Source organism: Diadema antillarum, unplaced genomic scaffold, assembly GCF_040938485.1.
Source record: "Diadema antillarum isolate AM-2024a unplaced genomic scaffold, OU_Dant_1.0 scf00000143, whole genome shotgun sequence".
NCBI classification, from domain to species: domain Eukaryota; kingdom Metazoa; phylum Echinodermata; class Echinoidea; order Diadematoida; family Diadematidae; genus Diadema; species Diadema antillarum.
Window position 1 is genome coordinate 3,398,136 of NW_027271032.1, and position 61,683 is coordinate 3,459,818.

At 37.8% G+C, this 61,683-nt stretch overlaps 3 protein-coding genes across 3 annotated transcripts; 2 read left to right on the forward strand and 1 right to left on the reverse strand.

Annotated features, from left to right (window-relative positions):
* Window positions 1–3,844: 3,844 nt before the first annotated feature.
* Window positions 3,845–36,283, forward strand: LOC139721483 (protein timeless-like). Its single transcript, XM_071632800.1, has 25 exons — window positions 3,845–3,953; window positions 12,591–12,725; window positions 13,541–13,635; window positions 14,268–14,329; window positions 14,689–14,869; window positions 15,493–15,623; window positions 16,351–16,411; window positions 16,829–16,882; window positions 17,777–17,953; window positions 18,437–18,646; window positions 18,989–19,134; window positions 19,868–19,937; window positions 20,455–20,555; window positions 21,679–21,798; window positions 22,279–22,382; window positions 22,833–23,028; window positions 24,052–24,253; window positions 24,584–24,699; window positions 25,433–25,472; window positions 26,673–26,835; window positions 27,449–27,511; window positions 28,171–28,218; window positions 28,926–29,126; window positions 30,848–30,992; window positions 31,862–36,283. Exons 2-25 carry the CDS (start codon window positions 12,629–12,631, stop codon window positions 31,944–31,946), a joined length of 2,868 nt encoding a protein of 955 aa, XP_071488901.1. The 5' UTR covers window positions 3,845–3,953; window positions 12,591–12,628; the 3' UTR covers window positions 31,947–36,283.
* Window positions 36,284–37,922: 1,639 nt separating this feature from the next.
* On the forward strand, window positions 37,923–48,365 carry LOC139721470 (eukaryotic translation initiation factor 4E type 2-like). Its single transcript, XM_071632786.1, has 7 exons — window positions 37,923–38,008; window positions 39,704–39,794; window positions 41,886–42,023; window positions 42,833–42,937; window positions 43,868–44,020; window positions 45,656–45,792; window positions 48,224–48,365. Exons 1-7 carry the CDS (start codon window positions 37,989–37,991, stop codon window positions 48,264–48,266), a joined length of 687 nt encoding a protein of 228 aa, XP_071488887.1. The 5' UTR covers window positions 37,923–37,988; the 3' UTR covers window positions 48,267–48,365.
* A 4,834-nt stretch (window positions 48,366–53,199) lies between these two features.
* On the reverse strand, window positions 53,200–59,947 carry LOC139721438 (phospholipid scramblase 1-like). Its single transcript, XM_071632752.1, has 7 exons — window positions 59,761–59,947; window positions 59,011–59,085; window positions 57,804–57,996; window positions 56,830–56,941; window positions 55,095–55,191; window positions 54,582–54,640; window positions 53,200–53,226 (listed from the first exon to the last, which is right to left on the reverse strand). Exons 1-7 carry the CDS (start codon window positions 59,945–59,947, stop codon window positions 53,200–53,202), a joined length of 750 nt encoding a protein of 249 aa, XP_071488853.1.
* Window positions 59,948–61,683: the final 1,736 nt, after the last annotated feature.

The following is a 61,683-nucleotide window of genomic DNA, read 5'->3' on the forward strand; positions in this document are numbered from 1 at the left end:
GCACATGCAGCTTAACGTGGCTGAAAACCTGCATGTAAACGGTCATATAACATGGTGACTGTTTCACACGTATACTCGATATCGCAAACCGTCACTGTGCAAAATACATCTTAGTTCTTCCTCTTATGTGAAATGCATCATGCGTGTGTTTATGTGTGCGTGTGCGTATATGTGTGTGTATACGTTTATAATGTGCACCAGATTATGAAATAATATAGAAAACCTTAATATTTACAATAAGTTTTAATATCTGAAGATTGAAGTGATGTTATTACTGCGACAAATTCATTATTCTTTTTATCTTTTAATATAAAGGTGTTCGAGCTAAAATATAGGGCCTATTTCTCAGAAAGGTCCAAATTCATCCTTCACCATTTAAAATTTGCTCGCAATTATATATCAAAAGGTTAATTCCAAGAAACGTGTGCATTTGCCAGGATAATGAGTTGTTTGGGAATATTATATATATATATATATATATATATATATATATGCCTATATATATATATTTTTTTTTCAATGGGTCCCCCATCTCCATCATCTGGTTGATTTATCATTATAATAATACCCCCTTTCACTAATTATTTACTTATGTTAATTTTTTTTTACTTTCACGTACACTGTGCATAGGCCTAATTATTATGTTATTGATTGTGATGTATGATGCCATGGAGAAAATGCTAAAAAAATGGACTGAACTATATTTTTAGATCAAAAGTATAAGATAATTTCGATCTTAGAGTGTATAACTTTAATCATACTTAACCCTAATACTCCCAGGGTATTTAGTCTTGTTATTGAAGGGGGGCATTATATCTCCCTCGCCCCCTCCCCCCCCCCCCCCCCCAGATCTCGGCCGTGGATCACCCGATTACCTGAAAAAGTTTGCATGAGGGTAAGAGGATAAAATAAACTACAAAACTTTATGGCCGAAATGCTTTCTTTTCAGCATGTGAAATAAACTTGAATTTGAATTTGAATTTGAATTTGAAAGTCCGTTTCCCCTTTTTTTATATCAACTGAATATTTTTAGAATCTATCTTTTTTTACCCTTATATTAGGTATATAGTACGATTTCGTTCAATGGTTACCCCGACTGAAATCGTGTTTTCTCAAGCGTAATTTCACACAAATGCATTATAAAATCGACAGTTTACGCAGTCATATGGAAACTTTGTTCAACCTTTAAATGTTGGTGCATTCATTCGTGTTTTATACCTAGTTCAGCTGTCAATCTTTGCACCCTCTTATCTATCTTTGTGTCAGGGAATATGATTATGATGATATAAGCTATATACTCTTTGCCAGCAATTCATGTAAGAAGTTGATTTTATACTCTTTGCATTCTTGATCAGACTTTGACGCCTGGATCGAGGTAATTCTTTTTTGATTGGGCCTATACCCGGGAAACTTTGTTTGTATATGTTTATACGTTGGTTCAGTATAATTATGCTGCAGTCTACTCTTTTCCTATTTTGAAATATATAGACCTATACATGCGAACAGAATAAAAATCAGGTCGAAATGTAGATATAAATGCTCTATGTTATTGCACGTTTATATGCTATGGCTATAAATCAACAATTTTCTTGTTCATCTTCATGATTTGGTAAAGGGAACAAGATATTCAAGGACTTTTTTTTCGAGTGGGTCCTACAAAACTATATAATATTCCCTGCACAGCCCTATAGGCCCTTATTGCACCAAGACGTAACTCGCACCTGGTAGGGCACGTGTGCTGCCGTGCAACCAGTACAGAGGAAAAATCCTTAAGAGTCTGTGGTTGTATATTGGAATTAATTAAGCTCTAACCCTATCGTTATCAACATTTGGCGATTTCGGGTGATTTTTTATATTATTTTTACATGCCTTTTCGTGATTTACATGGAACTATGCATGGTAACGCTGAAAGGGAAGGTAGGGCCTATTGGTGGAGATGAATTAGGCCTAAGATTGGGCTTTTACACTTTTTTGCGAGATACCAAGAAACCACTCATAAAATAATACAGAGCATGCCATGGAGGAATTCGAAGTCATGAGATAAAAAATCGGTTTTAGAATGACTGAGACATCTAAAAACAAAGTAAAACAAAGCGATTGTAATAAAAGATGCAAGTAAGGATTGCTCCATTTTGAATATATATAGACCCCTCCATTTCAAAACCAATTTTCATCATGTAAACGTTGAATCCCTCTTGGAATTATAATCATGCACTTTCATATTTCAGAGGAGGTTTCTCATTATCTCACCAGAAAATGTTAGAAACCTGAGTTAGGTCTCAACCAAAACTATAATGATCCCTTGAAGTGATTCGACTCATTGTCTAAACGGTGATCATGGTAGACCAAGGTGATCCACGGAGCTATACGTACGGTTCTCTTCCCACCTCCCATGGTGGTAGGGCCTCATAACAGTGTGCCACCCACGACTTACCTCTTTACTCAGTACTACCCTGGACAACTAGTATTATCATAATGATTATAGGCCACACATGTATGTCATTCGTTGCTTGTGGAGTGGTCTAGTGATTTAAACTGAAAAGGTACAGTTTACACAGTGATCATTTTAAGAATGCTCGAGTTATCGCATTAGATCCATATTATGTAGGTCAGATCACAAAACATCCTGCCATATTAAAATTTCACAACTAAACCTAAACTATAAGGAGATATCACTGTTTTTCTTATTAAACCGTAACTGTAGACGGTTTATTATAAAAAAAATTATTATAACTATTGTTCACATTTTGTAAATTTAACAATACTAACCATCGAATATCTTGATTGAAATTTTGAAATTGGTTGTTTCTATCCCTTGCTCACACTTTAGAACTATTTTGAAGCACTAAAGCTGGGTTTGGCTTCGCCCAGGTGTTGGGTTATTAATGGGCTACAAAGCTCCCTAATCCCTGCCACACTTGCAATCTATACGCGAAGATGGAGGTATGGCACTTAAAGGTAAATTCAAGATAAATTCATGATGAAGAGCAGCATACACCCGTTTGTCGTTCGACGTCTGTATCAAGAAGACAGTTACAATAAAGTTACAAATTTGATGAATCTTTCCTCTCTGGACTGTAGATAACTTTTAGATTACTCCCTCCAAAGAAATTGCATAGGCCCTACCCTACGGAGCTTCGACGATCGCCCGCGGCGTACCGTGTGACTGAAAACAATAAGAACAAAATACTAAGTACAGTATAGTGTGTTCGGCATTGCAAATCTCATCTCGCGCGCTGTCGAAGCCGCTGATCCACACATCTTAATCAATCAGACCAACGCACTTGCTCGGAGCAGCGAAAAATTGAAACGATCGTCGTCACGTAGGCCACACAGGAAAAAGAAATTCAGATGAACACTACTACACGTGCAGACGACACACGTGTAGCGGAAAATCGCTGGAATCCTGCACGCTGATTGGCTGAGAGCCATACTGCCAAGGTGAACGATATACGCAGTGGGTAAACGTACTGTGCAATACTAAGGCACCTGCGTCGTAATATATTGGCCGGATATCGGAAGCAGATACGTATATGTACAGTATGCGCATATATACGGTTATGAACTTAGATACTTTTGCTTTCTTTGGCATTATAGATAGACTTGGCCGAAAATGATGCCTGGTTTAGTGAGGCGTTAGAGTCGACTTCGAGCTTCCTTAAGTTCTTCCAGTCACTTGGATACTGCCATGAACAGCATCTTTCGACAAGCTTTTTCGTGACACTCGGTGTATCGCAGGAGTACGAGTAGGCCTATAAGTATAATACAACGGGGATATCATTACTGTGTCCCACTGCAGCTGCAGAAACCATACAGACTGCATTGGCCATTGGTATCAACACCGTCACTGCTGCAGGTGAAGGAAAGACAACTTGTTAGCCAACGCAGCAGCTACGACGTGATTGTCTACTTGTGTACATCCCGGATCCATGTTTTACTTCTAAACGTACACTGTAAGTCAGTTATTTATTATCATTACATTTTAATAATTTAATGTTACATTTTTACTATGATGCAGAGATAATGTTTCTTAACGAACGGCTTTGCCTTGGCGAGTGAGTATCAACAGCGAGTAAGGCCCAAAAACGAACGAGAAAGGGGTGGGGGGGGGGGGGGGGGGGGGGGGGGGGGGAGGAGGGGATGGGAGGGTCGCATAGCTAGGAAGGCATCCCCGTGGTGTGGCGTGTTTAACGTTAATGCTTTTCATTTTTTCTTTCATTTTTGTGATTCAAAATTATATTACAAGTTGATGCATAGAGTTCTACTGGGTACCGGTGTGATAAATACGATCATTTTATTTTATAGGGGGGTCTGTCTATAAGTATAATGTTAGAAATTTTCATCTGTTTCATAGTGATATGGAAGTGCTGAACTGGAGTGGAAGATTAAGTCGTCAATACGATTAAATAATGCCTGAAGAGCCAAGAGATCCTTTGATTTGGTCATTTGATTGGTTGTTTGACATTGATCAATTGGCCCATTTCACTATGAGTATGATGTCATTATCTGTGCAGTTGGGGTTCCATTTACCGTGCAATTTTGGATCCATACGATTTGCTCCATTGCACGCTCGCTGAGAGCCCGGCCCGGCACACTGGGCGTGTTAAACGCGATTGCGTTTGCAGTGTGTGTATGCGACAGCGCGCTAGCGTAAACTGCTCAGTGAGCACGCTAGCGTAAAGTGCTCAGTGAGCACTGTCACGATCTCAGATTCTCTCTTGTTTCTAAAAATTCTAAAGTATTAAATAAAACATCAAATGACAAGGATCTATTTCAGGCGGTATATAAAACAGATGATAGATGTTTTTCATTCCTGCGATGGACAGAATATTTCATTCGGTGAAAGATGAATTATTTGATCCATTCAACTCGGCTGCGCCTCGTTGAATGGATCATTTCATCTTGCACCTCATGAAATATTCTTGTCCACTGCACTCATAAACATTCATTATTTGTATATTTGATATGTTATGAATATGATGTGGCCTCTCCTCCTGAGACTGAGTCCTGTCCCTACAATATGTACCTTAAGTCGCCAGACATTCACATCGCATGTAATGCACGCCACGATCTGAAATCAGCTGGGGCGATGGATTTTCATTGCTCTCAAAAGACATTCCTATTGAAAATTCACCTTTTTCCTCCATAAAAGCAAATAGATCTGAATTTACCGGTAAATCTCTAATCGTAATAGTTTGTAATCCAAATACGTTTTGAGATCATATGTAGACCCTAACTCTACAACAGTGACAAGACTATTTTTAATGCGAGAATGATTTGATTTCGAATGGATTTCAGGTCACAGATTAACAAAGTTTTTCAAACGTGATGATGCACAATGAATCCCACATTGAAGTGTGTGTATAGCACATTCGCTAATAGATAGTTATGTGGCGCTCTATGGGGGGGGGGGGGCGAACTAATACAGTGCCTATTGTAATAGTTCACCAATCTGGGAGTGCATAGGAAATACACGCGAGTGGCAATTAAGTGGTAATTGACGTTAGACGTCCTGTGATTGTGAAGGCTGATCTTATGTCATCATTTTGAATTCGATCGAGATCCATAGGGCCCTACCAGTACACGTTAGAGGCCTAGAAAAATAGAGTCTAGATATTATTTCTTTTGTCGAAATTCTGGTCAGTGCCTGTGGGTGGATAGGTCTAACACTTCATGTCGTCGCTTAAATTAAATTCAAAATAAAATCGCTCTTCACGAATAGTGATCGTGGTGTGGTAATGCTGCCTGCCTTGATCTGAAACTGAAGTTATCTGTCTTAAAATTAGATGAATCTAGATCCCACATTTAGTTACTTGTGTGAACAGACTCAACATTGAAGCTAAAAATCACTGTGCATTGATTGTGGCAAGTTGAAATCCTGTCTATAGAGTTCTATATCTGGTCAATGAGAAATTTTGGGCATAGAATTCTTTATTAATTGTAGATTCATGTGTGCGTGTGTGTGTGTGTGTGTGTGTGTGTTTGTCTGTGTCTGTCTGTCTGTCTGCTATCAACCGGAGGGCCAAACCCCAAAAAGTCGCTTACTTAACGAGTGAGTTGCACTCTCTCTACAAACTAAGTAAACCATGCTTATTTTCAAGTTTTTATTGTAACAAACAACATTTCACTGGTCTACCTCAAAAAATTTGTTGCGAAAGCCTCCAAATCCAAGATGGCGTCCAAGATGGCCGCCATATTTACTGAATTTGTTATTTGAAAGATAGAATTTGATTGAAAAGTCAGATTTCAACAAATTTGATGTCATGTGAAAGAGAATAAAATTTTCTACAAGTTGATACCATTTTTGTGGGTTATTGTGATAATTGGATTGAGATTTTAAGGAAAAAACACTCATTTTTTGATATTTTTCTGAAAAAAGGAAAATCAGGAAAATGCTTGATTCAGCATAAATCAAAGAAAGACTGAAGGATTATCTTGAAACGTTTCAAAAATTTTTTTTGACATATAATTAATACTTGAAGAAAATTAGGGGTCAGTACCGTTTTCGGTTCAGGAGTTATAATGTCTCAAACTTGAAAACTCACTATGTAAAAATGGCCACTTTAGTTGTGACAAGACCTTGTTGGTCGTAAAAAAAGTCTGCGCGCGCCAAGACTACTACACGCACCACTGCCACTGGCGCTTGTAGCAGCGCCAGTGGTGCGTGTAGTAGTCTCGGCAAACGCAGACTTTTTCTTTTACAAACAAGGGTTTGTGTCTGCAAACTAACTTTTCATACCAAGTGGTAGCTCAGGTGACGCTGATTGCTATTATTTCAAAGTAGATTGTTCTGAAGCAGATGAGATGAAGCAAAAAATATCTTTCAAATAGAGGTAGAAGCTTGAAACAACCTTGCTATAGAAAGTTTAAAACAAAATTTGGATCAATCACTCAAAAAATTCAAGATTGCAGGCTATCAAAGCTGATATAGTGTATTGCGCCAAAGTAAATGTATCATTTCGATTTTGATACAATTTTGTCTGTTTTGCTGTCTATTCATATGGTTTTTATATATTCTGAACATTTTAATGCCATTTCAAACCATCTTAGGTTTTTATGGAGACATTTTTCAGAATGCACTATGCAATCCCATTTTACATAATATGTTATTTACACACATCTGTTCCCAAAGACGTTTTCGAGTTCCACTCTCTCTATAAACAAGACCATACATGATATTAAGCATACTAAGCAATTGTTCCGTAAGTACACCTGAGTAGATTTGTTGCAAAGAACAGATGCGGTCCAACAGGGCCGCCATTTTATTGAAATTAACATTTCAAACATAACATTTGATAGAGACATTGGATTGCAACAAATTTGATGTCATATGAAGGAGAGTAAAACTTTCTAAAAGTTGATACCACTTTAGCTGTGTCTTGTGATAAATTGAGGGGGGAGTTGTTTGCTTCTCTCTTTTGGGGGATCCATGTTTTCATATTGTTTTGAAAAAGGGAAGAAATGTAAAAATGCATGATTTAGTATTTATCAAAGAAGAACTGAAGAATTATTTTGAAACCTGCGATTGAGATTGAGATTTACTGAGATTGACACATAATTCATATTTCTGGATTTACAGGCAATATCATACACTGTTGACAAGTTAACATCTAAAACTTGAAAAAATTATATTTATGCATTATAAATTTTGCTTACAATGTGTTTACATGGTCACATGTAATACTGTAATGGTCTAGTGACTTGCAAGTACCTGCAAACTAACTTTTCATTCCAAGTGGTAGGTGACGCTGGTCGCTATTACTATAGCATTTCATCATATTAGATTGTTCTGAGGCAGATAAGATTGAACAGAAAGTATTTTCCAAAAAGAGATAGGAGCGTAAAATTTGGCACAAATTTTGCCAATGTGTAATATTTAGCGATAAAAATAGTATCCACACAAAATTCAAGATGGCGGTAATTAATCGAGGTTGTCATTAAAGGCATTATTTACCATTAGTGCACGTAAAACAAAAACCCAGCTTTACTTATTTCCTCAAACTAGTTCTAAACTGTGAGTTAGGGATTAATGTACAAACTTAAATCAGTTTAATTGATGCTAAATATTGTTAGATATACTAAATAGATCTGATAAGAATGTTTTTTTATGTCAACAGTTATCATGGTTATGGTTTCTTGAAAAGAAATGGTGATATCTCCGTATGTTTTAGGCTTTATTATAATTTTTTTACATGGTAGAATGTTTTGTAATACAACTAACCTGCACATATAAATTGAATGTGATATCTCTCCCAATGGTAAACAATACCTTTAGTGTGTTGCGTCAAAGTTATCTCAACTTATAACTTATAATTTGATATTTTTTTAAATCTTCTTATATTGCTGTCTATTACATGTTTCTATACATCCGAACGATATTGTACTATAGTGTAAACCATATTGAGGATCTTTTTTTTTTTTTTTTTTTGGGGGGGGGGTTGAGCTCATTCCAGTGTTTGGGTAAGGCCCAATCTTTGATAAAAAAGAAATGCTTCTGTATCAAAGATATGCTTTTTTACTTGTATGTTACTCTGCTGTTGTAGAAACGTGAATGATAATGGTATATGTGTAATAATGTCTGATCCGTAGATGTCCTTGAAAGCCATTCTGATCCGAACCCCCCCCCCTAAAAAAAAAAAAAAAAAAATCCAACATGGCGGCAATTTCTCAACTTTGCTCTTAAATGTGTTGTGCGAAATTACTTTTCAGTATATTGTTCGAATAAAACTGTCCAAATTGATTATTCGTGCTGTATATTCACATTTACAAACAAGCATGCTGTAACTGTATTTTCCGTTATCAGATTTTTCTTACATTGTTTTTAGGCTGATTTCATGTGGGTTATAGTGTCACAATTGATCTGAACTTATGCCATTGGTAGATGCTTTCCTATATTAGATATCAGGATCACTCGAGAGTGAAAATGTTCATTTTCATTTATTTTGGAGTGACCTTGGGGATCACTCGAAGAGTGACGAGTGATCCCTAATGCAGGGCTCGACACTACCAGTGGTCCGGTGGCCCGGGGCCACAAAAAACGCACGTCGGGCCACCAAAATGTCAGAAATGAAGAATTTGGTGGCCTGATCGGGCCACCAAAAAAGGTCGGATATTTGCCTTTGGGCCACCAAAAATAAAAGTTAGTGTGGAGCTCTGCCTAAGGTCACTCTAAAATGAGTGAAAATGAACATTTTCACTCAAAAGTCACTCCAATTTCACTCTAAATTCACTGTTTTCTGTTATTCACTCCTCACATCAAAAGTGAAAACTTCCGCTCGATTTGTTTTTTTCTTTTTCGGAGAGTAAAATATCACTGGTTTAAAAGATGTGTCCATAAAAACTTAAGACGGTTTAAGATAGCACAACAGACAAATTTGTATCAAAAACGAAATAATACATTTAATTTGGCGCAATACACTATTTCAACTTTGATGGCTGTCATCTTGATTTTTTTTTTTTGAGCGGTTGATCTAAATTCTGTCTTAAACTATCTATAACAAGATTGGTGCCAAGTTTCAAGCTACTACCTCTATTTGAATTTTTTTTTTGCTTCATCTCGTCTGCTTCAGGACAATCTACTTTGAAACAATAGCGATCAGTATCACCTGAGCTACCACTTGGTATGAAAAGTTAGTTTGCAGACACAAACCCTTGTTTGTCAAAGTAAAAGTCTGCATTTGTCAAGACTACTACACGCACCACTGGCACTGCTACAAGCGCCAGTGCCAGTGGTGCGTGTAGTAGTCTTGGCGCGCGCAGACTTTTTTACGACCAACAAGGTCTTGGTCACAACTAAAATGGCCATTTTTACGTAGTGAGTTTTCAAGTTTGAGACATTATAACTCCTGAACTGAAAATGGTACTGACCCCTAATTTTCTCCAAATATTAATTATATGTCAAACAAAATTCTTCAAACGCTTCAAGATAATCCTTCGGTCTTTCTCTGAATTATGCTGAATCAAGCATTTTCATGACTTTCCTTTTTTCAGAAAAATATCAAAAAATGAGTGTTTTTTCCTTAAAATCTCAATCCAGTTATCACAATAACCCACAAAAATGGTATCAACTTGTAGAAAATTTTATTCTCTTTCATATGATATCACATTTGTTGAAATCTGATGTTTCTATCAAATTCTATCATTTAAATAACAAATTCAGTAAATATGGCGGCCATCTTGGACGCCATCTTGGATTTGGAGGCTTTCGCAACAAATTTTTTGAGGTAGACCAGTGGAATGTTGTTTGTTACAATAAAAACTTGAAAATAAGCATGGTCTACTTAGTTTGTAGAGAGAGTGCAACTCGACCTCTGTTTTTAGCTTTTGGCCCCCCGGTTATATGTTTGTATCTTCCCATTTGTCTGCATGTAATGCTTGGTCTTGAAATGTGATAGAGGAACTACATTTCTCAAGTTGACATAAATCATTTTCCCTAGTAGGCCTACATAATTGATTTTTTGCTCCTATAGTTACTTGAAAGAGTAGTCACATAATATTAGACCATGGAGCTACTCCATTGTTGTGATTAGATGGCTAACTTCAGTTTCAGATTGTGCAGGAAGCGTATTATGCCATGATCGCTCGCACGCTATGCCAACTATTGTAAAGTCTACCTACAAACGTTACCCTTACCTTTCCTTAACCCTAATCCTAATCCTAGTCCTAATCCTCATGTCAAACTAAATCTAACCGTACCCCTAAGTCCATGGGGGGAAATACGGCCAGAGAAAATGTTTGTCACTGTCCAAAACACAAGATGTTGAAATGAGTTTCAGTGAGGAATAGTGGCTACCACCATGTGATGGATGGGGGAGAGAGAAGAGATACAACATTGATTGAGGTGAATCATTACTGTGAAGATGACTCTATGTCACAGATGATCTAAGTTTTTAGTTGAATCTTTAGATAGCTGCTACATTGAGCTATCAAATCAGTTGAAATAGTACAAATATGCTCCAGTCTGCTGGTGCAAGTGATCTGCTGCACTTTTGAAAGGCTGTGTCTCACATTTGTTTGACTAACTGACTGTACAGAAACCAGAATGTGCTATTGTAATTGCAACCAAATATTAGTTCAAAGTTCTTTGTGGGCCTGTTTCATGAAGACATCAGTAGAATCATTATTTGCAACAATTGCAATTATTTTGAGCATGTCTTAAAAAGTTCTTGTTGGTTGTATGCTGACTGTTGCAATCTAAAATGAAATTATTTAAACTTGTTGCGAACCTTTGTATGAAATGAGATCCTTATGTGGAATTAGAAAACAAGACTATTCAAAATACATTTGTTTGTTACCAATTCTCTATACTGAAGTTTATTTTGGCACCAATTCCATGCCCTGAAACCTTATTCAGGGATTTCACGAGGTAATGTTGTGTTTATATTGTAGGATGACTTTTCCGTTCAGCATACATGTACCTGCAGAAAACTTGTTACACAATGCTGGTAGTGCAGTTCATCATATTCAGAGCCATACAATAACAAGGACAAGGAATAGTGCTAAACTTATTGTGTCAGCATGTATTCATCTTAGCAGTATACTGTGTAGGCAATTAAGTGTAAGTGCCTGGGTGTGCCTTTCTGTATTAATGGCTAATACAACACACTGTACACAAAGACATAGTGTTTAGTGTTAGATATTTTAAATGTTATGTCAGTCTCCCTGCTCATTGAAATACCTTTACTGTGCATGTACTTAGAGATGCTGCCGGAAAGAGAGAGAGATAGTGAGAATGCAAGAGAGGGGGAGAGAAGAAAAGAGAAAGAAACCCTGTGGGAGGGAGAAAATACTTTAATAGTCTGTGGCATTGTGTAATGCATGTGTAGTATAAAATGTGATTTAGTGATGTCATTCTGCCCTGAGCAAGCCATGTTGCTGCCTACAAAGTATCTCAAGAGATGAATTTAGCAGCTTTGTGGGCCTGAGGCAGGATCATGCTAGGGATTACTTACTTGTAAATCCTACTGCAGGTGGATGCTTCGGAAAATTCTGATAAGCAGGGAAAATTTGTTATCATCCACATTGTATACTTACACTGTATAAAACAATATTGTTGCAGTTCATTTCACTTTTTTTTTTCATTTAAGTAAATTTGTTTTCATTATATCTTTTTGCTTATTTTGGATTACATCTTGTGAATGGATAAAGTCAAAGGACATTTAATGGTGATAGCTGGGTGAATAGTTCAAGTATAACGTGTGGTGTACACAGTGCATTCATTTTGTAACTAACAAATAATTTAGAATAACATTGCAGCTGTGTGCAAGTATGCTTTAGTAGCCAACTTAGTTCAGATTTTGATGTTTTATTTAATCAAATGTAAATTAATACCAATTGGGCATTGCACTTTTGAATGTACATTGTATTACAAAGAGAGCCCAGGGCTATACTGTGCTGTCAAACATGACTGCGTTTTACATATTGTATGGATCTGTTTTAAAAGAACTTTTCTTTTATATCATTATTCATTCGTTTGTTTTGAATGGGCTATGCTCACTGTAAAGACAGGGTTAGATTTTTTTGTTAATTCTAGAAGTTTTTGCTCGCTTTGTATCTTCTTATAATATAGTTGCTTGTTTTGAATTTGTTAGTAATTTCAGACGTTTGAGAAGGCCAGAAACTCAGGAAGATGGAGTGGCTTATCATGGTGAGTGGTCTTTCGGCCACGGCAACAAATCTTGGTTACCAGGAGGACTCCAAGTATGTCATTGCAGAGGAGTGCTACGGTAAGACAGTAAAAGAAGGACTGCAATTTAGAAGGGCTCCCCCTTTTTTTTATTTCAAGGAATTCACATATTCTTCCTGTTTTTGCCTCAGGAAAAAAAATGTTGTAAGGTGCACAGTAATGAGTTACAATTACTCCAGTTCCACTTGGCCTCATTATAATCCTCATTTTCTGAATGAAGTGTTGCAAGTTCGATAACTGAATATGACTTAGGAATGTGCTTACTGCTGTGAAGAAAAAGAAATGAATATTCTTTCATATTTTTAATGTTCTTAAATTCAAAAAGATACAGATTGCTGTTTGTATTTTGCTAGCAATTGTGAAAAGGATGTCAGTATGTTAGTAGAGCTTGTTTTAGGTGTTATATATGATGGAAGACAACTGTGCATGCTGTGTTTTCAACATGTAAAAGAAGTGATACTTCAATGCAAAGTGATACACAAAAATGATTACAGGACAGGCAATTTTTGCAAGACATAGACAGATCGGTGTGAAATTCAAATTCAAATTTATTTCACATGCTAAAAAGAAAACATCACATTCACAATATAACAGAAGAGAAGAAGATATACAAACATAGCAGGTGAGGGATCAGTAAAGGCCGTATGAAGCCTGTCGAGGCAGATTCCCTTACAAGCAATAAATAGGACGCAATTTCCATCAAATATAGAAATAATAAAAATAAAAATATATGAAAGCAGATGTGTTCCCAATTGTATTGGATTTAAATCTTGAAATCTCTGTAATTCTTACTTTCGACAGTAATGGGATGAATTAACATACCCTTGGGACTTTTTCTCCATTTGTACGTTGCAGATAGTCTGGAGCAAATTCTTAACAGCATTATGCAAGAGAGCAAAGTGACCTGCCAAGCAAGACGAAATATTGGAAACAGCAGGCTCATCCAGATGGTAAGTTTGAGACCTTTGAATGTGGATGCAGGTTTTCACCACATGTTTGAATCTGTAAGGACAGTATGATGTAACTCCCCAACCCACCTCTTTCTGAGAATACATCTTTGACAGTATCGCTATTTCAAAAGAATCATGTCAATGATGGTGGGATACTTAAGTCTGTTGTATGTGGGGGCTGGCAGGGATAACACTGAAGTAAAGAAAGGAAAAGACTACCAGTACCTCATTTTCTCAACTCATGGACACCCACTATCAATAAATCCAATATTTTGATAATCATAGTGTGGTAGTGTCTGCTTTGATGAAAAATAGAACTATCACCTGTTCAGTGAAGGAATATCGCATTCTGCTTGCTCTCTTTTCATGCTTGTCTGATGACTATCTTGACTTTGCTATTCAAATTACTCTTCAAGAATATCTGTGGTTCATACATTGTGACTGTGCATGGCAGCTGCTATAGAGATGAAAATGTTGCACTTTTTGAGTCATGTACTTACTTGGGTATAGAGTACTGTATAAATAATTGGAATCTCTGTACATAGTGGTACACACATCAGTGATGACAATAAAACAATGTTACTAGATTGTCACTGTTCTACTTCTGTGTTTCCCTCCCTTTCGTCCCATAGGATTTGATCCCAATCTTGTGCCATTCCCAAGACTATCCAGATGTGTTTGATGCCATTGTGAGGTAAGAAATTCCTTCATCCCCATTGTTTAATTTATGCTGTTTTGTTATTTTTCTGTAATTCATGCTGTCCCAAGTCCTTTCCTCCATTTTCTCTTTTGACATTTTTAGATACCTAAAATAGATTATATCCACTTATCTCCTTTATGATTTTCCAAAGGATTTGTGTTTGTTATTTAATTTATTCAAGAGCATACAGTCAGATTGATGTTTAAATTTTTAGAAATGCTCACTATAAATGATTTCCTGCGGTGCTAATGAAAGATTCAGTTGTAAAACCACTTAAAAGCTCAATCTTCACCTTTGCGACCATACCCAGACAACCACGCCTCACACCTCTTCCCCTCCTCCCCCTCTCTTAGGCTGCTAATGCACCTGTCAATGCCACTGGAGGTGATTATGCCCATTGTGAAGAAGCTGACGAAGCAGGACTACCAGCAGCGGCACGAACTCCAGAAGATGCTGGAGACCATCAAGAAGGAGTTCACGCAGGCCAACGTGATTGCTGCCTTCGTCAGCCAGATGGCGCTAATCATCGAAGAGGTGAGTCAGCCAGTTGCCACGGCTATTGGTGGCCTTGTAAGTTGCACTTGCGTTTCCTGGCTAAAAACAGCCCTGAGGTTGGGAAGGAGCCCCTGGATAATTCTTAGTAGCAAGTGTGATCTCTGTTGCTTTTCATTTAAAGGGATTAGTTTGTCAACCATTTTTCTTTTCTCTAGGCAAATGCCTTGTGATCCTGTCGCTTCCATGGATGTAAAACGAAGAAAAAGAAAAGAAAAATACTGGAGCGCTTATGTGACTCCAGCTATTAAAGAACCTCTTTTTTTATGATTTGTACAGTAAATGGATTATGCTGCTTTGATACCTACTTTGGTTTCTTTGCCTCTGCCACAAAGTGTCGCCGGAGGCCTTATATTTCATTTATTTTTTGTGTTCAAATGAGAGTATCTGAGTTTTCAGTCTTGTAACATGCTTGATGTACAAGAAGTATCAGATTTTCTTATTCAAGTTACGTAGAGTTGTAAAAAAAATAGCTGGAAGCAAAGTTCATGAGTTAATTACTCAGATGTTGTAGTTCTGCCCCCTTGTCGTAGAGTTCAACTTCGTGTTCAGTATTTATCATGACCACTCTGTATGCCTTCCTCTGTCCTTTCACATCATCATAGGCTGGAAGTTATCCAATCAATAAAACGAATGCGGAAACGCTCAGCAACTGCCTCACCCTGCTGAGGAATGTGCTGTATGTGAGTTACGAGCGCTACATGGTGGGAAGCCTCAACAATGACATGATCATCAGGTGAGTTTGAGAAGTCTTATTTCTCGTGAGTGATTGAGAGTGGGATAATGTTGAACATGTCAGCGCAAAGAATGCACTAATTTCTGTCGTCGTTTTATACTGTTTTCTGTTCTTATTGTGTTTAGAATGCATGCAGGTCAGGTGCGACTTGTCCAATTAAATGTCCCAATCAATTATGTAAGAAATGGGCTCACTTTCCAATAATAACCAATGGATTATGCTTTGAGTTGCTGATATTCTTTAGGATACACGTAAGTATGATAAATGATAAACATAGGATCACCCTCCCGAGCTGTAGGGGAAATATTACCTTCATTTATTCTATGACCATTTTAATGTGTTGAATGTGTGTACTTTATACTCTTTGGATGTGTAGAATTCATTTTCATGCATATCAAAGATAATGACAATAATTATAATGGTATAATGGTATGATGATAATGAATCAAATAATGCTACAGGTCTTTTATTTTGATACTAAAAATGCAATACGCTCCACTTTGATGTATACCTTATTATCATTGAGAATAATATTGACAGTAGATGATGACTAATGTTAAGAAGTGTCAGTAATAGTGTTACACACATAAGTACATAGAGAGAAGATTGAGTAATAGAGTATGTTTATAGTAGAAATATATTTTGTTTGAGCTCTCTACTGCTGCTTCACTGTGGATGAGTACCTCTCATCCGAGTCAACTGGAATGTGTTGAATTTCTCCCCGCAGAAATCTCTTTGCATTTGGATTCCATGGTGTTCTGAAGGACCTTTGTAGGAGAAGTGAAGGGGTAAGACTCCTCAGTAATCAATCTTCACTCGAGAAAACTATTTAATATGTTACTCTATTTCTGCAATATTGATATGAACATGAAATATACATTGTTTTACAGAGTATGTGTTGAATAAAGAGTGGCCCAGGTGAAGAAATCATTTATGAAATGATTTTTCTTTATGATGGTATGTGCTATACATTTGCATGTGTTTATGGAACGTGCATGAAAAGAAATTCACTATTCATTTTTATGCTGTTTCATGTACCAGCAGAAATACAGTTTAGTAGAGCTTTTGTCATTTTTTTTGTTTTTGTTTTAATGCTACATTTAATTCACAAGTCCTTTGAGAATACCTTTTGCAGTGTTTTTGTTATTGTGTGTTTGTGGAGCTATCAAGTTGTAATGAAGGATGCTGTACTAATTTCCTTGCAGGGGAAATGGCTGTCGTCCTTTCTGCAAGTGTTGCACCTAATGTACAAAGACACGGTGAGTGGCAGGAGTGCTTGGCAATTTAAGTCACACTATTGGTATCACAACAAACAAAAACCTAATGGCTCATGTTATTTAGATTAACAGATGAATTAACAATTTAAGTCTTAGAAGCGCTGGAGTTCAAATTTATAGTTAATCCTGCCTGACGGATTATGTTACGGAAGAGTGGATATAGAGTATCTATGAAGCTCTTTCCTGAAAATCTGTCAAAGGGGTGAATTTATTTTATGGGTCAATTGAACCATTGGAAACTTAAGTATAAGTGCTTTCATGCTTTCCTACCACTAAAGTTGTGTGCAGTCTGATGCAAAAATAGAAAAATTCTGACTCTAATACTAAGGGTTTTCTACCTATATTTTAAAAGAATTGGGATGACTTCGAACAGAGGGAAGCTCCATTAAAAATCAGTAGGACCAGCATAATTTAGGAACTGTTTGCTTATCATTTTGGTATATCGTGGAACATAAAAACTTGTATCTCTGCCCCCCAAAAAAAGATTTTATGTAGGAAAAAAGATTAAAGGACAAGGTGTGGATTATGTGAATGCTTCATTATCAGTAGAACACAGCAGTAAAAGTGAGGAACAACTATTGGACAATCCATTCCAAAGTTATGAATTTTTAAAGTTTCTACACATGTGACATCACAAGCTTTAGTCTTCTTATCCAGCAATGACTGCACAGAAACTTTAAAAATTCGTAACTTTTGGACAGATTGTGTGATTTTACTCAAACTTACACTGATGTGTTCTTCTGATATTACAAGTACTGCATTCTATATGGTATATTAATGTGAACTTGTCCCTTTAAAGAGATATACAAATCATCCTGATGTATGATAAGAGAGGTATGGAGGTTAATAGACTTTTAACTTTGCCCCTACCCACAGAGCTCCTCCAAGATGGTGATGTACCTGAGACGGAAGCAGGAAGAGATGAAAATGAAGGTTACCAAGGAGAAGGAGGACCCAATCAGGCCCCCTACATCCCACGAGGCTGATAAGACATGCACGGGCGAACCCTCCCACAAGGATTCACATTGCGGTTCAGGGTCAACAAGTGATGAGGTATGGCAGGAGGCCCGTGGAAACATGCATGTAAACACTGAACAGTATCACTCGTGATCTTAGCACATATTCAGAATTGTAGGTGTAGTGATACTACTGAAGGTCATTAGTATTCACTTCAACTGGCTGGCTGTAGTGTTTGCAGAGCTAATTTAGGTAATCCATCTTGAATTGGATGCTTTTAATTTGCCTTGCTGTAAATCTACCAGGAAGATTTAAGGATTTACCTCTAACTTTCCAATGTATTTTGTGTTTTATTTGCTAGATCTCTTTGACTTGCTGTGTACTCTTTCAAAGTATTCCAAAACTGCAGCAGAAACTGGATTTTAGATTAAATTTTATCCTCCCCCCCCAAAAAAAAAAAAAAAAATGAAGAAGTTCTGTGATAAAACTGAATTCAGTAAATCTAGTTAAGATGGCACTCAGCTTTTGGTGACCTGACTCTTAATACTGCCTCTATACCGGGCTCTCTTGCACTTCCAGGGGAGCAAGATGGTGTTGGAGCTCGTACCACCAGTGTCTCCACCTAACGACGACGACCAGCTCTCACCTCTCATATCCGCGCATGAAGACAGCCAGTCTTCCAGTTGCTCTGAGTCGACCCTGAAGGATGGAGGCAGTAACCATGATGGCTCCTTCTCCTCACGGAGCAACACACCAGTCATCGAAAGCGACGACGGCATGATTCCAGAGGTACAGAATTCTCATAACATCAAATGCTCAAATGAAAATGCAGTTATCGCTCATAACAAAATATACATTCGCTGATCAGAAGAACTATTGGGATTCTCAGTGTTCAAAACAATTCAAAATCCATATATTGACATGGATATTAATGTGAGATTTGTAGAGTATGGACAATATACAATGGTTTACATTGAATGTTCTTTTGGAGACAAAACTGACTTGTGTATGCCCTTGGATAAAACTTGGTTACAGGTTGATACTGTATAAGATATTATATGAAAGGACACATAAATTTCATGTCTTACTGGTTTTTTAACAAGTCTATCCCTTTGACCTTCACCCCAACAGGGAAGCGTGGGTCCAAGCTCACCGAACTCAGGCTCCAGTCAGGGGTCAGGTACAATGTCAGGCACAGGGTCAGGTACAGGGTCATCTGGGTCATCGGAAACAGATTCAGAGAAAGAAGGCCGGAAGAACTTGAAGAAGAGAAATCTGTGAGTGTGACACTGAAATTTATTATACTGATGCTTCTTGGTTGGATTTTTGTATCTGTTGCATACATGTGCAGTGTTGATGTAGTACTGTATACCAGTACACCAAATATTTCGCAAGGCTTATATTTTCACGAATTTTGCGAGACGTGCTATTCGCGAAATTAAAGACACGCAAAAAATATTGACCCTGATCCCGACATGAATATGACGTATGTGTATACAATTCTCTGTTCAGTACAAGACTCCATGATCGCGAATTTAACCACTTGTTGGGAAGTCCCGATTCGCGAAAATGTTAGACTCCCAAATATATGGCGTATGCACAGTATCATTACAAGCTCGCTCAAGTACTGAAATGCAAGATTACTGGAAATGGGATCAGTTATAAAATCTAATCTTGGAAAGAAATTTTAGGAGCATCTTGGCACCATTGATGGAATAATTCCATCACGTTTTGACATGCATTGTTCTGCATGTAATATTGTTTTGTTTCTCTGTTTTAAATTTTGGGGACTCTTTGGAATATTTTGAAACTTTGTTTGAATTTACCCTGGATTGTGCCATATTGCTGTTTTAGTTTACAGATCTATGTGATAATTCTACAATGCTTGTGGAGCTCTGTCTATTGGTGGTTTTGAGATAACCTCAATTTGCTAGCCTCACTTTAGGAGCCTCTTTCAGTGTTGGTGAAGTTTGTAATGCATATTTTGTCATCTTGTTTCCCCTATCGTAGGAAAAACCTGGCAGAATTCGGAGTGGAGTATGTCACATGTGGAATGGACAACATCCTGGTACAGTGTAAGGTGGGCATTTCTTTAATAGTCCTGACCTATCACAAATCAAAATGTCACCGTCACCATTAATTTGTCATTCTGCCACAAAGTCATTTGAAATATATTCAGAGGTGCCAATTGTTACTTCTTTGCTGTATTTCTTTCTGTTTTTAGCCTAAAGTAGTGCAGGTTTCATTAATATTATTGTTTTCCCTATGTATTGCTACACATTTCTATCAAAGGAACAGTAAAAATTTGTTTTCCAGAGCTCGTTATAATGCCATGCTATTTGCAAGGTGGGCAACCATGCACTTCTCTTGTGAAGAGCAGGGTGAAATGTAGGCAAAGTGGTCCAACAAAACAAACAAACATACAAGCATACACGCACACATACAAAAACAGCTGACTAATATCTGCAAGAATCTTCAGGATGAAGGAAGCAGAATATCCTTTAAAAAAATAGAAAAAGGAGGAAGATCAAGGTGGAAAACCTCATCAATATAGGGTAATGACACGATATCTCTCTCTGTTTCATAATTGATTTCAGGATGACCTGAAGAACATGGTGTGTAACCACTACTTCCTCTGGCAGCTCACCTTCTTCTTGCCCTTCAGTACCCTGCCGACGGTAGACTATGTTGATGTCAAGTAAGTTTTTATTACCTCCATCAAGGGAGGAGGTTATGTTTTCGTTACCATTAGTTGGTTGGTTCGTTCGTTCGTACGTTCGTTTGTCTGTGTGCAAAATAACTCAAACAGTATTGAACGGATTGGGATGAAACTTGCAGGAAAGGTTGAGAATGACACGAGTAACAAACGATTAACTTTTGGTAATGATCCGAGAATTTTGGGGGAATATATGAAGGATTTTTGATGTTTTGGCAGGTAGGGTCAATGAACTTGGGATTTCAGGCTGCGCATATTTGAGGTTTGCCTGCGTGCACTAAAGTGCGTGCTCTAGTTTCTGCTGGGGCGAGGCGCGCCGTGCAGCTGAAGGCTTATGACGTAACAAAGACTTCTATATTTGGAAATCTGGCGACTTTTAGCACCGATGTTGTGTGTACGTATGATATCTCAATGAAAGAACAAGATCAGTGTAGTGGTGGAAATAAGCTTCATGCATGGTGGAGGTCTGCGCTCTCAGAGTGCTTTTCTAGTTGAACATGTAATTTCTTTGCTGCCAGTGGTAATAGAGAGCTTTTTGTTTGTAAACCATTTCTTGGCTGAGGAAAATCAGCCTGTGTTGATTTGAAAGTATCATCTCTGAGGCGACAAGACCTTAGTATATAGTCTACAAAATGTCAAATGTTCAAGAGAGCAAAAAAACATGGCAACCAAAGCACTACATCAAATTCCTTTGACATGCCGAGGTGGCTTCATTTTGGGGTAGGACAAGTAAGATTTTGACAGGTCATCACTTCACTGATTATCTGACCTCATCAATCCAAAGCAGTCATTTTCACAAAAATTTCAGATACAAGGTCTTATCGCCCCAGCTACATTATGCCTAATGTACCTTTCATCCAGTCCTGTGGAACACCCAATGCATGTTTAAAAATGTTAAATGTACTTACCGGTACTGGATAATGTTGAGGTGAAGTGCCAAACACTGCAAAATTTGTTTTTTTCTTCTTCTGCTGTGAGATTTAAACTTAATTCTAAATGACCTTTCACCCCTTGTGACTTAACCAGTTTAGAAAGACCATTCACCCTTTGTACTCTGTGTCTACGTATTTTCTCTTTAATCGCATTGTATCTCTCCATCATCTAGATTAACTCTGTCAGCACCAGTATTCAATCAGCTTGTCTACACGGCCATGAGGACGTGGGAAGAATACGTCAGAGCGAATACTCAACGCAACGACAGCAAGTCCAACTCTGTCTTCAAAGTGTGAGTTGAGAGTATTGTGCTGTGCCTTTGGTTCATTGTCATGGTGGATGTTCATTATTTGTTGTATACATGTTATTCATATTTACAGGTTGTGATATTTGTTCCTGGCCAGGAGACAATGAAGTTTCATACAATACTCATAGTGATTTGGAATGCAAGCATAGTGGAGAGATTATGAAAAATTTGACGGACCGATAAAGGAATTTAAGAGTTTTTAATAAGGAAATGTGTGACTTTGTAGACATTGCATCAGATGGTCAATCATGTGAATTTCTATGCACAATACTTGCGAAGTATAGAAAAGAAACTACCAAGCGGCTTTGATATTTGGGTTGTGCAAAGTAGAAGCACCATAAGCTGAAACTAGCATCTATCCCTCTAAAATGCTTTCCAATCAAGAGTTTGTTTTGATGGAAATGTGTAGATTGTTGTTGTTCTTCTTCGTATAATAGTGTTATGTATTTTATATTTGGATTGCAGACTAAGCCTCCAGATGTCCACACTGAGACAGATGTTGAATGCCATTCAGCAGTTTACCACAAACCCACAGAGCACTGATGCCATCCACATGAAGACCGTGCTGGGTATGTACATCTATCCCTTGTGATGCATGCATAATTTACTCACTCTCCATGCCACCAAAGAGCTTGTCGTCTGTCCTCTTCTCTCATTATCTTTGCTGCCATATCTGTTTTCTTTTTGTGTTGATATCACACCATAAAAGTGTGGATAAGTTTGTGGTGTGAAATTTTTGTGAATTTAGCACTCTCTTTAGGATGACATTCAGAACATGAATATTCTTTGTTCTTTTTTAGTGGTACTGCAATATTACTCTCATCTGTGAAATAATAAGCTAGTGAATCTCACTAAAATTGGCCCAGAATGAAAAATTTATCTCAACAATTTCTATAAAGAACAGTAGGTTCACTTTAGAATATTCTAGCAAAGGATGAGTACCGGTATTGCCTGTATCAGTTCTATCTTTGATCTAGGAATGAAACACGGCAATCTCTTTTGTTTTCTTTTGTATGCAGCCACCATAGCATTGACGAAGGCAGTGCGCAGCTTCTACCTGCTCCTCATCCGCAAGTTTGAGCCGCAGCAGCAGACGCTGGCTTTCCTGCGCGAGATCATCATGGGCAATGACCTGACCCTGCGCATCATCAACCAGGTGCAGCACATTCACAGACCCGAGTGGGGGAAGCTGGATATGGCCAGTCACGTGCGCAAGTAAGCAAGCAACCCTCGCTGATGCTACATCCTCTCGTTTCCCCACCCTCCTTTTCCTTTGTTTTTTCAACAAAAGATATCCAGCTGTGATGTTATTTGGCTATCTCTCTTGATGAAATTGATTATGATGATAATGATGATGTTTATGATGATGATGATAATAATGATAATGATGATGATGATGATGGTGATGATGATGATGATAATGATAATGATAAGATGACAGGGCCTTTGCAAAGTGTTATATTTCACCCAGGGTAGCATCTTCATTTGTTAGAACTTCATAGAAGGTGACTCTTTAAGGTTTGATGTGGGGTATACTCACTGGGAAGTATTGCCTGAATTAAAAAGCTTGCCAATGATTTGAGTGTGAACATCTTAAAGGGGGGGGGGGGGGATGAGGGTGGGGATTGATTCTTATGACTTATGTTGCTAGATAGTAGTAGGGTGAAGGGTGTTTTTAGCACTCTGAAGTGATAGACAGGCGGCATATAGAAATCCAACCGCATGATTATCGTTAGAGCAACAGTGAACACATTTTTTTTTTAGGCCTTTCTCTACACTTTCTCTTTATTTCATGTTGTCTTAGCAGTAATGAAGAGATATCAGACACTTTTCGGTTTGCACGTTGAGCCCGACGTCTCCGTGCTATGACATACTTGTATGTACTGTGCATGCTTGAGTGTCGATCTCTGGCTCATCACCCAGTTTTCGAACGCGTTCACCCCGGTTATCACCGTCCACCCAAGTTCACTCACACCGCACTCACGCCGCCTTGTCTATGACGTCACACAGTGGCTCAACGTGGGGATGTGACGCCTTGACATAAGCCTGCGGTCGGCGTCACATCACTCTCGTTCATCTAATCAAAAAGTCCCAATTGCGTAGAAGCAGACAACGTGCTTTGTTCCCTTTGAATCATCATTCTTTGCAAGGCGGTATCTCTTTCCTGGGATACTCCTTCACTCTTTGCCCAGTTATCATTCCATGTTTCTCATTATTGTCCTTCCTCTCCCCGTCCAGATTTGCCTCGAGGCCCATCATGCGAGTCTACAACTACATGCTCTCCAAGTTCTCCCAGAACTCGCTGCAGGAGAACGAGGTCGTCATGACGATGATGCATCACATTGCTGTGGACATCCAAAACCCAGAGGTCCTCTTCCAGATACCCATCCTCACCACCTTTGCTTGCCTTTGGGAGTCAGGCAGTGGCCACATCTCCAAGGTAACCACCAACACCAATTAGTAGAAATTTGCTGTACCGTACCTCATAAAATGTAAAAACAAAACAAAGCAAAACAAAAAACAAAACCCCAAATCTTTCAACGGGGATTATATGTTTTGCAATCAGATATGGCTGCATTGCAAATTAAAGTGATAATTGTGATGAGATGTATGTTACAATTTCATTACTATTTAGGGAGAGGGCACCCACTTTTCTTCATTCATCCACTGCATGTTAATGTAAAGGCTGGTGATGCATATTACCTATTATTTGATTTATTTGATTTATTCTTTATTAATGCTTATGTACTATCACCACTCTCATTCGCAGCAATCACAGAAATTGATTGACTACATCGTCCACGAGTTCTGCGTTCTGGGCTGTATGCACAAGGAGAAGTGTCTAAAAATGGTGACATTGATCGATGACATTGCTCCTCGCAAAAGGTGAGTTCCTGAATCGTGCTTGTCCATCCCTCAGTCCAACTTGATAACAGGTAAAGGGATCGTATAGTTTTGGTTGAGACCTAATTTCAGGTTTCTAACATTTTTTGGTGAGATAATGAGAAACCTCTTATGAAATATGAAAGAGCATGTAATTCCATGAGCAATTCAACGTTTATTTGATGAAAATTGGTTTTGAAATGGCTGAGATATCCAAAACAGAGTGATTCGAATAAGTGTGGGACCCACACTTTATTACGATCGCTTTGTTTTACTTTGTTTCTGGATGTTTCAGTCATTCCAAACCCGATTTTCATCAAATAAACTTTGAATTCCTCTTAAAATGGTATGCTCTGTACTATTTCATAAGTGTTTTCTTAGTATCTCGCAAAAAGTTAAGAGCCCAATTCTCATCTCCACCAATACTGTACTATCCCTTTAAACTGTTGCTTTTGTGTGTGTGTGTGTGTGTGTGTGTATGTATGCTATTACAAATGGAAAACATGACCTAGATTTTTGGCTCTATATTGAAGCTGGTATATTTTCTCATTCCGTTAGATCTTAATGGAGAAATACAATTTCACAAGCACACGTTTGATTAGATAATTTCAACTTGCAACTACTGTACCCTTTGTGCTCCCAGATCAGTGAATCTGCAATCAGGAGCAGAATGAGCTTATTTCTGACCATGTTGGTGATTAAACTCTGCCATGTTTTCTTTTGTTCTTCTTTGTAGGAAACATGAGACGTCAGAATCAGAAAAGGGCAAGAACAAGGTACGTTGGATGAGGACATTGATAGTCTCATTTCTGAAGTTTCATGTGTAACACACAGCTGGAAACTGATGTACACATGAAGAATTTGATCGCAAAATTGGTTGAACGCCATTTTTAAACATTTGAAATTGATCCTTCATCAGACAGTGCAAAGTAAAAATCTTTCCAGTGATACCTCACTTGTTATGTAACAAGGAATATTCTTGAAGTTATGATTAAAAGTATCCCATGTTTTCTTACTCTTTTCCCTTTTTTTAAGTGCTTCTAGTTTCAAATATTTCACATTGAAAAAAAAATGGAGTTAGCTCGTTTTGCCATTGAGCTCTTCATGTCCTTAGCCTTTTATAGTTCAACAGGGGCATTGATGAGGGACTTCCTTTTTGCAGTATACTTTGAAGAAATACAGAATGAGTGTTTGTCTCTTGTATTGTAGATTGACATGGCATATGGAAACTACTCCAGGATATTTTTTTTTTTGTCAAAGTTGCATGAAAATTACCGTGAAGAGTGTGTATTCTCACTATGCCACATACTTATGTACTGCTGGTAAAGCACATTTCTGTTGCCAGATACGATGTCAATGACATGTATTATTATAAAGGGATATGCTGTGTTATCAAAGGGTCAAGCTGGGAAAGAACAAGTCTAGTTGTGTCTTCTTTTTCCAACGATGTATTTCAAGCGTAACAAGTTTGCTTGACGTAAAGGGATTACTTGAGAAATATGTCATAAATGGTGGCACGACATTTACTTCTGCAGCAGTTGCTCTGGTCTTATTTTCTTGAAGGACTTTGGGTTATGGTTAGGGTTGTTATAGGGTTTTAGGTCTAGTTTGTTGTGAGGATTAGGGTTAGGATTAGGGTTAGGGTAATGTTAGTAGATGGAATCTATGCTTGGCTTCATGCATAATATTTCATGAGAACAATTGTTGCCGGAGCAAGTGTCATGGAACCATCAGAAATTGCCCTGAAATGACCGTGCATTTTTTGAAGGGATTTAAAAAAAAATGAAAAGGGAAATTTCAAGGAGTGTTAATGCCACATGTGCATCAACATTTGGTTGAAAAGCAAGACAGAAAAGCTGTATTAATGATTGATTCAACACTGATCTTAATGACTAAAAGTTTGTGTAAAATTTCACTGTGTCACCTGCATCTATCTTTTTATGTCATTGTGTAAATATCCCTGTTAATCTTTGCAGAAATTCAATTTCAAAGTCACTGGCAATGTCAAGGGCCTCTATGTGCCCCGTGATGAGAGCGACAGCGAATGCGACGGGCCAGAGGACGCAGGGCCGTCGATGATGGTAAAGCCAGTGGAGAAGACAACAGTAGCAGACTGCATTGCCGCCCTGAAAGAGAAAGGTACGCTGCAATGAACTCTGGGGTTTTCTGTTGTCTGTTCTTTCCTGTAGGCATGATTCTGTCCAATTTCAGAATTGAATCGGGATCTACAATTTATCTTTTCCCTGTCCAAGTCCAAGACAGATTAGCATATTTCATGAATTTTTTTTTTTTTGCGTCTATCTATCTATCTATCTATCTATCTGTCTGTCTGTCTGTCTGTCTGTCTGTGTTTCTGTCTATCTATCTATCTATCTATCTATCTATCTATATATATGCTATATATTTATATTTTTTTTTTTTTACAAATGGCAAATATTATGAATCTTGTGATACGCGATGAATTTCATCCCCACGTCAAGAGAACTAGCAACTCCTTTGTGAATATATAACAATTCAAGTTAATCTCTAGCCAGCCTCATTTCAGTGCACCTCTAGATGTATTTGAAGATAGGCTTACTGGAATGGGGCCTATGATCCATCAGATTTAGCTATAGCTGTGAATGATCAGTTAGCTTTATTTCACCGTATTCTTGCGGAGTAAATCTCCCCCATTAGTGCATCCTCTACGATGCGATGCAATATTTTATTTTCACTACTTTTTTTTTTTTTTTGCTGCCCTTCCTTTTGACAGGCTTCGAGGATGAGATCCGTGAGCTTCAAGGTATCTTACTGGAGATCTGCTACTTCAAATTGAGTAAGTGGGAAAGAAATGGCTGAATTTCATTTCTGACACTTAAATAACTTATGTGTAATGGATTGATGATCGAAATTACTTGAATTCATTTTTGACTTGCACATGTATGGAGAAGGGAACTTTTCACCTTTTATTATGTCTTTGAGATGTAGAATCAAGTTTGATGTACAAAGTAATATGACTCAATTGCCATTCAAGTAGTGCAAATTTTTAATGCTATGATTTTCTATGATCACTTGCAAATATAAAAATGTTGGCAATCAGTTGCAATTGTAAATGTCATATGAATGTATTTGCCCAGAACATTATCACACTTTGCACATTATGGTCACTAGGATTCTTTCTTTGCTCTTGATACTATTATGCATCTTAGATCTTGTTCTTGTAGAAAGGGGATGTGAGGCAGTGTATAGCCTGTTCCACATTTTTTTTTTTTGCCACATGTGACACTAGTATGTACAAGTAAAGATGGTTATGCAAGAGAGGGACAGCATGAATGAATGACAAGAAACACCAGATAAAATGTTGCCATAGCTAGAGCATTACTACATTCACATTGAAGTGTACCACAAATCATAGCTCAAGAGGTATAAACATGGTGATATGCCACTTTTAACTTGGCTAATGCTAAATGGTTGTATGTGGTTTTGTCTCCTTAGACTGCCCCAAGGTCCATGTTGGTGAACCCCACATCTGGCATTGCTGTTGTAAGTATAAACTTTAATCTCCACATCACGTCACTGAGTTTAGGTGTACTTTAAAGAAATAGAAATACTTACATTATGTCACAATTATATGAAGCAAGACACAAATCAGGATGTATAGAGATTGAAATATGTCTTTAATGAAGTAATTATCACTTTTTAATTTCTAGTTTTACAAATCCACAGGGAATATCCATCAGTGCACTTTTGTGGCAAAATACATATCTCCCGCACTCATAGTACAATCATCCTTATCAATGTCTATGAATTGAGAAGTTTTATCATAATGATGTTAAACATCAAACTTTGCATATTTGTCATACTGCTTTGCATGTAATTTGTGTGTGACACCTGTATTTATTGCAAAATTATTATTATTATTATTTGTTGTTGTTGTCAGAGATGATCCTAACCATCATCATTTCAATAAATTTTTCTGAATCAGGAGAGAGTACACAGATAATCCGATGAAGCTTTCCTTTATCTTTAATATGTTCTTATAACCTTAAGCAATTTATCAATATCAAATTATTTGTTATATTCATATTCACTTACCACATATTTGTAGGTTTTTGCAGAAATGAGTCCTTAGCAGATAATTGTTTAGTTTTACATTATCGTTTGACTTTGAAGATGTCGTTGAAAGATTTGGACCTAATCTCCTTTTTCCTTCTGCCGCCCCCTCCCCCTCTGACCACCCCCAACCCCAGCGGACGGAAAGTCTGTGCCCATTATCCCCTTTACGGAGAAGGAAGAGGCAGTCCAGAACGAGCTCCATTTCAGGTCCCTGCTTCACAAGCTGGGCCTGCACACCTCTCAGGACACCGGCCGCCTCCACCCGTCAGTCCCTACCTTCTGGACCAGTGACATGTGTTACAAGACTGCCTGTGATCTGGGACCAATCAACAAAGGTATGGTTGATTGGCAGCTACTCCACTGTACTGCATGTCAAAAAAAAGATACAACGGTACCTTCTGCAATGATAACTTTAAAAATAGTGAATCAATCCAAATACAATTTCAGGGTATGAAACTATAACTCATTGCCCACATCTTACAGAAAATCCCATTCGATTTGCTTCAGTGGTCAAAGAGAAATGAAGAGTTTTGTAGAGCATGTCAGTAATCTCTTCCCTCCAAGTTCTCTCTATTATGTTCACACATTAATATGCAGTTCCAAGTGCATCCAAGTGCTAAACTTGGAAGAATCAGACTCATGACATGCATTACACCAATCTACATTTCTCTGTGACCACGTAACCAAATTGAATGAGTTTTTATTGGCAAAATAGAGCTAAGATGTTATCTTTTAAGACCGTGAAGTAGCATTGAGACAGTTTAATCATATTGCATGTTATCAATGCAAAAATCCGATTGTAATTTTTTTTTTGACATACTGTATTAGACTCTTGTCTCTGTTCTTCTTCATAATGTTCACTCGCGCACAGTACATCCAGTTTCCCTATGCACCAACTAACCCAGGATCACTCCTTTCCTCTGACTGTGAACACTTTCAGTCACCTTGTGGCAAGTATTTACAAATTTACCAAATTGTGAAGGTATTTGCGAGAAGCAAATTTGCTGACACTGCTCTTAAAGGCATTATTCATCATCTACAGATGAAACAAAATCCCCTGAATTAGTGCTTTAAAATAGTTGTAAAATGTGAGTAAGGGATAAAAACAAACACTGTACAAATTTGAATCTGCATCATCGATGTGAAGTATTGTTGAATACACAAAATGTGAACAATAGTTATAATAAGAATGTTTCCAGACTAAACCGTCTACAATCATGGTTTATCGAGAAAAATACTGATATCTCCTATATTTTAGGCTTCATTGCGAAAATTTTATGTGGTAGGATGTTTTGTGATACAACACACCTACACATATGATATGATATGATATCTTGAAATTTTTTTTTAAAATCACTGCTCCCAAAGGTAAACAGGACCTGCAATGTTCAAGCTGTTTAGTAAGACTTACACTGTGTTTAAATTTTGCCTTACACCATTTCCTTGCCTGTTTTGAAATAATACATTGTCTACCTTCAAAGCATCATTTACGCCCCCATAAATGAAGTTAACATTTACTTTAAAATCTCCAATCTCTCCCTCATCTTGAGTAATGTAGGTGAGTGCAAATGACATCTAACAAAGGTGCTCAGGTGCTTGTATGACAAGAAATGCATCCCTCCCAGATGTTTCTGTTTAAAAAGCAGTGTTATTTTTTCATGGAAAAAAAACAACAAAAACTTTATGCCACCATTGTGTTTGTACTTTTGTAAACATCTGTTGGGAGTTGGATGAAAATTCTTAGGTTTGCAAGTTTTTCTCCCGTTTGTTGCTGCATATTGAGCTGTCACATCGGCAGATATGCAGATATTCTTTAATGGGTCTAGGGCAATTACCTCGGACCCTTCCCCCAGGCCCTATTCCTAATCCCAATCCTGAACCTATTCCTAACCCTAAACCTAACCCTAAACCTAACCCTAACCCTCATCTTTACTCTAACCTAACCACTTACCAGTATTTTGCCAGGGGTAATTGCCCTCTGGGGGTTATTGTCTGGATACGTTTTTTTAACACCTGCTTCATGTCTGTCTGATTCTGCTGTTCCTTTAAATCACAGCAAATCTCAAATTTGAGATGGACCAGGCTGACAAGATTCCGGATGAGTTCAAGGAGACGACTGGTCTCACCCAGGAGGGTGTCATGCTGGGCCTTGAGGACTTGGACCTGGGCAAGGACTTCCTGGACATCTCAGCTCCCAAGGGGTGAGTGGGCTTTGTGTTTGTATATGTTATGACACACCATGGTCTGTCTTAGTAACATTTAAAGGGATGGTTTAGTTTCAGTTGAGATATAGAACTTCAGGTTTTCAAAAAATTTTCGTGATGATAATTTTTTGATATAGTGAGAGCATACATTTCTAAGAGGAATTCGAAGTTTATGTGATGAAAATTGGTTGTAAAATGCCTGAGATATCCAAAATAAAGCTAACCTAATAAAAGGTGGGATCCACTTTTTATTAGGATTGCTTTGTTTTACTATTTGTCTTTGGAATTCTCAGCTATTTCAAAACCGAGTTTCATCAAATAAACTTTGAATTTGTCTTAGAGTTGCCTGCTCTTTAACATATCATGAAGTGATTTCTAAGTATCTCGCAAAAAGTTAAAAGCGAAATCCTCACCTGAACCAATATTATATACAATCCCTAACATATTTGTTTGCTGTAGCTCTCAAAAGTAAGATTACCGTAAAACCAGAAACAATCACGATGTGAAACTTTCGCAAGTGGGTGACTGGCCGTCAGTGCATTGTGAAGACAAAAATTGCCGTGATCATTTTACTTTCGTGAATCTTGGCTCACAAAATTTTGCCAAAGTTTCTTGAATGCAAAGATTACTGGTTTTACAGTACTTGTGTAGTCTGTGTTATGGTACACCCTGTGAAGACCAAGTATGATTATACAAAAGATCAGAAAAACAAGACAGCATTGAATATAATCATTGGCATATTATCAAACACCTGTACATTGTTAGCCCTGTTTGTTGTACTCATACTTTTTTTTTTCAGATCATTAACTGTTGTTTTCTTTTTTCTCTCTGTGTTTTCTCCTCCCTTTGTTCATTTTCCCGTATAGCGGCAGCAACTCGGTGTACTTTGAGGTACCCAAGAGGATGTGGTGCAATGTGATTAAGCGTGCCAACATGGGAAAGGTCGAGTGAGTGTTCCTGCGAGAAAAACAAAAAACAAAACAACAGCTGCAGGGAGAAGTCTGGTCTGTTCTTGTGCCATACCACCAGATCTTGGAATCCTGGTCACCAACTCGCACCTGTTCAAGGGTGAAACTGACCAGCGAGTCGTGTGCCAGATGGAAGTGGGAAGAGACGCCTCGTTGAGCAATGCCGTGTCATTTTGGCTGCTAGTTCGCCGTGATGTCGTGCCACAGAACACATCGCTAGCAGCCATCTTGGAATATTTATTACCACGTGCGTGGTGCCACTGTACTCTACTGTGGATTCGCTGCCATGTGGGGCAGTAGAGGCAAAATAAGCTGGGTTGATGAATTCGCCACGGTCTTTGCCAGCATGTCTGCAGTTGCCAGTGACACCAGGAGGTGCTTAATAACTCCCACTGGCCACCTACGAACTTATGCCAGTGTACAGCAAATATATTTGATTCATTGTATTGTTCTTTGTCATGTGCCATGCTGTTGAATCGTGTTACAAGAAAACAAAACTGAGCAAGTGTACTCATACGCTATTGCATCTACGAAAAGAAATGTATGAGATATCATGCAGCATAGACAAAGAGATGCTTGAGGTGATGTGTAGTCCAAGATTACCTATGTTTTCAAAGTAATTTATATTTTTCCATAGCAGTAGAGGATTCATGACTGCAAAAAAAAAATATTTATTTTTGTATCATTTTTAGGAATTTGTTCATCTTTATCAAGTATTCATTTGACCATTTATCTGAATGTGTTTGGTGTTTTGTTTTATCACAATGGCAGTGTAGCATTCTTATTTATCCTGGACTGCATGTTGGCTAGTCTGGCACAAGTCTTCATTTCTCTGCACTTTGTGTCATGACGCATTTTTTTAATGAATGTCAACCTATGATGCTTACCATTGTCAAGGTTACTATCTTGTGGTATCTTGTGGAGGCATCTCTCCTGTATGCATTAAGCATTGTTGCGTTTGAAAGAGAGGAGGAGGAACAAGGAAGGCATGGGTTCGAATAACTGTTTTTTGGAAAATTTGCTGGAAGAAATGTTTACAGCCTCACACACTGAAAGTACGAAAATGTTTTGTCTTACCAGGGATTGAAGGAATCCGCCCATTTTTGTGGCATTGGTCATGGACATTTTGACCAAACAAAACCAAACGTGTGCACTCACAGTCTTTAAAAATGTGGACAAATTAAAAGTCAAGTCACAGGTTACTGAACTTTGGTAATTGATGTCAGTTTCAGCCATAAATTGAGGTGGAAATATTTGATGGTAATATCATCGGATAGGAAGGACAGAAATGAATAATCAGTTGCCTGAAGTTACAGAGGATAAATCAGAAATCACCAAATTTCGGCTGAAATGTCATTATCAGGCTACAAATTCAACTAGGTAAGTCAGATGATATTGGTGTAATGGTTCAAAATGGATTGGAAAATATCACCTCTTTCTGAAGAGGAGGTTAGAAGTAAGTCTGTGGTCAGTAATGAAGATTCATGATTTTCATCAAAATGTAAATGAACTAAATGAAGGTTGGTGTTATTACAATGTATTTATGACAGAGATATTGATTGAATGAGAAGCAGATGCATCATTCTGGGGAGTCATATTGTTCCAGATATAACCATTGCTATTGTGAATGCTTATTGTGGATAATACTTAATATGGAGATTGTTATAGTTCTATTGTTATTGATGGTAGGTATAGTATTTATAATATAAGTGCCATTTAATTAATCAGTTTAATTCCATATTTGTTCAAGAGTATGAGAACGATTAGTGTCAGCACTAGAGTAGAGTGCAGATTACATATTGTCTACATCAGATTGGGGTGCCTCACCTAAAGGATAGCCAACTTAGCCACAGGCCTTTCTCCCACATCCATCCACATCCACAATGTTCCTGTTTGGCGCTCTCACCCCATCTTGCTTCTGTCTCCGAAATCTGCACGAGTCTTGCAAGCTCAGTGCTTCACCTTGCCTCGGACACACTTTCTCCTGTTGTTTGTGTGCTAGGGATAACATTTTATTTAAAGTTTTCTTTTGTATTTAACATAACAAAGTCATCTTCCAATGACTCTTCTATTATAATATTTATTTTTGTAAAGAAGATTTGCAAGAAGGATAATTTTATTACTCAATAAAGTTTAATTGGGTTACATGCATTTATGGCTATGGTTTGCTTGTGAATAAGAGCTCAAAAGCTTGTTTTTTTTTTTGTCTTCCGGGTTTGAATGAGGGAAGAGCTCATTTGTAGCTGTGCACATTTGTTTTCGTATTTCAAGAGTAATTATACAAGCCAAGGAGAGAAAAGGGAATGCTACGATTGAAATAATCACAGCCAAAATATGTGGTTGTGATGGTGGAATTCTTCAATGTTTTAAATTGTCCTGAATGACATCATAATTCTGTCAAAAACTTATTTCAAGCAAGTCTTGATTCCCAACATCTACCTTTCGAATATGCAGATGCCTCTCAAACAAATCTTAGGCTCATGTGTTGTCAGAAATTTTGCAAGTTGGACTTTCCTTCATCAACAATTTTAAAGATGTGTATTTGATTGATTTGTGTATGCCATTTTTTATTTGCTTTGATAATCATTGCCAGTGCTTCTCTAAATTTAACCCGTTTCAGGCTTTTTTCATGTAATACTTGGGTTTAAAGAATCACGTTCAGTGCTTGTGGTAATTTCTCGGTGACACAATCCATATCTGAAAAGTATTGGGCATTGATATTTAAGCCTAACCTTACTCTTTGTAACAGAGCTGTTTCTGTAATTACTGATTTCAGAAAGACCGTATTTATTGTTGTTGGTTCCTCTTCTGAAAGTCCAGTTTTTACTGATGACATAATGCAAGAGGCCATAATCTGGCTGTTAAGATCAAAATGAGAAGAAAGGTTTAGCAAGATGCATGAAATCTTGTTTGTTATTTACAGTTATATAGTAATTTATTTGGCATAGCACAAAACAAATGAAATTATACTTTGCCTCATTTAACTTTTCACACTTTTCAGTGTATAATGCAAAGAGTTCCAGCTCAGGTACACAAAATGTGGGTTGCCTACTTAGGGGATTGTTATAATCATTTGTCAATTTAGATGTTTTTATTTGTTGTTTTTTTCATTTAGTGTATTCTTAGGTAACATTGTCTAGTGTCTGAGATGTAGAGTGATGTTTTTACCATATTTTTATGAATTAGTGGCTATTCCAAACTTTTTTATAACCTCAATTATTGTAAATGTACAGTCAAATGAAAAAAAAAATATAGATACCTTCACATATTATGTGCAATGTTAATTTTCATAGTGATGTTCAGGAATTGTTTTGTACTCAGTTACATATCTGTGTTGGCAAGTAGGGTGACAGTAGACAAAATGTTCACATTGTAGCAAGGTGAGATACGGTCTTTTGATAGTCAAGGAGGCTGTCACTCCATGGCAACCAAATCCAGTGTAGAATCAAGGCCATTCTCCGATTCCAAGATCGGTGTAATGATGGGCATGATTGGATTGATGTTGTGCAAGTGGTAGCTCAGACAGAAAGACACGATGCACAGTGAAGATGCTGACATCCGATCAAATTCAGTTATTGGTATAAATCACAGCTTGGACAAAATACTTTTATGAATGAGTTGGCTGCTCCATCATGCTCCCATCCTGTTTAAATGAACAGAAACTCTTTGTGTAGAAGGGGTAAGTGAGAGTTAGAGATAGAGATAGAGATAGAGATGATATAATTTATAATTGTGACACGACTCCAGCTGTTATTACAGAGAGAGAAGTTCTGATACAGTGCACTCCTTTTTCAATGAACCTGGTTATAACAAAATTCTTGTTACAACGAAATCAAACTTAAGGTCCCACAATTATCATCTACATGTATATAATCTTTACTAACTATGCTGTTCGGCTATGATGAAATTTCAATATAACAAAAGAAACCTGCTGGTTCCAAGGACTTTGTTATAACAGGAGTGCACTGTAATGATTTTAGAACTCTGTTTCTTGTTGGTGTTAAGAGAGAGAGAGAGAGAGAGAGACGCAATAGAGTATAATTTATTGGTATGTTCCACATATTCCTATAGCTGGTCCTGATGCATTCCTAAGCAAACCAAGATATGCATCTGTGAATGTTATCATTGATACCTATGTATTATCAAATGTGAATAAAGTTATGTTTAGCATATCATGTAAAGCTATGTGTTTTGTGTCAGTGCTTGCTTATTATAGATAAAAAGGAGTATTTGATGTTCTTTGATATGGTGACATTTGGAGAGATGCAGAGACCTAACTGTATTTAAGTGTCCATTCGTTGGGGAAAAGATTGTGTATATAATGTGTCATTTGTGTAATAAAAATCTATGTATGATTCAAACATATGGCATTGGCATTGTGCTGCATTTTGTGTGTGTGTATGTGATATGGATATATATATATATATATATATATATATATATATATATATATATATATATATATATAATTATACATATGCATATATATTTTGAAACAAAGAAAGGGAAAACTGACCAGAAGATAAATGATAGATAGTAAAAACTTTGAGCAAAGAAAATCCCAATGGAAACCCATTTTCTTTGCTCAGTTTTCACTATATATATATATATATATATATATATATATATATATATATATTTATATATATATATATATATATATATATATTTATATTTATATTCATATATCTATATATATTTTTTTTTTCGGTGGCCTCCACCTTCTTCAGGAGTCTCGATGGGGAAGAAGGTGGAGGCCACCAAAAATTTGAGTACAATAAACTCATTCGTATGGGCTAAATAATGCATTACTAGTTTATTTCTTGATTCTTCGTTATATTGGAGCCAATACGTGAATTCGCAACATATATTTTATATACGTATATATATACATACATATATATATATATTTTTTTTTAAATTTATATATCTATACATGTATATATATATATTTATATATATATATATGTGTATATATATATATGTGTATATATATATATATATATATGTATGTATGTGAAGAGTTTGTTCGCAAAAACCGATTTTTGAAGATTTTGAAGTACGATCTCTATCATAAAGTACAAAATAATACCTTTTAAATGATATATTGGTCACTACATATAAAGGTACATTTTTGAAGTTATGGTCTAAAGAAGCAAATATTTTCTTATTATTCTCTCTATATTTCTTTACCTTTAATCGCAAGTATCTCCATTTGGCAAATATGGACTTATCGGTTTTTGCGAACAAACTCTTCAGATATATATATATATATATATATATATATATATAGTATACATCTTTTATATAGGTTTGTGTTTAATATTCATTGTTATGTCAATAAACAATATAACATGCAATGCTTAGGCTTTCCCTTAGAATAGGCAGGAGACACAAGGCACAAACAACACACATACCAGACTCGTGTCACAGTATCACAAAGAAATAAATATGAAATCATACATTAATTGTATCTAAATACAGTGTAATACGTGGGCCTATTTAAATTTATATTAGTATATGTTAATTCATTTGTGAATGTGTGGGTGTGGGTGTGGGCGTGTGTGTGTGTGTATTAAATAAACTTTAAGAGAGGGATAATAAGAGAGAAAGGAAGAGAGAAAGAGAGAAAAAAACGTAGAAGAAAGAGCAGTAACTTAAGGAGAGACTAGAGAGGGGGGAAGATAGATTGAAGGAGGAGGAGATTAGGAGAATTGAGAAGAATTAAGAAGGGAAGTAATCAAGAACAGGAAAGAGAGGAAGAAAAAGAAGAAAGAAACGAATCTGGTACGACAGTAAGAAGAAAGGACAATGACGACTACTAGTATCAGTGGAGAGAGAGAGAAAAAAAAATTGGCAAAAATGTTCAATCAGTCAGCTATCGTCAGTTCGCAAGCTAGCTCAAGGCGCTAGGCGGACTGTGCAGATTGAGAACTGTGAGGGAGCTGTTGACCCTAACTTTGTGCAGATCGAGACCTTCACTTTTTTTTCTCCGAAAACTGATAATTCTCTGCCGTTTTTGGTCATGAATAATCAATTTGACATGTAAGTGTGAATCGTTGTCGTAATTTACTCTGCCGTTCTTGGCTACAGTTTGATCTTCCGTAGACTCTCTGTCCTATCTAATTACTTCTCATTGAGCTAGAGATGGCAACGATCAGAATATTTTCGCAATAGTCCCATTCATGTCAATGTACGTCGGGCTAGTGTTTAGTACCACGTTCGTTGGGTGGAATGGAATGAAACATCGTTTCCATCCATCAGACCATGGCCTTATGGGGCATGGGTATTATAGACCTGCAGAAGATACCATCATAATGTATCATGTTATTATGGTGTATGCAAGGCTGCACACTTGCACTGGCATGATAGTCCAGACCAGTAAAATCACTGTGGCCAGTGTCGGACAAGAAGTAGATTTCTATGAAGTAAAATTAACTTCTTCAGCCTTCAGGGAAGGACCAGTAAAAAAAAATGGAAAAAACTAGGTATCCGACAGGGCCAGGGACAGGTCGGACCAGTAGAAAAAAATGGACTAGAACTCTAGTAGTGTGCAGCCCTAGTGTATGTGATATTGCGTGTCAATATTCTTGGGGTTGGCATGATGCGACGTCACAGTCGAGTGATTTCCCTAATGACCCGATCCGCCATTTTTTTTTTTTGGCCGCGAGTGTGTGGTCTTTGTATGTAACGCGAGCCGTGAGCGATAGGAGTTCAGCTGGGGCAACGGATTTCCATCGCTCTCAAAAGACATTCCTAATTCACCTTTTTCCTCCACAAAAACACAAATAATTGTAATCCAAATTTATTTTACCATATGTAACAGGTGACAAAACCATTTTTAATGCGAGAATGCTTTAGATTTTGAATGGATTTCAGGTGGCAGATTAACAAAGTTTTTCAAAGGCGATGATGCACAACACATCCTACATTGAAGTGTGTGTATTTATAGCACACGTGCTAATAATACGTGGCACGTTAGGGGCGACGAACAAATTCAGTGCCTATTGTTGGTTCGCCAACCTGGGAGTGCATAGGAAATACATGCAAGTGGCGACTATATGGTAATTAATGTAAGTTACTAGTATTTAAACTGTTTTTTCATCCTTTTGTCAGATTTGTCATTTTATATGCTCCCCAGCCGAGTCACAGAGCCAGCGAGACGCTAAGCTTGGTTGACTGCGATAAGCCGGGCGCAGAATCAGCCGGCTGCTTGTGTAGGCCTACGCCTATGGGCAGTTTTATGAATCCAGTCCGATTAAGGCTAATTTTTGGTTGTACCTCCTCAGTGAATCACCTTGGAGTCCATCCGAGTATTCATATGACATCTTTCTTCCTTGAAAACACGTCGAAAAGGATGTAAAACGTGCAGAAAAGGTAATAACGATTCGGGGTTTACAGTTTGTAACGGCACACAACAGGCACCCTACGGCAAGTTGGCTTTTGTTTGCACCTTCGCGATCGGTTGCTGAGCGGAAGTTGCATTCGCCGAGTGAAAATCCCCGGATGTCCGACCCCGAGAATTTTTCAGTTTCAGTTGCACCCTGTGATATGTCTTTGGCACTCTTGCAATGCATTTGATGTTTATTTTCTTGTATCCAATGTACAAAGAATTCCCATTGTGGGCAAGAAAGTAATTAATCGATAAATCATTCAATCATGTCGATCTGATGGATGCCCATAAATTGATTTGTACGTGCCAAATGGCAATGATATCTCAATTGTTGCCTTCCCTTCTAGGCTGAAGGACGATGACAGCGGAGAGGACCGTGAGGAGACAGAGCAGATCGCAGACAAGGAACCGGCTGATGACACACAGAAAATAGTTTGGGTAGGTGTAGCATGGGCCCACGTTTCAGGCTCTTTATGGGGGTAGGGATTGAATTTGGGAGGAGTGGGGGGGGGGGGGGGTGGAAGAGAAGGTACATAGTGGCATGATCATTGTCTTGACCTTGTTATTTACATACTTCAGGTAGAACCATGTAACAGTGACTTTGATATTCGCAAGTCAGTTTATTCAAGTTGTGATGAAAGAGTAATATCTTGTGAAGAAGTTTGATACAAGTGCTCTGTGACTTTACATCTGAATTTTCTAAAAGAGTAAAAAATTCTTATGTGATTGTTTCATAAATTGTTGAACCCTGCTCGAGAGAACTATATTGTCCACACTACAACAAAGAAGAAGTAATTATTGACATGTTGATGCAGTCTGGTAGAACTGGAAATCAGGCACAAACCTGCTACCTGAACAGGACGATGGCAATGAAAAGTGTGCAATGGTGTGGATTTTTTTTAGATAAGTCACAACACAGCTGCAGTTTATCATGCTGATTGTAATTTGTAAAAAATCTTAACTTCTGAATTAGGCTGTATTGTAGAGGAAAGGGAAGAAAAGATTTGGAAGATTGAGTGAGACCTATAAGAAGATATATCATTTGTCTTACTGGCTGAACAGCTAGAGACAATAACCTTGAGGGAAAGAATTTATGTTCTGTCTTCGTGGAAATGCTGTAAAAAGGAATCCAAAGCTACTTCCAAAGGTCATATGATTTCATCATGTTGATGGGTAAATACCCACATTTTGAAACATATTTGCTTTAAATAAACATTTGAAGTAATAATACAAGAACTCAATTGTTAAATTTTTTTCTGGAATTTGTACTGGAAGTACAATGTATATACGTCAAAGATTCTCTCCCATAATTTGATTTGATTTTTTGATCTGATTTGATTTATTTATTTCAACACGGTAAAAAAGCCTGCTCTCAGCTTTGGAGCTGCTTTTCAGCAAGCTCGTGCATAAGAATTTACAAAACTGAATCAAAAATAGAGGAACTGGTACAAGACTAATAATAATGATAATAATAATAATGAAAAACTGACAAAACACAACATGAATAGCATACAGTGAACAGAATTAAAATTGGAACAAATATGAATACAAGTATAAAATGACTTACAGTACATTTCCATAACAACAAAATCAAACTGTGACAAAAATGATATGCATAATTAAAACAAACAAAAATAACACAAGGATTTGTTACAAATGAGTGGCAAGAGAAAATTAACAATATCTGGAAATTTACTTTCTGAATTGCTTGTGTAAAAGAGCTTGAATTATCAATATTTCGAATATTTGGGGGTAAGTTATTAAATAACTTCGATGCATTATAAAACGGACTTCGCTTTAAACAATTCGTCCTTGGTATGGGTAAAAATACAATTCTATCATTATTACGTACATTATGATAATATTCCCTTAATGTAATACGTGAACATAAACTCTGTGGTAATAAATTATGAATGGCTTTATATATTTGAGTTACTGCATGCTTTTTCCAGCGTTCCTTTAAACAATCAATTTTCAGGGTGTTATATAGTGTCTCCCTGCTAAACCGAACATCTACTCCTAGCACAATGCGTAAAGCTCTATTCTGTAGAGTTTGGAGCCTTAGCAGGTCGTGCACATTTCCATTCATCCACGTGTAATCAGATCTGAATAACAAGTAACCAGAGTTAACAGTGTATGACAGTTGTCATTTTTCACTTCTTTGGTCTGTTTTCAAGTTATGTGCTGTAAAACCACAAACATTCGCAGCACGAAATTTTTGCGAATTCAAGCCGATGGCCTTTATCGTGGCATGAAATAGTGATGAAGTGCGGACCATAAAAAAATTATGAGCATACTACATGTACTGGATTGTGTACTTGTACACAAAAACTTTGTCATACATTTCACCTTTGCGACTCGTGGCTCCACGTAAAATTTGCAAAAGCTTCCTGCACGTGAAAAATTCATGGTTTTACAGTATTTGTGTATATGAGAATTTGCACTGTAAAACAGACAAAGAATGAGACACAGATTACGCAAGTTGAGGAGTTGTGACCATCCCCATTTTGTCACTTCTCTTTCCTACAGCCCAAAGTAAAGTGTAAGCAAGGAGAGCACCAGCTGCAGTACTCCTACTGTCTGTGGTTCTCTCGGAGGACACCAGGGAACAAGGCATCCTCAGCCAACTACGAGCAGAATATTAAAATCATTGGTGCTTTTGCATCGGTGAGTATGCCAGCTGTAAAGAAGAGTACCTTCTCAATGCTAAAGTGAAGATCAGATTAAGCGTCCAGTATTCGATCCAGTATTAGTGCATAAGGAAGCCTGTACTGGTGCTGTCTCCTCCACAGATCTTGGTCCTTAACAGAAGTTTGTAGTGTTATGGAGCAACCTGGTTGTCGGAGTCTATGTATGGCCCTATGGTTAGATAAAAATGTTGATACACATTGTAGTTCAATTTTAGTCCACTCATTAACAACTGCCACCACCAAGAGATCACAATAATGATTTTACTGCATTAATCATAAGGCATCTTTAGATGTTGGGCTTATTTACATTGGAGGAGCACTGGCAGCATATATGAATGTAAATTGTCAGTGCAGATCCAGCCATATCTCATTTACTGTGTGAGTATCTTTTTTTATGATGACTTGATATTTGGTGATGCCGTGTTTCATTGAAACTTGCAACTTAAAATGTTCCTACCATGAGAACAACAAGGCAACATTGAATCAGCTGGAAGAAAGTTAGTTGCTGCTATGGCAGCTGCAGGTATTATAATGCACTGAGGTCGTAAATTGCTTCATGATATGGGTACTGTAAGTGCAAAGCAAGAAATTTTTGCGGCATGGAATTTTCACGAATTGCCACTGGCATTCAATGCATATAGTGTAGACAAGAACTTTCCCAAGGATTTTAATTTTACAAATCTAGGCTCTCGTGAAATGAAAATGCACATGTACATTTTTGGTGTTACAGTACCCTGATGTGATCTGCAAATGTAATCATCTTATTCATGCACCATTTCTACGCAGGTTGAACAGTTCTGGACATTGTACAGTCACATAGCCCGACCATGTGACCTGACGAGTAGTAGTGACTATCATCTCTTCAAACATGGAATCAAACCAATGTGGGAGGTGAGAGCCAGTTCTGAATTGGCACAGATTGTCTCAATCTAGACCACATTTATGTGAGGAATCCCCCTTGTAAGGTTACAGGTTCAAACCGCCTGGCCACAATGTGCCAAGTGAAATGAATTTTAATATTCAGAGAGAGCTAATCCCTAATACCCCTCTGTGCAGTAAGTAGGACCAAGTATTCCTTAAGAAGTTATCTTGTACAGTAACAGCTCAACAAGGCATCTAACATCTTTGTGTGGGAATTGACTGCAGGTTGCCCTGGACCCCTTGTGTACACCTATGTCTTCTCTCTGCACTCATAATCACTCAGCTTCGGACTTTAATTTCCCTTTCATCTAGGTGAAGACCTTGTAAACTTTTTGAAGCATTTATTTTTGATTCTATTATGCATGGGGATGTCAGTCTCAAAAGTCTGTGAGAGAGTGGTGTTGCACTTGTCAATGGATTTCGAGAATTTCCATGACTTAGATTTACAATGTAGATTTGATTTAGTGATGTATTTCTACATTCTTTGCACAAGTTGTCTATTATGAATTTGTATGTCAGACTTGCCATTCCGTATAACATTTTAATTTGTTTGTGTAATTTTTTTTTTATGTTGAAGCATGACAACAAATCTATGAATCAATCAGTCAAACAAATTGTCCATCCATCCATCCATCCATCTATCAATCAATCAATTTGTCAATCAACCAATCTATCCATCCATCCATCAGTCAGTCAGTCCATCAGTCAATCAATCAATCAATCAACCAATCTATCACTCACTTGGTTTATCAATTGATAGATCAACCAATCAATTAATCAATCAAACATTAGCAAGTCAATGAAATGATTGTTCTGCTTAGATTTCAGAGTGCTTTAGCACATGCCAGGTAAAGTTGTACTGTTTATGTATTGGTTGTCTCTACTGTCTGTGCGTCATAGGATGAGGCTAACAAAAAGGGGGGCAAGTGGATCGTGCGACTACGGAAGGGGCTGGCCTCCCGCCTGTGGGAAAACCTGATCCTGGCCATGCTCGGGGAACAGTTCATGGTTGGAGAGGAGATTTGTGGGGCTGTGGTGTCCGTCCGCTTTGCGGTGAGTGGCCGGTGTGGTCGGGTGGTCATTCAGGCCCCTGCTGCAGTGATGTAAAGATTATGTAGGAAGTTTGGCCATCATATACAGTGGACTCCCATTATAGTGAAGTCCTTGGGACTGGCAGTTTTCTTTTCTAATATTGAAATTTTGTTATAACCAAACAAATACACAATGAAAAAACATGCAGTGGATAATTTTGTGGCCTAAATTTTACTTCATTGTAACTGGAATTTTGTTATAACTGTGTCCGTTATAACGGGAGAGCGCTGTATTTACCTGAAGAGGATCAGCTCATTTTGCTACAATACGTATTTCCCATAGACTCCTGACCGATTATTCTCGGGACTTGTCTTCAATGGGTTAAAGAGCGTGTTTCTACTGAGAGCACCTCACATCCCTGGCATCGCCACGAATTTTGTCCAACGCAGCACCTCGTATTTTACGACCACTCGAGCTGTTTCTACTGAGCGATAAAATACGAGGTGATGCAAAGGTGACGTGCAAATGCGGCGATTCCGAAAGTCAGGTATTTTGAAGTCACAGATTGGGTCACGCGCGCACTGTCTGTTAATACGATCCGAACCCTGCCTGCTTTGCTACTGCGTCGGCTATTTTTTGATAAACCGTTTCTCTTTGTCTCCCCATCCAATATACCCCGAACTAACATACTGGTATCCTGCCACTGACTGATGAGAAATCTTTGGAGATCGAGGGTCCAGTTGAGATTTTCTCAAGGCTGCGACATACTAATGTGGTACTCTCGCGATTCGAGACAATATAGAATGAAATAACGCGGTGTAAAATCAAAGTAAGTGATGAGGGCTTAGTAATGCAATAAGTTAGGCTGTTAATCACGCGAACAATAGACGATGAATGCCACAATTCACATGTAACGTAACGTATCGGCCTATAACACGTACACAAGCGAGTTGGTACAAACAAAGCATGATGCGAACACGGTTGCTGTGTGTACACACGTATTTTGTACACGTGTCGAAGGAGTGTGTGCGATGAACCGATTGTAAAGCGCGGGGAGAAACTCCAGACGTCCGATACACCACGAATTTCGCTACTCGGTGTGTTTCTACTGAGAATCGTCCTTCGCGTCACCACGCATCGACCACCTCAATAGGTGGACGACGGAGCACCTCGCATCACCCGGCATCGGCCACTACCCGATCTGTTTCTACTGAGGAAAAATTCGAGGTGTCACCACGCATCGGCCGGTATCGGCCGGCATCGGCCGGTATCACCACACATCGGCTGGCATCACCTCGAATTTTCGTCGCTCAGTAGAAACACGCTCAAAGAACCATCATGACCCAAACTTATGAGCAATATGTGTGTTTCTTTCATTCTTTTTATGTACAAGTGTCCTGTACAATTGAGAACATACCTAGTCATGTTTATCCTCTCCCGTTTTCGAAGTTTCAGGCTCATTCTCGGGAAAATGTTGCTTAAACATAAAACTACACACATAAATCTAGAAATGTGTGCTATGTGCTTTGCAGTTGAAAAGTACTTTAATTTACAGTAAGAATCATACTGTTCTGCTCGTAAGTTTCATATGCTGATTATTTTATATCTCCGGTCATTTGTTGTTGTTTTCATATTTCTCTTGTTTTCATCTCACAGGAGGACATTATCTCGATCTGGAATAGGACGGCCAGTGACAACGCAATTAATATCAGAGTCCGGGACACGTTACAAAGGGTTCTGAACCTACCTCCGAATACCATTATGGAATATAAGACGCACACAGATAGTTTGAAGTAAGTTGTTCCCTCATTAGTGTACATGTATAGTTTAAGCCATGTGAATGTTAAAGGGACTGGACAGTACTGGTTGAGGTGGGGATTCAGGTTTATAACATTCCTAAGTGAGATAATGAGAAACCTCTCATGAAATATGAAAGATCATGTAATTTTAAGAAGGATTCAATGTTTATTTGATGAAAATTTGTTTTCAAATGGCTGAGATATCCAAAAAAAGTGATAATAAGAAAATGTGACAGGCCACAACTTTTATTAGGAATTCTTTGTTTCACTTTGTCTTTGGATATCTCAGCCATTTCAAAATCGATTTTCATCAAATAAACTTTTGATGCCCCTAAGAATTGCATGCACTTTGACATCTCATAGAGTGATTTCTGAATATCTTGCAAAATGTTAAAAGCTATAAAATCCTCACCTCAACCAGAACTGTACAGTCCCTTTGCAATAAAGCTTGTGATGACATATATTGTGCAAATTTTGCTCTCTGTTTGTGAATAAGGAGTCAAGGATTTTACATTGCTGCTTGGTTTAGCTCTTTTAGGGCTCGGTAGCTTGGGGATCCATGGGTGATCCAATTCATTCACTGCCCACCTGGGTACATAGGAAAACTACAAATAGCACCAGTCAGCGAATACGTGCATCAAAGTGTACGCTCATTGGTAACGGTTGACTCCATTCAAGATTCTGCAACTGTGTGTGTACTTACATAGAGATCAGTGATAAGGCGGTACACAGTTTGTGACAGGGATTCTCAAAAATATCCGAACCGGACCAGCCTTCCCACTCCATGGATCCCTGCCAGGGGCGGATCCAGGAATTCCGTAAAGAGGGGGCGCGTTTACAAAATTAAAGGGGGGGGGGGGGGGGGGGGCACGCACCCCTCCCCCCATTTTTTTTCTTTTTATTTCTTTTGTTTCAACAAAAAATGAAGGGGGGGGGGGGGGCGTGCGCCGGTTGCGGTCCTCCCTGGATCCGCCCCTGCCTGCGCTATCAGGTCTTTTAACCCGTTGAGGATGGGCTGATATTGCTACATGTTGTACAACATGCATTTCCCATAGACACATGCCCAAATATACTTGGAACTTGTCCTCAATGGGTTAATGGCAGATATTGGGGGGGGGCATTTTGGCCCCCCCCCCCCCTTGACGTTTTGCGTGATTATTCCGCAACACGTGATGCTCACACTGCGACATTCAATGACTTTTTTCTTTCAAGCATCGCGCAACTTTTGAGACCAAATTTGTCGCTCCTGGGCATACCGTTTTGAAGCCACGCCCCTTTGAAAAACATTCATCGACCCAAAAATTGCTCAAAAACATGATTTTGTGTACAAATTCAATGTAAATTATGTTTTTGCAATTAATCAATATAAGAATAAATATTTTTACTTTCAATGGCTGATAATGATTTATTCTAGTCTGATTATGCTGTAAAAAGTTTCTGCGACAAATTTTGATAAAAAAACAAGAACAAAAAGTAAAAACAAGGAAATACATAAGAAATTCAATAAACAATGAAAAACATAAGAAATAATTATGAAGCCGAATTTTTGCTTCACTATTATTGTTGAGGATATTGAAAAGAATAGGTTCACCAAAAATTAAAAGTCTTGGAGCTTATTTAGCATAAATTGATTAATATAAAATACATGAATTAAAACTTGAAAAATCTAACTATAAAGTCTTGTAGATTACATTAGCCTCTACCTTAGTGCAAATCTTCGCGAGGATCGTGCGATCTACGACCGAGATCTGAAAGGGGGCCAAAAAGCCCCCCCCCCCCCCTCAGTGGTATCAAGTCCCTCAAAAAAATAGATGGATTAGGCAGGGCTCGACACTTACTTTTTTGTTTGGTGGCCCGATGGGGCCACCAAAATCCTCAATTTCAAATTTTTGGTGGCCCGAGAGAAAAATTTGGTAGCCCCGAAAAAAAACAATAAAAAACATTAAAAGTCCTGTTTTTTTTTAATGAGTCAAATATCTAAGTTTTATCCAGTCATAATAAGAATTGGAAGTTGGACATACATCTACTCATAAATAAACCTCAACAAACTCGCAACACTCACTCTCAGGCACTCATTCAGTCCTTTTCATCCATCCTTTCAACAAATATAACTGCTAATTTCCGGCGCAAAAAGTTACGAATTAATTGACGTATTTTTCAAAAAATTTTGGTGGCCCGAGGCGGGCCACCAAATTTGCCCTTTTGGGGAAATTTGGTGGCCCGACTTTCAATTTTGGTGGCCCCGGGCCACCGGGCCACCGTTAGTGTCGAGCCCTGGATTAGGGTTAAGAAATATATTCCCTTTTGCAGTACATGTACTAATTGAAAAACAACAACCCACCTTTGCATATACTTGTGTAATTCTCATGCAACTTTTCTCTCTCATTTCTTCCCATTCATCTCTTTCTCACCCTGTGATGTGCAGGGATAGGTCTAGCTTCAGGAATACTGACATCTTCATGAGGTAGGAGCAAGGCGGGGTGCCACCCATTGGTAGCAGTGAGGGGTACACCAAAGCACCTGTGACATCTCACATCACACCCGTCTCCTTGTTTTTTATTATCTTTTTTTTTGTCCATTTCATGGAACCAGAGCCCTGCAGTCCTTTTTGGATTGCAATGAACTCAAATTAGACGCTTGCCAAGCAAAATGCCTTCCGTGCTGGAATGAACCTGGACAGTTTTGATGGACCCAGCTAGCTTGCAGAGAGTAATAGAGGCATCCTGGTTCTCAATGTTGTTTTTTTTTCTTCTTTAAAAGTTAGTTAGCTGAGACGAGATACTGATGACAAGGATGAAACCATATGATGGAGCTGATCAAACTACCATGGACACGCAGCGGAACCTTGAGAAACAGTATACAGCAGAGACTAGTGTAGAAGAAAGCCAGTTCGAACCCATACTTCGCCAATGCGCCCCCTTCGTGTGTCGCGCTATCATTTCTCACCAAGCTCCTGGCGTTGCGAGGTAATTTGTGCATAGCTGGCATTGAGTTGGAATGTGGACACATACTTCTTTTTGACCTCATGCTGGAAGAACTGTGAGCAATCTTGATCGCTGAAGTGATCAGATAAAAGGTAGGTGTTCAGAAATATGTTTCACATCAGTGATGCACATGAGTTTATTTGTCTCCTGTACTGTTAAACCTGAAATTTCTGCGGACAGGCGACTCCCGTTACAACAAATTCCTTGGGACCGGCAGTTTTGTTTCACTGTATCGAAATTTCATTATATCTGAACAAATAAAAGGTGTAGAGATATCTAGCTTATGATGTTGGGCTGTAAATCTTACCTCATTACAACAGAAATTTTGTTATGACTGTGTTCATTATAATGGCAGTGCGCTGTGCATGAAACTTTCATTATTTTTTGCGAGGAGCCAAGATTCACGCAAGTAAAATGCATGCAAATGTTTTGTTGTGTTTTTTTTCTGCTCAATGCATCGAATGCCAGTTCCAATTCGCGAAAGTTTCATGCTGCGACAAAGGCTGTTGGCTCCATTTCATGAAAGTTTCATGCCCCAAATGTTTCTGGTTTTACAGTAACTACTTGAGAGCTATCAGCCTACACTGCAGTAGTTCAGGTTAAAAGATCCCCATTCAGGGGGATTGCCAAGAATGTATACATTTTCAACCATGAGGGCATTCCAGGGATCCTTTGTTTTGTGATTGGCTGATGCCCTGAATTTCAAATTAGGTCATTATGTCTGTTGTGACACACACTTCTGCCTCATAGTGCAGTAGCACTACTGCCAAGGGTATGGATATTGTTGATGTGGAAGAGCTGCTAAGTTCAGTAGACATTACCTTTTTCTCCATACGGTACTTTATTATTTTTTCATGTGATAACTATTGGTTCTAGTCATAAAGAATCCCATAGTCCCACATGAAGGCTTTTGTGATTCTCTAAGGATTGGGAGGAGTGTATGAAACAGACTTACAGTGCTATGGAAGACCTACTAAAGAGTAATCCATTAAAATGTAGCGGAAGGCTTGATATCCTTCACTTTCAAACTCCACATAAAATGTAAAGTACAACATTCTGACTGTGCAGAGTACTTGACATATATGTGACTGACTTGTGCAAGATTCTCAGCATGGAAATTCAACCAGCAGTTATAAAGTTTGTCAATTCTTTATGATTATTGTTATGATCATATTTTCATATTGTGAATGAATATGCAAAAGGCCACTTTCTTGTTCCCATGGTAATTTTTTGCTTATAGAGTATGTATCTGTACAAAAAAAAAAAAAAAAAGCAGTGATTCTAACTGCTTTGACATGACCGCACATCTCACGCCGAGTTCTCTACCATCCATGGCCATGAATATCACAGGGTATGACTGCCATCACCACTTGCAAATATCTCAAATAAAAATGCTGATATCAATTCTAGAGTCAGTCTCCCAGAGTTGAGAATGAGCCATGAGAGACAAGCAAATGTTATTAGCTGATAAGACATTCAACTCCTGTGTGATGCCAGTTTGTCTTGCATCCAAGAGAGAGAGAGAAAAAAAAAAGCTTTTGCAGAACAGTGCAGTTTTTGAGTTTGTTTTTTTTTTTAATAGAGCAAAAAGTACCAAACTTCAAAGTATTCGTAGACTTCAAAATTTGGACAGAGGTTAGAAAGACTTCAACCATTTCTTTTTTGACAACTATGGCATGATTTTCATTTGCCAAATAATTCACCTCATCTTGCATTTATCTTGGCTGTAATGTATGTGATTTTGACAGGGTACTTACTACATGTGAAGGGGCATATACTGTATATGCCGAATATTTCGTGAGGTTTTTATTTTTTGCAAATTTCGTGAGTCAGGTGGTATTCGTGAATCTAAAGATGCAAAAATATTGACTCTGATCCTGCAACATGAATGTGACATGCATGCATACATTTCTCCATTCAGTACTGTGCTCCACCGTCGCAAATTTAATCACTCACAAAAATCGTTGAGAAGGCCCGATTTGCTGAAAATGAGACTCGCTAAATATATGGCGTATACAGTCGCACAGTCTTTATTATTGAATGACCAGAATCTTGCTTATCAATCATGTGAAGCAAAAACAAAAGTACATATCTTCAAGGGGAACAACAATAGCCTGGTACAAATGTATATGCAACTAAAGAATATGAATTCATAATCAACCAACTTTGCGTATTTTCCATAAAGTATCAGAATGCCAGTTGGTAGTATACTAGTTCTGATCAAACAAAAATTTCCATTCCAATGTGACAGTCAACAATGTGGAGAAAACCTATTTCAGCTTTAATACAGTAGAATAAGCCAGTTCACTGATTGTGTCTGAGCATGTGCAGATGAAGTTATCACAGACATTCTCTTGAAATTGATGTGTAACTAAGGTGTTTGAGTAACTGGATAGGTCTTCATGAAATGTATGATTTAAGTATTCATGTATGATCTCAATGCATATAGGTATCTTTTTTTACACTCTGCCGGGTAACATGAATTTTCTGTGTTTTTGATTCTGTGAAATCAAAATATAACATGGTATTACATGTACACTGTAACAATCAAAAAAAGAAAAAAAAGATGTGCTTTTAATTTTCGGTATCGCCAATATGCAGAAAACTTCTGCGCATGCTGAAGAGCCCTGTCACAGATGCACTGTAGGATTCCTCGGTGCCATTGTTGCTACCGGTTGTCTCGTTCGAGTTTCAGTTCCCATACGATTCAATGGAGTTATTTGTCTGCTTTTACATTGTTACTCCTTTTTTCTTGGCTATAATTCAGCTTTGAATGAGTTGAAAGTTTCTAAATTTTACTGATTTGCAGTCACTAGAGTCATGGTTCACTACTGCAAGGCTTCAATGTGCTGGTCACATGATGGGAAGCGAAGAAATCTTTAACAAAAAATACAGCGGGATAAAGACAGAATGTGACCCGAGTGCATATGCAGCCAAAACCGGGGCAAATTTGTCTCCTGCGCTATCCCATAATGCATCTAAAACGCTGCTCTGCGCATGGCACCTAGGTATTAGCGATGCTGAGAATTTTGTTACACTTTCATGTCGCCTGAAATAACTCAAAATTTCTACACTTCGAAAATGTCCACTTTTAGTGTGCCAGAAAAAAAAAATCAGAACAGCCAGAGAAATGTCATCTATAGAGTGTTGTTTCTTCAGGAAATGAATTACCGGTAGGATGAATTTGAATGTCTGGAATAAACACAAAACGTCCCTTTCATACACAACACGAGCAGTTTGTGACCATTTCACAGAGAACTGAAAGGAACTGTAGTGCTGATAACACGATGAAATTGTACAAGTCATGTTGCTACTATTACGTGAGTCCATTGATATTTCTGCTGCCATTTGAGATCATGTTGTGAATTTTCCCAGTAGAGTGTGGGTCACAGACATCAGAATCTTTGGTTTCTCTTGAATATATGGCTGTTGAAGGAAGATGAAGAAAAGACACAGATTGTTTGAGTGAAAAAAATATAAAGGGATAAACAGTACATCCCTCATCACATTCTTTACTCTAGACTGTACTTCTATGCTCACTACTTCTACTTCTACTTCTACTTCTACACTAATAAAACATCAGTATTTACAGGGTCACTACTGGAAATAATTTCTGTCATAGAATGTGACTCTGAAAGAAAAGTAATATGTTTTGTTTTCATCAAACCAAGCCCCTGATATTAATAGTTTCTGGACCTTGAGATAATAATATGAGCAAAAATTGGCTATATAGTTTGAATTAGAGTGGCTTTCAGTGTTTATATCCATTGTGCTATGAAGTAGATACCAACTCAACCCTCTACTCTCTGAATTAACTGTCAAGTGTGAACAGGTATCACACATATTCTTTCTCATATTTCAGTTAAAGCAATCAAAGATTATTAACAATGATTATTGTATCTTTTCATAGATATTGTATGTATGGTGCCAAGCATTATTCTGCTCACTTTTCTCACATACCAGGATTGAATTGAGCTTAGTTGTAGTTGATTAATGCTTTAACCATTGCATATAGATATCTATGTGTCAGCTAAACCTACATCTGTAGTGCATTCTTTATCTTTTTTTTTTCTGATTCCACAAGGGCAACTTGTGACTTCATAAAGTACTGACTGCTAGTGTGACAGTTTGAGCAGCCAGAACTTATTGAAAATCATCTTCCTTAATGTTTACTTGAAAAAAAATGCTTTGCAAGTACACATGTGCATTAAAAACTTCATGAAAAGCTCAAGATAGAAAAAAAAAACCAGGGCATTGGAGTCTCCTTGAATTATATTGTACATAGATGCTTTCAGTGAGTACATTATCTGTCACAAATAAAAAATGTGCATCATTGTTCAGAAAAATAAAGTCAAAAACATTTCGTACGACAGTTGAGTCCTGTTTGTTGTTCTGTACCTTTTGAATGGATGGAATCTTAAGTCATCTCAAAAAACATGTAGTCCTGTGAGAATGAGAAAGAGAAGCAGACATTGTGATCAAAAATTTTGTTTGGAGGAGGAGGAGAATTGGAGGAAAGGAAGACTGTACAGAGTTTGCTGAATGTGAGAAAGAGAGAGAGATAAAGCTATGAGAAAAGGGAAGATGCACCGAGAAATGAAAAACAGAAATGATGTATTGGTAAAGAGAGAAGTAGGGGAGGGAGTTAAGAGATAGAAAACTTTTTTTTATTCATAACTTTTTGTCCAACCTTTACAGACGAAATAAGAAAAACAAACTTGTCTATATACTTGATCACTAATAGCCCACATCATTGGCAAAACCTCTGAATATACTCTTTTAAAATATGCTGAATATTCAAAGCTCGCCATCCTCCAAACAAAGGTAAGAAAAAAGAATTGAACACTGAGTGTTACCAAGTTTATAAGAGCTTTGGATTGTCTTCCTGCAACAAATATCCATGATTATATAATCATGACAAAATGTGAACTCTTGTAATAATCAAATGGTCTTCAGCATATGAACATAAAAAATGAAATCCTGAATTGTAACGGATGTTTGATATTGGCGTAGTTCTATCTTTTCCCGCTTAATTAATAAAGTGAAATGACAAATCATTTTTTTTTTCTCAACTTCATTTCATTGCGGTCCTGTCTTTATTTGTCAATAATGAATTGGAAATAAAACTAAATGTGAAATTCCACTCGATGTTAAGTTTGATGAATAGAGTGAAATTAAACAGTAGTGAGAATCTCGTCAAGGATACCTCCTTTGTTTCGACTAAATCAGGCCAAACATGAGAAAGTAATTGAGTTTTAAAAAATGCACTTATGCATCTTGGTTGTGATGTAATAACCTCACTCTAATAAGCCTACATTTTGCTTGCCCACAATTATTTTTTTTTCCTAATGAATTCAAGCGAAAGAATTGAAACGATATACTTCCAATAGTTTGAGTGTTTCAACGACTAAGTAGTGATGTCTTTGTAGCGTAAAGGGGGCAAGTTTGCTGAGTCATTAACAAGAAAAAAAAATATTTTATGACATCTTTATGAACAAACCGTCAGGCGATTACCATCATCAAATTTGCAAACCTTCTCTCAACGCATATAAAACTTTAAATTTCATAACTTTCTTATTTCACGTGCTAAACTGTCCTGTTTGTTTGGCTGATGATCAAGTAAAATAAGCTTGAACAGTGACCCGAGTTACAAGCGAAGGGCCTAATTGTAAAGTTTGATTAACTTGTTTGAATCTCTACTACATCTGAATTGTGTAATATTGACAAAGTGTACAAACAGTGAGGTTGCCGACGACAATAATAAAGCTAAAAAAGGAAAAGAAAAGAAAAGGGACTCACAGCTAAAAAGGCGGCTCCCATCAGAACAGCCTTCGTTCGCAGATCAGAACCGGCCGGAACTTGGGTGAAAAAACAAAACAAGGAAGAGGAAAACAATGAAAACGTTACGACTTAAATCAAAACGATTTCCTTGGGATAACTATAGTCTTGTACGCTTTACTGTTTCTTCACTGGTAAGTGGCATATTAGCTTTAAATGTTTTCTTTTATCTTTTTCATCCTCATTTGTGTATACATTTTGTCATATGTAATATCATATAGTTTCGATTGTATATCTTTGTGTCTTTTTAGTCCAATGAGATATCAAAATTTTGATGAATTAACTACATATGTGATTGAAGTGAATGAGTGGATGATGAAAATAATGTAAGTAAATCAGATTTAATTATGTAATATATTTAAAGTATCATGAACAAACAAATTGCGAGAGTTATGAGATGCAAACATCATCATATATACAAATTTCGTAACATTCATATGACAGTTACCATGGAAACATGACTTAAAAACTCACACTGAAGAGCGAAGAACTCATGGTCCATGTTAACGTAGTGTTTCCTTCCGCCCCACCGTTTGGTTATGGCGCCCTCTTCGCCGACCCGTGACAGAATCTGATACATTTTACAAAGGGAATTGGTTGTGTGACAGTGGTCAGTGACAAGTGGTATGGACAAAATTAATCCAAATATGTGTGTGAATTGAGTGAATGCTATCATATTCGTAGAACACATGTACCAATAAAGTTTGAGGAAAATCAGACGATCTGTTGAAAAGTTAGACATTTTTTAAAATTTCGGTACAGCCATCGCTGGATAAGAAGACTACTAGTATACAACAAGTTGATAGTGATGTCACGCATGAAAACGGTACAAAGAAGATATTTACAAAGAAAATTCAACATGTTTTTAGCATGTCTCCTCCATTTCCTGCAACTTTAGTTTTAATTCAATTTTCATTGTTTATTTTGCTTTTGTGATGCGTAGTATTGTCAACTTCACGTATTTTTCTTTGTTATCACATTGTATTGATGTTGTGTTATTTTGTGTATGAAAATGTTGTTGGAAATGAAATAAATGAAATGAAATGAAATGAAATGTTTTCATTTTTATAGCCTAACGAAAGCCCTCTCGGCTAATCTCTTTTAAAAGGCAGGGGAATAATCATTACCCTTAACATATGTCAGTAACCAGAGAAATGAATGTATAATTTTCATAAGCAAAGGAATTTCGTGAATTAGTAATCTTTTTATTTTCTTTATATCGTAGTCTAAGTGAGAAATCACGTGTTGAAGTCTCTTATACAAAATCCATTGATTGTGATACCTAAACTTTAAAGATGAATTAGTTTTGAACGTGTTGTCCGATTGTCTTCAAACTTTCACTGATGTGTTTTGCGAACATTTCTGCATTAACTCAATCCACATATGCATGGGTTTCAGCTTTCACCCCCATTAATGCATCCTTCATTATAGCGTCATTCTTGGTTTGATTTGATTTGCTCTGCTTCACTATATAGTCCTTCAAAGTTACAGAAGGCGATAGGTTCTCTTGCTCCCTGTGTCCATTCAAAAGGACGTTAGTGTATTCTCATCTACTGTAGATATGACCGACGGGGAGTGATCTCTCTCGCAGACATACAATAGCTGTTTAAAAGTATATTAATGTATGTAATTTCACGTAGGAATTTACTTTAAATTAGCTTCAGGAATCTACACCCTACAAGCAATGCTTCAGTGATTTAGCAAGGTGAATGTGATGAGATATTTGGTTGAAGAAAGCAGAAAGCTGAATACGATCGACGCCATCGTGTAATATATCTATTACCTAGATCGTGTATAGTATATTACGTTCGGCCCCAGACCTATCCATCGCCTGCTAACATTTCGCATGGTCGCACTCAGACAATAGGTGGTGCTCTTGCCCCCTTATCGTTCCCATCATCCCTTGCGGTTGGCCATTTGCTCTAAGGGCTATGTAGATTCCTCATAATACTGCAAGTCGCACACTCCAGGGTCACATTATCTTATTTGTTGTAATCGACCATTTACACAGGATGTTTTGTTTTGTCTTGTGTTTGTTAATGATTACTTTTAAAATGCGGAATACATGGAAGGGGAACAATAAAGCGAAAAACAACAAAAACAAACAATACGTGTCCAATGTTAAGAACAATACAAAAGCAAACAGTATCTTGCCATCTAGCATTCCTATGGCGAGTCTCTTTGAAGAGACTGAAATAAGGTTCCTCACCGTAATGTCCATGGATGTGCAGCAGCGGCATGGGCAGCATTCGGTCTCCATGGTGGCAAGTTGGCGATCTTCTCGCCCAGATATACTAAACGTGGCGCCACAGAAGGACCACCTGGGAAAACACATGCAGAACGAATCGTACATTCTTTTTTTTCACTAGAATTTACATTGGTGAACCCTTGTGAAGTACAGTATGTGGACTCCCGTTATAACAAAGTCCTCGGGACCGGCATTTTTCTTTCGTTATATCGAAATTTCGTTATAGCCGAACAAATAAACAATAAAAAGCATATAGAACGGATAATATCTAGGCCTGAATTTTTATTTCGTTTAAACCGGAATTTCGTTACAACTGTGTCCGTTGTAACGGGAGTGCACTGTATTGCTCACTTTATGTTGACAGTAGCATTTCCTGCAAAATGATATCCTCTGTATGGCTGTAATTTTTTAGACCTACCTTAATAAGCCAGCCCCATGATATTTGAGTGATTATTACTGGATATTTCATTGCAGTGATTATTACTGGAAATTCTTCACAGAGGGGTTATGTAATATCTCTTGCCAAACTTCAATAACTCGTCTGGCGTAGAAAAGTGATACACGAACACAATTAATCTACAAAAATCGTTTGTTGCATATTCCAGCAAACAAAATGGTATCTCCCAAGCACTGAAATAACGCAAAGTTCTATGGAATATGATGTTAGTCTATTGGCTAAGTCCATCACTTGATTACATTCAGGATTTCACAGGGAAAAAATCCTAACAAAACAACACTTCGAAAAAAAATGAGAGTGAGAACTTTGTTTAGCACATTTTGAACCAAGCTAACCGCGTAAGAATCTCACATGTCGAGCAATTTTGCCAATAAATGACTTGCGTGTGATACGTCATTGTACTGTGAAATTAAGAAGGAGAAGTAGAAGAGGTAGGAAAAAGGAGGAGAGAATGAGAGGGTACCATCAACAGACTCACTTTTGCCTGGTATAACCCAGAACATAACCCCCTGGTGACTGCACCATGGCTGACATGAGACAGCACGGGCAGCAGCAGGCATCACATCGGTGAGGGCGCACTATCAACAACACTTCCTCGTTCACAGCATTTCTGACGGACATGCGGAAAGAGCGAGCTGGGCCGCACCAAAAACGACTGCAACACGTTGTCTCTGTCGAGAGCCAGAGACAGTACAATGATTACACATGTATTATATACAAAGGGCGTCTCCACTGCTCTCGGAGAATAAAAGAAAAGCCACACACACGCACACACACGAAAACAAACAAAACAAAACAAACAAACAAACAAAAAAACAAACACATAAAGTCGTGAAGTCTTTTCTCCTGGCAATCACGTAAATTTCCTACGTGTGTTTGCGTGTTTGTGTGTTTTCTTTGTACAAGAAATCCGTCTTTAAATGGATAGTAAAACTATAATTTTGGTTAAGACCTATACTTCACGTTTTTAACATTTTTGGGTGAGATTACAAGAAACCTCTCATGAAATATAGAAGAGCGTGTAATTCAAAAAGGATTTCATCGTTTGTTTGTTTTTATGAAACTTGGATTTTGAATGGCCGAGATATAAAAAACAGAGCGATCCTATATAATAGAAGGTGGGACCCCCCTTTTATTATGATCGCTTTGCTTTCTTTATTTTTAGATGCCTCTGCTATTCCAAAACCTTTTCTCATCAAATTAATGTTGAATTTCTCTTAGAACGGTGCTCTGTATTATTTCATAAGTGGCTTCTTGATATCTCGCAAAAAGTTAAAAGCCCAATCACCATCTCCACCAATACTAGACCATCCCATTAAATAGTTTTGGGCTTTTTTGTCTCATTTTGATGAATTTGGCGTTCGATCGCCACTTTCATTATAAACCTCATCATAGGCAAGCTTTGGCTCCCCGCCAAAACTTTGACGTTCACATCATTTGCGAGGAAAATTGTGTGTATTCATTGTGCGAACACGTGTCGGTACTGAATTCGTTTGTTTCTTTGTTTCAAAGAGTTTTATACTCATGGATCGTGCAAAATTGATACCCAGCTCTTTAGAGGATATTTATCGTGGAATGATTGTTCAGTCAGAGTGCATTTAATTGCAGCAGATTGCATGGACAGACTAAAATATTAGCTTTTAATGATAATAATTCATATGGAAAGGGAAAGAATATAAACAAACCTTCGACAGCATTATACAAGACGTTTCCGTCTGGGGTTACGATGTAATACTCATTGACACCCGTGCAGCTAGAACCTTGAAGGAAAGAATTAAGAATTATTGTTTCATCTTACTGAGAAACAAAACAAAACAAACCAAAGCAAACCCCTACAAAACACGTACGTTGCTGATGACGCTAGATATGTATGCATTTGAAATTGAAATTGAATTACGATTGGTATTACGTGCCTGTAGCAAAGGAAGCAACGTTTGTTAATATTCATTCCTAACAATACTGAAAACCGACTGTTTTCAGTCCCCTCCGAGAGACTATATAGGCAAAGTGTAAAGTGTTTTGTCTATAGGGACACAACCGCTGCCATCAGGGACTCGAACCAGTGACCATTAGGATCCCTTTGTTTTAGTTTGTTTTTTGGTATTTTTGGTTATCTCAGCCATTTCAAAAATTCAATTTTTCATCAAATAAACTATGAGTTCCTCTTATTCAGAATTGTATGCTTTTAAAAGTTTCATGAAGTGGTATCTAAAGTATCTCGCAAAAAGTTACAAGCTGAATCTTCACCTCAACCAATACGATACCATCCCTTTAACACTTTCTGTATCAATGAATGTGAACAAATAATTCCTCACACATACCTATGGACAGGAAATAATGTGGAATGCAGGGGGTTATAGCTAGATGCAAGCAATATGGCGAAATGGATTCGAAAACGCTTATATGAACACAATGTTTAGTTTGGAATATCTCACCGATTGTCTCTGCCTTCTGCTTCACGTTTATCTCATCGACTCCCGCGAGATCCCGCAGAGCTCGCTGCAGCTTCCTGTTGTAGAAGGATGCGGAATCTTCGTGGGAGCGGCTAGCCCAGTTACGTAACTCCACCGATTCCACATCACGCCGCGGTTGCGATGTAACAATCTCAAGACGGTCACCCATTGCGACATTTACTAATTTCGTTTTCTTTCTCCCTCCGACGAAAGTTGCCAGCGTGTAACGATGACTTCCAAATTGTTAATCTATTCTTGCTCTTTTTAGCATCTTATCAAGTCAAAAATAATTCTTAAACGGCCGATAAATATTTACCTCTTTCTCGCAATATGACAAACTCGCGACGCATCTGTACGAGCAGTTACGAGGATATATTTTTCAACTTCACTTCGACTCTCCTGTACAGCTTGCTGTGCAGTCCTCTCTCATCAGTCACTTGAATATCTATGGTTTCTTCCAATCAGTGTAATTTCACTTAGTAGAATCAAGCAACATGGTAGAATATTGCATCTAAAAGTGTCCAGACGATGATGCCCAAAGAGACACGTAGTCTTCTATACAGCGCACTATAATAGTGGAACTGCATAATATGGGTGATCTATTTTGCTCACTTTCCTTTCTCAATTCAAGATGACAACAATATGGCCATGTTATGTTTCGTGCTGTGGTATATCGCGTCAAATTTTAGCACAGTCCAATCACGCAGGTATAGTTTATGGTCGCGCTGTTTTTCCATTACTCTGTATCTGTGGTTCCTAGTTTGCACAACTAACAATAGTTTCTAACAAGGTTCAACAAATACTGCTACGGCTGTGCGAGTTTCCTAGGTAACGACAAGTTCTCTGGTAGGAATGTTCCGTTGTGTATACTAGTATACACCTAGCGTCATAGAAGGTACACATAATCCATTCTATGTATACATCGCTATAACATCAACGTGATCTTGCAGTGAATAGTGGGTCTATGAACATGAGGTGAGAGTTCTGAGAGTGCGTGCTGTGGTGACGGGGTGGGGTCAAGTTCAAAAGTATGCCCTCTTCCTCCCCATGCCTCTTAGACGTGAAAAATCTATATAAGGGAAGATTTTTTTCCGTTTTTTTTTAAATGAGCAAAAAAAAAAAATGTGTGTGCATGTATGTGTGTATGTGTGTGTGTGTGTGTGTGTGTGTGTGTGTGTGTGCGTGTGTATATGTGTGTGTATGCGTGTGCGTGTGTGCGTGTGTGTGTGTGTATGTGTGTGTGTGTGTGTGGGTGAGTGTGTGTCACCGCGTGTGTTTGGAGGGGGGGGGGGGTCCCCTGTTCCGCGGCTTTTGCAAATAACTGCATGGTACCATCTCAAATGCCAGGAAGTACAAACGTCTCGCCAGTAATGTATACAAAAGTAATTTCGAAAATTGCATCAACGGGATATGTACTTAAACGTCTCCTCGGGAAAGCGGTCTTACCGATATTAGATGAACTCTTATGTCTATCAAAACCGTGAATGGAGCTTTACCGTTCATACTTAATCTCTAGAAATTGGGGGTTTTGCACCCCTGAAACCCTCCCCCTCCCTGGACTTGTTGCCCCTTCGAACAAAGTGGGAGTCTATTAGGCTATAGGGATGCTACCTGTCACATTTGGTGAAAATCTGTCCAGACATCATTTTTCAAAACGATGCTGAATATGTGAAAATTCCGCCCCTTCTCCCCTCCAGTGATTCCCGAGGTATGGGAAATCTTGCTTTTTTGATAGAATATACTACCAAAATATTTCACCCAAAATTCAAAGTCTGGGATAATGAGCTATGATATGCATGATTTTGTAACTTATTCCCTTTGAACAGGTATATCAACAGTATACGCAAGGATATTGTATTGGTGTGGTAATGGTCTATTGCATAACATACTCATTCATCCTCGATG

Coding starts and splice junctions, on each gene's coding strand:
- LOC139721470 (XM_071632786.1), top strand. CDS start 37,989: ATGAATAATCAATTTGACAT. Junction 38,009..39,703: donor ATGAATAATCAATTTGACAT/GTAAGTGTGAAT, acceptor CTTCCCTTCTAG/GCTGAAGGACGATGACAGCG. Junction 42,024..42,832: donor TCATTGGTGCTTTTGCATCG/GTGAGTATGCCA, acceptor ATTTCTACGCAG/GTTGAACAGTTCTGGACATT.
- LOC139721483 (XM_071632800.1), top strand. CDS start 12,629: ATGGAGTGGCTTATCATGGTGAGTGGTCTTTCGGCCACGGCAACAAAT. Junction 12,726..13,540: donor CATTGCAGAGGAGTGCTACG/GTAAGACAGTAA, acceptor TGTACGTTGCAG/ATAGTCTGGAGCAAATTCTT. Junction 18,647..18,988: donor ACGACGGCATGATTCCAGAG/GTACAGAATTCT, acceptor TCACCCCAACAG/GGAAGCGTGGGTCCAAGCTC.
- LOC139721438 (XM_071632752.1), bottom strand. CDS start 59,947: ATGGGTGACCGTCTTGAGATTGTTACATCGCAACCGCGGCGTGATGTG. Junction 57,997..59,010: donor CTTGTATAATGCTGTCGAAG/GTTTGTTTATAT, acceptor GGCTCTCGACAG/AGACAACGTGTTGCAGTCGT. Junction 56,942..57,803: donor CTGGGTTATACCAGGCAAAA/GTGAGTCTGTTG, acceptor GTGTTTTCCCAG/GTGGTCCTTCTGTGGCGCCA.